This window comes from Tachypleus tridentatus, chromosome 3 (genome assembly GCF_004210375.1).
Source record: "Tachypleus tridentatus isolate NWPU-2018 chromosome 3, ASM421037v1, whole genome shotgun sequence".
Classification (NCBI taxonomy): Eukaryota; Metazoa; Arthropoda; class Merostomata; order Xiphosura; family Limulidae; genus Tachypleus; species Tachypleus tridentatus.
The window spans coordinates 88,009,396-88,077,065 of NC_134827.1; the positions used below are offsets into that span (position 1 = coordinate 88,009,396).

Genomic DNA, 67,670 nt, shown 5'->3' on the forward strand with positions numbered 1-67,670 from the left:
CTGTTTAACACAGTGGAGAAGTAACGTACTGTGAAGAATCTTATATGGTTACTATAAGAAACAATAAAAAGATGGCTGTTTGAATAGTTGGTTTCATGAATTATAAAATAATAAAATGATGTGTTTTGAATTTTACACAAAGCTACACGAGGGTTATGTGCTCTAGCAATGTAATCTAATTTAGCAATGTAAGGCTAAGGGGAAGGTAGATAGTCATTACCACTCACCGCCAACACTTGGGCTACTCTTTATAACGCCCCATGACTGAAAGGGCAAGCATGGTTGGTGTAAGGGGATTCGAACTCGCGACCCTCGGATTACAAGTCAAGTACCTTAACCACCTGGCAAACGTAATTTACAAACGTAACAAAAATTGGACTGTTGACCAGAGGAAAGAAAGCCAATCAGCAACACCCTACCATTCATCATAAGGTTTTGAATGTCACTCTTATAACATACCGATATCGCAGATTGGTGTGAAGATATTTTGAGATCCTGTAGAGATTCAAGGCTGCTTGATACTTCCAAACTTCAGAGTTTTATAGTAAGCTCGGCATGGCCAGGTGGTTAAGGCACTCGACTCGCACTCTGAGAGTCGCGGGTTTGACTCCCTGTCACACTAAACTTGCTCGCCCTTTCAGCAGTGGGGGCGTTATAATGTGACGGTTAATCCCGCTATTCATTAGTGAAAGAGTAGCTTAAGAGTTAGCGGAAGGTTGTGATTACTAGCTGCTTTCCCTCTAGTCTTACACTGCTAAATTAAGGACAGCTAGCGCAGATAGCCCTTGCGTAGCTTTGCGCGAAATTCAAAACAAACAAACCAAATCAGAGTTTTACCTAAGGGCCAACCAGCGTTTTAAATAAGTTTAAATATTCTGTATTTCTACAATAAATATTTAGGAAATAAATGAACGAAAACATTATAAATGGAAGGCATGAGAAAATTTCTTTTACTCATCACTAAAATATTTTAAGGAACTGGTATTTAGCTCGATTTAGAATTTTAGATCTTGTTCTTATCAAAACGAAACATTAGTCTTATTAGGAACTATTCTATGATTCGTAGAAAATGTTTTATTTCCAATTCGGTGTCGAATGGGAAATAGTAAATGCTTACTTAATAATTTAGACTAAAGAGACCTGGGAAGAAGGAAATACCCATTAAACATTTGTGTGTTCAACTGCATATCTTAGCACGAAGTAGCATAGGATGGATATATTCGGAAACAATAAATTGTGATTACCTCATTTGAGTCCATCTTCCTTTTACATTCGACTCGAGCAGGTGAAATAAAATGCGTTATCTTATAAAATAATTCATAAGGCTTCTTTACCTAACCTCATAAGATTTCAAAAGTTTCTCGGTATGAGAAACAGTATTTGATATGTGTATCTTAAACAGTAACACACAAAAATCTCAAAGCAGGATAAATAGTAAAACTGATTGTATCAGATTTAATTTTGAAACGAAAATTTGTTTGGTTGCTGTTGTACGTAAATGTACAGAAATTTATTTCTTTTACCTCTGAAAAAGACCTGTGAAAAGTTTTATTGCTCGGTATCTTTTTGCTTAATATTATGTACCAACCTTTCTTCATCTAACAATATGGCGTCTCCAGCTCTTGGAAACAATCTCCGAATGAGAAATATTGTTTCCGGGTTGAAATGTTTTCCAAAACTAATCACAATTCAAACCAAATCTCCGGAAATAATATTACATTTCATCTCTTATAATTCTTATGAAGTCTGCAACAGAAGTACGTCAAAAATAAGCCTTCAGACTGTTTAAAAAAAAATAAAATTAGTATATAACTCGTTTTATGCCTTACCTAGTTTAAACTAACATGTAATTACCACTTTTACTTTTAGGGCTAACTGTTTATTGTATAAATAACTCGTTTACTCAAGATGGGTGTTCAAATACCAAAATCTCAGTATAAAGTTAGTCTAGAATTATTTTCAATTCAGAAAAACAGTTGATTTATCAGCTTCAAACTGTGATGTTTTTTATGTACTTTCTCTTGGAAGTTTCACAAAGATATTTGTATTTTTTTCATCCATCAAAGCAGGTAATAATTGATAAATGATTGTAATATTTCAATAAATGAGCATTGCCCATAGTTCTGGTTACTTATACAAAACTTTTGGGTTTCATTATGTTTTGAATTTTGTCTAACGTTTCAACGTTTGTTTAAACTTCGTGTTTTACCATCTGCAAAATAAGACCAACAACGTTTCAACTCCTTCTGCCTTCCACTGTCTGCAACCAGTTGTGAGAAAGGCAGTTACCCCAATATAGTGGCATAAATTACACAAGATAAAATAATATTCCAGTATATGTAACCCCCCTACATTTCTTCGATTTCCACCTTCTCCTTTAAAAAAATGTATTCAGGTTTAGTCTGGGTAAACTGAGATCAATCGAGATATCTAAGGTATGTTTGTTAGTTTTCAGTTTATCAATCCACTAATGACCGAAATTTAGTTTTTCCTCCCCGGTATATTGAACAAATCGCTACTTAAACATAATTATTTAAAAATTAAAGATTCCTTGAATAACTAGGCACAGAATGGCCAGGTGAGTTAAGTCTTCCGACTCGTCATCTGATGGTCGAGGGTTCGCATTCCCGTCGCGCCAAACATGTTCGCCCTTTCAGTCGTGGGGGCATTATATTGTTACGGTCAATCCCACTATTAGGTGGTAAACGAGTAGCCCAAGAGTTGGCGGTGGGTGGTGATGACTGGCTGCCTTCCCTCTAGTCTTACACTACTAAGTGAGAGACGGCTAGCGCAGATAGCCCTTGTGTAGCTTTGCGCGAAATTCAAAAAACAAACTTAAATAACTACCGCCCTCTTTACGACTCGACAGATACTACGTACATGATGAACGTAGTCCTAAGTACCTCTCTCTATAAATATATATTTAAAAAATATAAATCAAGCTGGCCACATGCACTGGACGCTTTATTTTTTTTATGTTTTTTATTTATTATTATTATTATTATTATTATTTATTTTTCTCTCCTTTCTTTTTGTTTTTTAGTATTATTATTTTAATTTTTCTAATAAATATATATGGGAAAAAATAGAAAATATTAAAAAAAAGGAATTAAAGTAAAAAAAATTAAAAACGGATAAAGAAAAAAAAGGACAAATCAAGACAATACATGGACATTGTCCTGAAAAGTGCCGGAGTACTGTGGGATACTCTGGTCCAAAATCTAACAATAACAAATAGGAGGAAGAGGTCTTGTGCACCTGACCCTCCTGGGTATTTAAAAATTGAACATACCCAAATACACACAAACAAGCGTAGCACCCTCTATCTGCGCTAGTCGTCCTTAATTTAGCAATGTAAGACTAGAGGGAAAGCAACTAGTCATCACCACCCACTGCCAACTCTTAGGTTACTCTTTTACCAAAGAATAGTGGGATTGATCGTAATATTATAACGCCTCTACAGCTGAAAGAGCAAGCATGTTTGGTGCGGCGGGGATTCGAACCCGCAGCCCTAAAATTACGAGTCGAGTGCCTTAACCACCTGGCCATGCCGGGCCTCACTATATCAGAAGTAACTGCCTTTCCACAAATGTCTGCAGAGAGTGCAAGACAGAAGGAGTTGAAACATTGCTGGTCGAAGCACTCAACTTCTAACTCTTAAGTGATTTTCCTTGAGTTTTGGACTAGTTTGATATTTGCGTATAAATCATGCCTGATAGATGGAATATCTCCACCTCTTTAGAGTACTATTGTCATAAATATTATTCATTGTGAGTTCATCAATAATGACAAGCTCTTGGAATGATTTATTTTAAAGTTAAAATTCGCAATACAAATTTCGGTTTGATTTTTACAATAACTTACGTAAATGTTATGTGTGCTAATTTGATTATCTTTATATACGATTAATGTAGTTTAAAGTGTTAAAATTGTTTACTTATTTCCATATATATGTCTTAACTACATATAAATATATATAGTAAAGAAAACACTAGGCTATATCGAAATATCAATTGTTTACTGTTTTCTAAATATAAAATTATTTTTGGTTAGTGTTAATTGAAAGTTTATTTTTAAAGTTACATAACGTCACAAAAACATTGAAGGTTTCTATATTCTTCTTCACTGTCACGAGTAATGACGTATTTGTAGTAAAATTAGTTATGTTAGAAATACATCATGTGTTGCAAGGAAAAGTAATAATACCAATTCATGGATCCATCCTTTTGGCTCGGCAAGGCCAGGTGGGTTAAGGTGTGCGACTCGTAATCTGAGGGTCGCGGGTTTGCATCCCTGTCGCCCTAAACATGCTCGCCTTTTTCAGGCCTGACATGGCCAGGTGGTTCAGGCAGTCGACTTATAATCTGAGGGTCTCGGGTTCAAATACCCGTCGCACCAAACATGCTCGTCTTTTCATCCGTGGAAGCGTTATAATGTGACGGTCAATCTCACTATTCGTTGGTAAAAGAGTAGCCCAAGAGTTGGCGGTGGGTAGTGATGACTAGCTGCCTTACCTCTAGTCTTACACTGCTAAATTAGGGACGGCTAGCGCAGATAGCCCTCGAGTAGCTTTGTGCGAAATTCAAAAAAGAAACAAACCAATTCATGGTATTGTTAGAAGTTCATTATTTTGGAAAGTGATGTCAAATGTTTGAGATAAAACATTAACTTTCCAATTTGTTCCAACTTCCTTAATGAGTGAATTAATTCAGTGTCAACTACATAATACCTTTTATCATTTAAAGAAGCGAACATGAACGCTGCAATTACCGAATATAATGTAGAAATGCCTGTCCACTGTGCATAAATGCGCATTTTTGATGAACAAGCAAGGGTCGTCTTTCTAAACATTCGACGAAAATTAGAAATCATTGTTTAACGCTACCAGATTTATAGAACGTCTTTACAAAGCTTACAAACCTTTAACAAAGGCATATTATATACTGATTATTTAACCTTTCCTTTATTTTATGGTAAAATTATCAGTATAAAGAAACTTGTAAATAATTAATTCTTTGCCGAACAACAAAGATCACCTCTCTCGGTTATCAGAAGAACGTGTTAGATTGCCGCTTCAATCAGAAATATTTTAAATCCAAACATGAAGAAATAAAAATCTTACTTTTCAATAATCTTGTTTTGTTCATTTGTTTATTTTTTTAATTTCGCGTAAAGCTACTCGAGGGCTATCTGCGATAGCCGCCCCCAATTTAGCAGTGTAAGACTAGAGGGAAGGTAGCTGGCAATCACCACCCACCGCCAACTCTTGGGCTATTCTTTTACCAATTAATAGTGAGATTGACCATCACATTATAACGCCCTACGGTTGAAAGGGCGAGCGTATGTAGTTCGACGGGGATTCGAACCCTCGACCTTTGGATTACGAGTTGAGTGCCTTAACCACATGGCCATGTGGGGCCGTTTAATAATCTTATAGCTTCAAAAATCTTTGTTAATAATTACACAACTATCTTTATCCTTTTCTACATTTAAGTTGCCAATCGCCACATGTCTTTTTCTCGCCAAAAGTAATTTGTCTAGAGTGAATTTGTTGAAATGGTTATATCTGCTATGTCCACCACGGGTAGTATCAGAACCCAGTTTTTAATCGAAATATTCTTAGTAAATGCATGAGGTGCATTTAATTTGTTTATGGAATCGATACTAGAGGTGTCACTACACCAAATGTTCAGTGTTTTCACCATGAATTTCAATTACTTCGTCCAATCTACAACAGTACTGGAAGGATATTGCACAACGTAACGTCTTTCCAGGAATCGCTCGAAACGTTGTGTTCTTGTTGTATCTTTTGCTTGAAGACTTGTTTCTGTGTTAAACCCAGGGTTTCATTGTGTAACGTTATTGCATGTAGCTCAGTTTCGAAGCTGCAATGAGACAGATAGTCCGGAGGCCGCAAAACATACTTGGACATTTTATAACAGGAACGGTTTCATAAAAAGAATTATGACAACAGAATCATCGTACCGGTTCTCTCCCTCTAGCATCAAACCCTGTTTACATCGATAAACCTGCATCTGTTGAAACTTTATGACTAATCACCAAGGTTGTCGGATCAAAGAAACAAAGGATGACTAATCACTAAGGTTGTTGGATCAAAGAAACAAAGGATGACTAATCACTAAGGTTGTCGGATCAAAGAAACAAAGGATGACTAATCACCAAGGTTGTTGGATCAAAGAAACAAAGGATGACTAATCACTAAGGTTGTTGGATCAAAGAAACAAAGGCCCGGCATGGCCAGATGGTTAAGGCACTCGACTCGTAATCTGAGGGTCGAGAGGTTCGAATCCGTGTCACACCAAACATATTCGTCCTTTCAGCCGTGGGGACATTATCATGTGACGATTAATCCCACTATTCGTTGGTAAAAAGAGTAACCCAAAATTTGGCTGTGGGAGGTGATGACTAGCTGCCTTCCCCCTAGTCTTACAGTGTTAAATTAGGAACGGCTGGCTCAGATAGCCCTCGTATAGCTTTGCGCGAAATTCAAAACAAACCAAAGAGACGAGGTATAAATAAATTAGTGATTGTCATGACAACCAGTCACATTCACGAAAAAAATAAGTATTTAGTGTTTTACCTGGTAGGTTGGTGTGTTCATTTCAGGGATAAATTTATTTATACACAACTTGTTTTATAAGTAAGGAAACATATTTTTCTTAGATTCAAGGCCTGGCATTCATTACCTGATGGTTAGATCACTCGACTCGTAAGAAGTGGGTCACGAGTTTGCATCTCATCACTGAACACATCTACTCTTTACCAATTGGGACGACATAAGTTACGGCCAATCCCATTATTCTTTGTTTGTTTGTTTGGGAATTTCGCACAAAGCTACTCGAGGGCTATCTGTGCTAGCCGTCCCTAATTTAGCAGTGTAAGACTAGAGGGAAGGCAGCTAGTCATCACCACCCACCGCCAACTCTTGGGCTACTCTTTTACCAACGAATAGTGGGATTGACCGTCACATTATACACCACCACGGCTGGGAGGGCGAGCATGTTTAGCGCGACACGGACGCGAACCCGCGACCCTCGGATTACGAGTCGCACGCCTTACGCGTTAGGCCATGCCAGGCCTTTGCTTTAAAAAAAAAAAAAAGAATCACAAGAGTTGGCGGTGGACGACATTAACTAGCTTGTAGTATGTTACTCCAAAAGTAGGGACGACCAACACAAATAGCCCTCGAGTAGCTTCGTGCGGAACTCAACAAACAAACAAGTTCATCAGCCGACCTTCAGGTTGCGAGTTAAGTATCGTAACTACCTAATCATGCCGTGCCTACGAATGGTGGGATTGAAAGTAACATTATAATGCCTTCACTGCTTAACTAAAACCAAGTACAAATTCCAATCTGCTATTTGAGAAGCTCCATCCAGTAATCTTGGATAAGAGCAAATCAAATGAAAGAACACAAAGCTAGGTTTATGCAAATTGGGAACTCTTTATTACCTGTATGTTTTTAGCAGTATTTTGCTCACCACAGTGAAACAGTACTTACATTTACATTAATTTTGTCACCTGTAATGGGAATATGGCAATTAAAGCACCATTCATTTAATTAGCGTTTCACTAAAGAGAAATTAATTACCACAAATGTCTCGTGATTTTCACTTGACCATCTGTATTTAACGTAAGCACAAATATATGCAATAGGTTGTCGTGCTTTGCCCATTAAGGCTATCGAAATCCAATTTCTAGGGTTGTAAGACCGCAGACATACCGCTATGCTACTTGTAGGAGGTTTGATGAACGAAAACATTAATCTTAACGCTAACAAACGAACTGATATCTGTGTTTTATGTTTGTGTATAAAAGGAAGTGTGCGTGCATACGAAACTAAATTACATATTTTTACATGTTATCTACTACTGGGAAAAACGAAGTCACTTTTTTGGGGAATTATATTAATTCGGGTTAATATAAGTCAATGGAATAAAAGTATTCAAAATTTGGTAGGAACTACTTTCCTAGTTTCATGTAATAAATATCATAAATGACAACTAAGAAACTGACAAATAATTTATTGTTGTAATCTACAGATTGCCATGTTGGATTACACACACTGCCACGGTAGTCTAAACACTGTTGTGGTAATCTACAGATTGCCATGATGGATTACACACTGCCGCGATAGTCTAAACACTGTTATGGTAATCTACAGACTGCCATGGTGGATTACACACTGCCATGATAGTCTAAACACTGTTTTGGTAATCTAAAAACTTGGCATGTTGGATTACACACTGCCACGATAGTCCAAACATTGTTGTTGTAATCTAAAGATTGTCTTGATAGTTTACATACTGTCATGATGGCCTGTATATTTCCATGAAAGTTTACACAATAGCAAAATTACCTACACAATGCTACGGTAGTCTACACATTGTTGTTGTAATCTACAGATTGTCTTGATAGTTTACATACTGTCATGATGGCCTGTATATTTCCATGAAAGTTTACACAATAGCAAAATTACCTACACAATGCTACGGTAGTCTACACATTGTTGTTGTAATCTACAGATTGTCTTGGTAGTTTACATACTGTCATGATGGCCTGTATATTTCCATGAAAGTTTACACAATAGCAAAATTACCTACACAATGCTACGGTAGTCTACACATTGTTGTTGTAATCTACAGATTGTCTTGGTAGTTTACATACTGTCATGATGGCCTGTATATTTCCATGAAAGTTTACACAATAGCAAAATTACCTACACAATGCTACGGTAGTCTACACAATTCTCTGATCGCCCTTGAAGTCAAGAAAAATGTGGGGCTTGTTCATGAAGGAAACTGGCGTCCAGTCTTGTACAGCCTCATTCAGGTGGTTTTCAAACCAATTTCTCAATTTCAGTACAAGGTGTCTGCGCCATATACCAGATTATTTGAACGTTTATATGAGTCGATATAGGATCATGAGAGTTATTCTGCTGTACAGTCAGCAGATGGCATTTCCTGGGTTTATCACCCTTTTCATTCATTTCTGTTCTAATTCTTCACACTAATGTTAGATCGATACAGCAAACTACACTTCAAACCACGTTAAGATTCTTGTAAGCTAAAGTGCTTTCACACATGTGTTGTAGCGACAATGGTATCAAATAAGAGTATTAAAACACAAAACTAGAATCAGGCCACGTGGTATGGACTATCTTAATTTGTAAAAGTTCCTCCAACAGAAACATTCATAACTCACATGAGTAATGTTAAATGATAAGTGACCGAGTGTAACAACTATTTAAACTATTTACTTGGCACTTAAATCTAAAGCCCACTGTTTCTCATGTTCTTCTAAGGTACAGAAACATATAAGTATTAGGTATTTGTTAAGACAATGATTCCTAGGACATTTTGTGTAGTATTTACTACAAACATTACTGAGTCTGTAATAAATGTTTAAATATTGCTTGGCATTAACTTCATTAGCGAAGATACACACTTACGTGGAAGACAAATTTTCCTTTGCGAGAATCCCACTTGGTGAACTGTATAACAGATTACTGGTTAATTCAAAGTAATCATTATGAAGTTATAGAACGAGTTACTTAATTATATAACAACTTATTCATTCAGTCAAAGTTTTGATGAGTTATAGAATCAGTTATTTAATTATATAACGACTTATTCGTTCAGTCAAAATTATAATGAGTTATCGAACCAGTTATTTAACTATACAACAAATTATTGGTTTGGTCAACGTTATGATGAGTTACAGAACCAGGTACAGCCCTATATTATTTATCACGTATGTGAACAATGTCTGTCTAAACGATTCAAATTTGATGATTTTCGATTTGGAAAAGTGAAGACACACCACAGCAGTAGCGGGTCACTGATCCGCAAGCACAACGAAACACAACAAATTATTATTTCCAAAGGTGTCGTATTAACATAAACAAACTAATAGTCATTACAATACAACAGAACGAAACAAGTGTCCTTTAGAACTATACATGAATGGTTCACTCCTCCAAACAGAACCAAACCAGTGTCCTACAGAACTATACATGAATGGTTTTCTCTTCCAAAGGAAAACGAAATAAGTCTCTCAGAATAAAGAGAACGAATTTGACTGAAATCGCGAATATTTATTATTTACACAATACAGAAGCACTAAAACAGAAACAAACCTGGAAAGAGTTCCACAATTGAAGTTAAACTACTACAAAATAGTTTTATTAAATAAATCTATTTAATTGCACGACGTTGAATTTATTTCATGACATTCATGAATTATTGAAATTTAATTGTTAGTTTGTATTTTAAATTTCGCGCAAAGCTACACGAGGGTTATCTGCGCTAGCCGTCCCTAATTTAGCAGTGTAAGGCTAGAGAGAAGGCAGCTAGCTAGTCATCACCACCGACCGCCAACTCTGAGGTTACGCTTTTACCAACGAATAGTGTTATTGACCGTTACATTATGACGTCCTGCAACTAGGAAGATGAGCAAGCTTGGTGACACGGGCATTTGAAGTTGCGACCCTCAGATTACGAGTCCAGAGTCATAACCACCTAGCCATACCAGGCCAAAAATCTAACTAGTTCTTAAACTTTCGATAGGATGCTCCAAGCCTAAGTATTAAGAATGAAATTTATTGAGTTTGTCTGTTTGAGAGTAATGGATTAATTTATATTTACGTTAAGCATTTTGTTTTTTTAAATCTAACTCTTATTTCTTCTTACTGTTTAATTTGCCTTTAAAAATATTGTTGATATATTTGCTTGAATATTAACAATGGTAATGATAATAATAATTACAATTAAGAAATTAGTGCGAGAAATGTGAAATGTAATCGTTTTTAATTTACATATTATTGAGATTCCTAATAGCGTTTGTAAGCATTCAGTGGACTTGATGAATGTATCCCGAAATTTACTCAATTTTGACGTTACTGTATTAATTGCATATATATTTTCACAAAGTTCGTAAACCACATAACATATAATTAGGTTGACATGTGTGCTGTCATTTCCTTTAAAAAAAGATAATATTATAATTTCTTTCTAGGGACGGTGTTCTTCATATTAAGAGCGAAAAACGCAAAATCCTACTTTTTTGGCATGCTGAAAGATCTAATCACTTTGATAGAGTGTTTAGGCAGAGTGTTCATGATGAAACTTTGTAGAATGGACGGCACCTGATACAAGTGTGGAGGACGACGTTTCGAAAGTCTTCCGCCTGAAGACGAAAAGCGGAAAACTTTCGAAACTCCGTCCTCTACACTTGTGTTTCGACGGCAACAAAGTTTCATTAGATCTAATCACTGTTATTGGTTATAACCGGCCAGTGCTGGTAACACAGTAACTATCACAAGTGATAGTATGTGTATATAATGTTATTTAGGCTAAACTAACACTGTAGAAATTTATCTCAGTGAAGCTGAACTAACGCTGTAGACACCAGTCCTAGTTAGGCTAAACTAACGCTGTAGACACCAGTCCTAGTTAGGCTAAACTAACACTGCACTCACTGATCTTAGTGAAGTTAAACTAACACTGTAGACACTAGTCTTATTGAGGCTAACATAACACTGTAGACACTAGTCGTAGTTAGACTAAACTTGCACTGTAGACATTAGCCCTACTTATGGTAACTGTGTTACCGAAACTAGTTGGGTATAATTAATAATGATTTCACTTTTAATTTTGCAAAAAAAAAATCCGACTGTGCTTTTTACTGTTATTAGATAGTATTGATTTAGTGAAAAAATCTTTGTACGATAAAAACCTAATGACAAATTATAGCTTTCTGTTGTTTTTCAGATAAGGCTCTGGAAGAACCTACATGCAAAATGAAAGAACCTAGAGTAATATCCATCATGTTGCTCAACGTTTGTATTCTATCGAGTAAAAGGTATGGATTGCTTTAAAATAGTTTTAGTACCTTATTCTAACACAATGAACCAGTTAATATTCTTTTCTTTCTAAACTTTTATTTCTCCAGTTAATACGAAATATCTCCAATTTATTGTGGTATTTTATCACATACTTTAATGTTGTGCTTCTTAACGCAACTACATCAACTGGTAAAGCACAAATATGACGTTTAAAATAGTTGAGACAGCACTAAAACACGCCTATTGCATCACTAATTAACTTGGAAATTGTAATTTCACACAAAATACAAAGAATACTTTATTGCATATTCATATTTGACACAAATCACTCCTTCGAAGAAACAGTTGTATGAACAGTGGCGTGAATTTAAAAAACAAATAACGCGCTGACTAACACAATACAGTAATAATAATATATGAGGAAATCAGTTTTTACTAGTTTATTGTTTGTTCAACTTTTGCACAAAATAATTTTATACCTTATTCATTATCCTTGACTACCTTACTCTACCTGCGGTACATTTCCAAAGAAATAGTTGTTAAAAATAATATACTATTGTGGTAAATTTAAGCTTTTATCTCCAACTCTAACTACCATTAAAAATGCAAACAAACCAACTTGGAACTTGTGACAATAGAAAAAAAGTGTCCATTGATAGTTAAGGACGTTAATGTAAAACATTGACATTATAACATATTGGATTATATAGTAACGTGTAGTGAGAGTATTCTAACCACACAATGTTCACTATAAGCCATCGTCAACGACGCGTTTTGCCCCATCCAGAGCTCCTCTGGCTGGTTGAGATATAACAAACAGAAAAACGCAAACTAACGTGGTAGGGTTTAGTTTAGAGATAGAGAAATCTGAAGAATTCTATCTCCAAACGTTGTGATCAGGAACGTTGTGGTTCCTCTTCGTCCCCTTCGTGAAAGATTATTGAAATTAGCAGGTTTTTTTTTTTTACTCTTTTTTGGGTGAAGGAATGAGGTTGATCATAATATTGATGAGCGAGACAAAGGTAGCACCGGAGAAAAAAGACAGACCAGAACTCGAAAAGCAGACGTTAAAGTAAATATGAACATGAACATAAACGCGAAACGACCCGAATCAGAGCATGGCAATAAAGTTGCCTTGGCTGGAATCTAAAGATCCAATGCCTATGATTTGGCTGTGGGGGAAAACGGGAGTGCCCCGAGACAACCCACTGACTATTACGCAAACGCTAACTGACAAAAAAAAAAAAAACGGGGCTCTTATTCCAATAATTATTGGAACGCTATTTATATAAGCCATTCGATAGTTCTTGTGGTATATATATATTTTTTACAATCTTTCGAAGAATGATTACAATCATAGTTATCATAAGACGTCAGCATTAGGACTGTCACATTTTGAAATACTACATTTTTTACCTAGTTCCTTGGGAGTTTCCAAAATTTCAGAGTGTATAATAATAGCATTTCAAAAACACTATATTTACCATATACACTGCTAACGATGTGATTCGCTCAATCCAGTACTCATCAACTGGGTTGGGATACAACGAACACAGTAGTGGACGGAACGTTATTTATGTAAGCTCTTTGACAAGTATTATTGTAATAATTTTTCGCCAGCTCGTAAACGACGTACACACCATAACACTCTAATTTTACCAACTAAAAATTCCGAAGTATATGTCCAGCACAGGATGCACGAGCTAGCTCGGTTCTGTTCAACAGAGGCAAGCATAACAGAAACGTGATATTTAAAAACTTAATGACATGTAACACACTGTACTGAAGAAAAGGTTCTATGACTGTTAAAACACTGAGAAAAACATTGTTAGACCTTTGTGAGAGAAATCAAAGTGTATGTAACAATAATATGTGAATCACTTAACCTCTGCTATATCCAGTGTTGCCAATGAGGCCTTTCACCAATTCCATAAGTCATCAGGCTGGCTGGAATAAGAAAGATATATTAATAGTCTAGGTTCTATTTATAATGTCACATGCTTATATAACAATTGTATCTGTGTACATAACATTAAGTAAGTGACGCATAATTATTATAATAATATTTTTCCAAGCAAAAGATTCTACGTCAACGTTTATCTTTATTTTTGTGAGAAAACAATTCATCAGCTCACATCTTCTATTCTGTTTTCTTGATATTTCTTTTTGCGGGTTCGAATCCCGTCACACCAAACATGCTTGCCCTTTCAGCTGTGTGGGCGTTATAATGTGACGGTCAATCCCACTATTCGTTGGTAAAAGAGTTGGCGACGGATGGTGATGACTAGTCTTACACTGCTAAATAAAAAACGTCTATCGCACATAGCCGTCGTGCATCTCTACACGAAGTTAAAAAAATAGAAATAAATAGAAATAAAATTCTCGTATTTTTGTTTGTTTTTTGTTTGTTTCAATTCATTAACTGAATAAAAGTTCTGAAAAACTGTACGTTTACCCTGGAAACCAATAACTGTGGAACTGCGAGGCTTGATTAATCACAGTACCGAAAGTCCAAATATCATTCACATGCATATGAAAGAAAGTCAAGCTGAAATATTAACACCGAACGTGATCTCGAATTCAAAATATTATTAACGTGCACGTATTTAAAAACAAAAGAAAATAAATTTACTAACAACATATCATACAATGTTAAGAATAAATGTACAAAGAATGTGACTGCAGAGTTACCGCATTTCTGAAACTACGAGCAGTCAGGACTTAATAAGTACAACTTCTTCAATTACTAGTGATAATAAAAACCTTGAGCTAAGTGTAACACTTTATTTATCTCTTTATATATACGAGTGTGTAAGATAGTAACACATATGTCCCGTTTTTATTGCCTTCATTTTAACCAGCTACCCATTCCGAAAGCACGTGCTCTCTTTAACGTTCATACCTGGAATATAACTATATCTTTCTTCAAGAATACGCACTTATATGTTAAAATGCAAGATTTAAGGACAGAGGAAATTGCTATTATGGAATTGATTCAATTTCAACTTGTGTATGTGTAGGTGAGCACGTGTATAGGGTCCATTACTTTTAGCCCTTCATTTTAATTTCAGTCAAGAAAATCTGGACCTCGATGGCATTTTTCCGGAAAACCCTAGAGACTACGACCGACTCCAGCCACCGAAAGAAAATGGTATTGAAATTAACTATTATTTTTTATAATACTTTATGCAGTCTATTATTATCCGGTGTTTGTTTTTTCAAGTACAAACTTTAACTTATAGATCTGATCACAGCCGCAGCTACTAAAAATTCCCTCTTGTTCATGAAAAAGGAGAGCTTATTGTAACTGTTAAGATCTAACCCTAAGAGCCATTGAGGTCTCATAAGGTTAGTTGAAACGTTCTAATTTATTCGACAAACTTTATTTCTACTCTAATTATATACTGATTAGGCACGGCCAAGTGGTTAAGGCACTTAACTGGTAATCTGAAGGTCGCGGGTTCGAATCCCCGTCGCACCAAACATTCTCGTCCTTTCAGACCTGGGGGCGTTATAATGTCACGGTCAATCCAACTCTTTCGGTGGTAAAAGAGTAGCCCAAGAGTTGGCGGTGGGTAGCGATGACTAGCTGCTTTCCCTCTAGTCTTTCACTGCTAAATTAGGGATAGCTAGAGCAGATAGCTTTCGTGTAGCTTTGCTCAAACTTAAAACAATACAATTTTAATACTTGATCACAAAAACACAATCATTTTAAAGTAGTTATTTACGTAAATATTACCGTCATAGGTTTCACTTTTCATTCAAGCTCTAACATACAATACTTATAGATATTTATTTGCTATTGTAAATAGAAATAAATTAGAGTTATTTTGTATATACGATACTCTCATTGTAGTTTAAAGTGAAAGTTTTGGTCTATATATTTATTTCCGAAACAATATTTTTACATCACATGAAATAGCATTGTAATTACAATTGCCATGTTACAATAAGAAAAATAACCAAAAACGATTATTGTAAAACAAAAACAAACAAAATGGAATCTTCAATAGCCGTGGCAATTGGAATTATTTTAGGCAGAATTGGAGTAAATTCATCTATGAGGCTTTTCTTTCTTTTTATTGGCTGTAATTTTGCGCGCAAGCATTACTAAGCATGGGTGCGTATATACACGATTCGCTTTTACTACTGATCAGAATTTCTACAAGTCTAACCTTAAATCGAAATTTTTTAGGCACAATTAGAGTAAATTAAATTATGGTATCTTGGGTATGATAAAATACATCAATCGAAACAGTTTGAACCTCCTGACTTCAAAAGTGTAATTAGATCGCAAATCGGTCAAGAGATGACGGAGCTATGAGCTAAATATTTATAGTTGAAAGAAAAAAACAAACAAATTTAGAGCCGTTCTATGAGCCACTATGCCGCAGCTAAAAACAATGCAACGTATGAATACGTCTATAGCATTAAATACTTAAGTAAGGTATAATGTAGAAGTACAGTTTCTTAACTGGTAAGAAATTATGTTAAACATGTTGTTATTAATATAAATATCAGAATGTTCGAAGCTCCACCTCGTATATATCTGCTCACCAATACACCGTCATTGGTGCAATGAAATTCCAGTAGTCATTACTGCAGAGATTCGGAGGGTCTTTCGTCCCCTTTAAAACACAAATTAACAGTTTTATAATAATATAATTTATGGAACCTGGATCAAACTGTATAGACGATACTTTCTCAGGATTTAACGACAGATTAAAATAAAAGTTGCTCTAGAAAGTCAGACTTCCATTAGAGATTTTTTATTACATTTATTTATTCGTCTTCTCTCTTTACCAGGCTACACATTGTCGCTGTCACGAGGAGATAAAAAAGTTTACGTCTTGCAAGTAATCTGTTCGTTTACACTTAAATGTGTAAATACTACGTTTCAGAAGCATTTAATCCATCTCAGTTATTACTGAATATTTCCTTTACTGTCGTTTGTCAAGAACATAAACATTTCTTTCTGAACCAAAGTCTCAAAATACGCTCGAAAGATATATACAGTCCACCACATTAAATTAAAGCCAAATGAAGAGTTGAAAATGGGTTAATTAGTTCTATCAGCGACACTGAGATGGAAATATGTATAATAAATCGTAGTTTATTTGCATATACCCTGAAATGACTTCATTAAATCTGCTGTATTTTTTTTATATAAGTAACGAAATGTTTCTAATTTCAATTCAACAACTCCCCTACACACACAAACACATCAATGTCATGGCTTAATAGTAAGCATATACTCTACAAAAATTGGGTTCGCAGATATTCCATTGAATAACTTTAGGCTTACGCCTAAACAAACAAAACTTTATATTAAACACAATTGTATTATATGAAAATCATTAAAGTCACTAAAGGTTGTAAGAGAAATCGAAAGTTGTATAACTGGCAACAGAGAACAGCACTAAAAGAAAACGCAAGCGAAAATAATTATAATGAAAATGTCTGCTTGTTTCCCCCAAGTCAAGAAAAACAAGAACATTATATTCATATATAATAAGAATGCAATAGCGAGCTTCCTAAATTATATGTTCATTTATTCTCGTTGAATTTTCAAAAAGTGTTTCTGATTAGTTTTGTTGATAACCGTAATCTTTAACCTTTAATCTCTTGGTAATCACTGTGGTTTCCACGTATATCATATCCACTTAACTATCTATATACGAGAATAACTGTACATATTTAGCAATATTCTGAGCTGATAATTTCTCTGGAAACTGAGCTTCGTAATTTTGTTTGCTTATATTCACATTTATTATGAGAAACTCAAGGTCAGCCGGACATTTTGTGCCTGTTTTGTTTGCGTATGTGCACGTTTATGAGAAACTCAAGGTCCGACGGACATTTTGTTCTTGTTTTCGTCTGAATATGTGCACGTTTTTTATTAAAAACTTAAGGTCCGCCGGACAACTTGTTCTTGATTTTATTTATCTATGTTCACGTTTATTATGAGAAACTCAAGGTCAGCCGGACATTTTGTTCTTGTTTGCATATGTTCACGTTTATTATTAGCAACTCAAGGTGCGCCGGTTATTTTGTTCTTGTTTTTGTTTGCATATGTGAACATTCATTATCAGCAACTGAAGGTCTGTCGGACATCTTGTTGTTGCTCTTGAGATCAAACAGTTGAGACAAAGTTCAAGTTCGTTTAATAGCTAAACCTTATTTTCTTTAAATTATATATAGTCATTTATTTATTGATAAATAATCTCTGTGTAATTACAGTTTTAAATATCCAGTGATTTAACAACTTACTTTTCAGACGTTTTGTTTTCTAATACTCCATATATGCTATATTTATATATAAGTTCCTTTATAAGAATGTATAATAATTACGTTTTTTACTATTTGATATTTTAATGTACAGGGGAACCAACGATTGTGAGATTCCACGTAACTGTTCTGAGCTTGGACACAGTAGATGAGGAATCAATGGTGTGGATTCTTTCTTGTCCTTTATGCTGTGGTTAATTAAGATCTCGTACTGAAAGTTATTTCTCTTTCAAAGGAGGAATTTTCATCGCTACTGATGAAATTTCCTGTTGCAGGAACACCCAAACGAACTTAAATACTTAAATCAAATTGCTTATTCAAATTTAAATATTGTGAATGTACCGTTTAACTTAATAATTCATGTTATCCATGTCCATAGAATAAATACGGTGTACCTTATTGATTCGTATTATCCATGTCCCTAGGATAATAAGTACAGCGCACCTTATTGATTCGTGTTATCCATATCCTAGGATAATAAGTACAGTGTACCTTAATTATTCATGTTATCCATGTCCATAGGATGATAAGTACAGTGTATCTTATTGATTCGTGTTATCCATATCCATAGGATAATAAGTACAGTGTACCTTAATTATTCATGTTATCCATGTCCATAGGATGATAAGTACAGTGTATCTTATTGATTCGTGTTATCCATATCCATAGGATAATAAGTACAGTGTACCTTAATTATTCATGTTATCCATGTCCATAGGATGATAAGTACAGTGTATCTTATTGATTTCTTGTTATCCATGTGCTTAGGATGATAAGTACAGTGTACCTTACTGATTCGTGTTATCCATGTCCATAGGATGATAAGTACACTGTACCTTATTGATTCGAGTTATCCATGTCCATAGGATGATAAGTACAGTGTACCTTACTGATTCGTGTTATCCATGTCCATAGGATGATAAGTACACTGTACCTTATTGATTCGAGTTATCCATGTCCATAGGATGATAAGTACAGTGTACCTTATTGATTCGAGTTATCCATGTCCATAGGATGATCGCGGTTGAAGCTAATAAATATACATTTAAATTGTGAGGATACATGAGATTGAATTTATAAAAATAAGACAAACAACTCATGTTGATTAAGATGTTATAATTACAATATTTATCTTTGTTTGTCTGGATCTTGATGTTTTTATTAAAGGCTCAAAAACGTTTTATTCGATATCAGACTTACGTGGCGGACATCTTCCTCTCTCAAAGCTGGAAAGATCACAGACTTCGACTTCCAGAAAACATGACCAACTATTATCGCCTCCTACCAGTAAGTTGGTTGAAACGTATGTGGAGACCAGACTCTTTCTTCAAGAATGCCAAAAAGGTCACGTTCCAGGAGATGACCATTCCTAATCACTATATCTGGTTGTACTACGATAAAACCATTCTTTATATGGTGAAGTAGGTGTTGGTTTATTATTCATTTAAAGTGAGGATATATACTATTATTATATATAATACATATACATCAGTGAACATGATCTTGAACTGTTCTGTTGAGCATTAGACAAGAATAATTATTATTTTTATTATATATCTAACATTCTACTACAGTACCAGTTACTTTTAACTTGTAGACATGAGCTAACTATGTTGAGCCGCCCGTGATGACAAGAAACTTACTTAAAACAAAAATGTATTCTTAAGACGGGAGATATGAGTAGTAAAACTATAATTAAAATAAAGTACAGAACAACACTTTGACCTTCTTAGGTCATCTTCAGGCTAACAGGTTTTGAGAATGCATATGTTAAGCCTTTTTTTTTGTCATGTCTACCCCAGAAATGGATTTCATTTTATTTATTCATCATAAATGTTGATTTGTAATTCAAATCTGTGAGCATATTGATCTCAAATGCTAAGCTAAGAACATATAGAAACGAGGCTTAACTACTTTGGTTTCGACTATAACCTTCTACATTGTGTTTGCAGTTTTGAATAAATATCCTATATAGTCTTAGAATTTGCATAAAAGCTGATAATTAATTTATTATAATAACTCATTATAATCACAGTTTGCTCGATTAAGTTAAACACATAACGATAAGAGGTTTTATTGTGATGCTTGACTGAGAAACAACATAATAGGATATGTCATTTCTGTCTCAAACAATATGAAACGGATTAATCGTTCGATAAATTTCGAAGACCTATAAATGTACTAACGCGCCACAAAGTCGATATTTTAATAAACATTAATCTTAATATGAGATAACGTGGACCCCAGTGGCACCATCATTGATCGTTAAAAACTTAGAGTCAATAGAAAACAGCATTGTTCTCATACATGTAAGTTCTTAAACATGTGTTGATCTTCACATTAAACACTGTGGATACGACATAAGTATTGTTATCAAACATGAGTTGATCTTCACATTAAACACTGTGGATACGACATAAGTATTGTTATCAAACATGAGTTGATTTCCACATTAAACACTGCGGATACGACATAAGTATTGTTATCAAACATGAGTTGATCTACACATTAAACACTGTGGATACGACATAAGTATTGTTATCAAACATGAGTTGGTCTTTACATTAAACACTGTAGATTCAACATAAGTATTGTTATCAAACATGAGTTAATTTCCACATTAAACACTGTGGATACGACATAAGTATTGTTATCAAACATGAGTTGATCTTCACATTAAACACTGTGGATACGACATAAGTATTGTTATCAAACATGAGTTGATCTTTACATTAAACACTGTGGATACGACATAAGTATTGTTATCAAACATGAGTTGGTCTTTACATTAAACACTGTAGATTCAACATAAGTATTGTTATCAAACATGAGTTAATTTCCACATTAAACACTGTGGATACGACATAAGTATTGTTATCAAACATGAGTTGATCTCCACATTAAACACTGTGGATACGACATAAGTATTGTTATCAAACATGAGTTGATCTCCACATTAAACACTGTGGATACGACATAAGTATTGTTATCAAACATGAGTTGATCTCCACATTAAACACTGTAGATTCAACATAAGTACTGCTATCAAACAGTGCTTTACCTTTTCTTCTTCTATCATACTTACGTATTTCAATTAGAAGAACAAAAGGAAACTTGACAGTGGCCAAGTTGTAAAAGTATAAATTGTGTTTTGAAACATATAATTAAGGTAGAGGTTACATACAGTTTCATTAAATCTGTAAGTTCTATTACCTCGGTGAAGACATGACATTCTAATAAATGAATGAAATTCTCAGGTCTTTGTTAACCTGAAGGTTGTCTAGGAAGGTCGAAACATTCTCTGCTTATCAATAAAAGTGTTAATACCCATACCAGCCGTTCTGAGATAAATGCTAAACTTTTGTGTATTATTAAGGGTTATAATAGCCTACTTTGTTACCACTAGTGTTCTTGTTGAGTTTACAACATCAGTTGTATTCAATTTATTTCATATCTATTCGACTTTACAGACAAACCGTTAGCATAAGTTTTCTCTTAGAAATCTACTGCGAACAAAAGAACAAACAAGCAACTATCAAGTTTTTTTTCCTGAGTGACGTTTCGGTTTCTATAATGAAGCCTTCAGTTCCTCAGCAAAAAAGACCGAAACGTCGTCAAAAGAAAAGAAAACATATGAAGTAGTTCTCTGTTTCTAGGCCTAGGGGATCATCAAATAAAAAATAAACTATAAGATATCCATTCATCGTTGTAACGAAAAGATATACAAAAGATACTGAGTGGATTTATTATATAGATTTGATTCACTATGGTTTCTAATATATACATTAAATATTCTCTACAGTACACAAAACGGACGTTTTTTTTAATTACGTTTCTTCGGCCAGTGAAAAGAAGCGTGTTTTTCTTATAGCAAAGCCACATCGGGCTATCTGCTCAGCCCACCGAGGGGAATCGAACCCCTGATTTTCGCGTTGTAAATCCGGAGACATACCGCTGTACTAGCGGGGGGCGTGTTTGTTTTGTTTTTTGTTTTTGAATTTTGCACAAAGCTACTCGAGGGCTATCTGTGCTAGCCGTCCCTAATTTAGCAGTGTAAGACTAGAGGGAAGGCAGCTAGTCATCACCACCCACCGCCGACTCTTGGGCTACTTTGACCATGCCGGGCCACGGGGGGGGGCGTGAAAAGAAGAAATTTGTTTCTGGAAAACAGGGCGAACAGCCTCTAAAACAACAGCTGAAAACACGCGCGAATATCTTCTCCGAGCAAAGCTGAAAACATTCGAGTACGACTTGCAGTAATTCTTTCTCGCTCAATCTGTTGGCAAAACATTGTTACAAACATCAATCCAGATACACTTAGGCCAAGAGACCGTTGGATCTTGGAAGAAAATCAAGTCATTACCAAAAAACAATGATATAAGCCACGAACAAGCTGAGGTTGAATATAGAATCAAGAAAACATAACAAGAACGATTCTATTCCTAACCACAGTGTACGAAATGCTTCAGTGAACTTGACAATAGTTCATGCAGGTAAAAATCAATACTACAAACGGAGAAAGCATGACTCGTTCATAAGGAAATATCCCAGTGAAAGATATTTACACTGCCCGAAGAGTAAATTACGTTGCCTTTATTAAAACATTATTTGTTGTTGGACATAGTTATAAATATATGATTTTGTTGTTGTATAAATGTAAGTATGTATGTCCATATATACACCCTTGTGCAAATTAATTGAAACAAGACGGAAAATTACGATTTTTTCAAATTTTTGCGTTTTATTTCTAAGAATCCAAAAATTACTCAGAAATTAATACATGACATGATCGCCTTTATTTTTCAGAAGTTCATTAATCCGCTTTAGCATCGAGTCCACGAGTTAACTGCAATCTTTACTAATTTTTGGATCGCGGTACCACACCTCGATTATGGTCTCAATCAGCTTATCTTTCGTAGTACAGTCTTTTCCCCGAAGTCTTTCTTTACAAATCGCCCAAAGATTTTCAATTGGATTTAAGTCCGGAGAGTTTCCAGGCCAGTCCAGCACCTTTATTCACGTTGTAGTCATAAAATTCTTAACAAGTTTCGATGTATGGCACGGAGCCAGATCTTGCTGAAAAATGCCAGATCCATCTGGAAATCTCTTTTTCAATTCTGGAACGACTCTTCTCTGCAAAACTTCGATGTACTGTGGCCCTCGCATCATACCTTCTACGATATGTAAGCCTCCGACGCCATAATAGCTGAAAAAGCCCCAACACATCTTCTTCAAGGGATGTTTTACGAACTGATTGATGTAAGATTCTCGAAGTTTCTCACCTGGAGATCTGCGAACATGCAGACTTCTTTGACCCTGTACGAATAAATGAGTCTCATCACTGAATAACACCTTTCTCCATTGTTCTTGCGTACAGTTCTTGTATTTCAGACCCCATTGATACCATTTTTTCTTCATTGAGTTGGTAAGAATGTTTTTTGGACTGGTCTTCTTGCCCTTCTAACGCAATTTCAAATGAAGTAATATTCCTCAAAATTTCGTCATATATCCCAAAAATAGATCGACCGTACTATAAAACACAGCTAATGACGCCGTCTTTGTGAGAAAATGACTATTAAAGAAAATCAGCGGGTCCAGCGAGCCTACACCGGCCGCCATGCTAAAAATATTGTAACATGACCATTTTTTCAATTAGTTTGCACAAGGGTGTATTTAAATTGATATTTTGAATGGGAAGAGAATGGAATGGGTAGAAAAGCCACTAATAGAAGAGCAAACAACGTTTCGACCTTCTTCGGTTATCGTTAAGTATACAATATTCGGTCAATGTGGGTTTTCTCGTCATCACGGATTATAAATGTCATTTCAGTTTCGAAATAACAATGACTTAACTCATTTTGATCTCAAAAACGCTAATTTATACCTAAATAGCTGGACCTGGCATGGTCAAGTGTGTTAAGGCATTCGAATCCTAATCCGAGGTTCGCGGGTTCGAATCCCGATCGCACCGAACATGCTCGCCCTTTCAGCCGTGGGGGCGTTATAATGTGACAGTCAATCCCACTATTCGTTGGTAAAAGAGTAGCCCAAGAGTCGGCGGTGGGTGGTGATGACTAGCTGCCTTCCCTCTAGTCTTACACTGCTAAATTAGGGACGGCTAGTGCTGATAGCCCTCAAGTAGCTTTGCGCGAAATTCAAAAAAAAAAACAAAAAAACCTAAATACTTTAAATACGAAATGTTCTAGCGAAACCTGTCGCGGGACTTTTAATTTGGTATAATATTCTATTTTAATATACTGAAATCTTTAATAAAAATTTCTTAAATACCAGGCAGATACATTTTCGAACGCTGTTGTCTCGGATTGGATTTCTCGTTATCAAGTTTTAATCTGTTTCTTGGAAAGCAAAATTTTGTCAGATTGTGCTTTATTCCTTTTACAATTACACTTTCAGGTGTAAAAGTCTGTCACATAAGTACAAACATTTCTAAGCCACTAACCCATTCTCTTTGAAGGTTAACCCTGCTGCTCTCTTGCGCTATGAAGTTCAAATCTTATCCTCATGATACGCAGACGTGTTCGTTGAAAATTGAAAGTCGTAAGTTTCTCTGTCTTATTTTGAATTACAAATGTAATTACTGGAAATTAAAATTGGTTTAATAGGCCTGAGAATTACAACTGGTTTTCTTTATTGCAGAAAATAAAACAACAATATAGAAAGCTCAAACGTTTTCCATACAACTATGTGAGGTACTACATAATCTAATATATAGATGTAGTAGTACATAATCTAATATCTATGTTAGGTAGTACATAATCTAATATCTATGTCAGGTAGTATAGAATCTAATATTTGTGTAAAGTAGTATATACTCTAATATCTATGTAAAGTACTAGACAATCTAATATCTGGGTAAGATAGTACATAATCTAATATCTATGTAAAGTACTAGACAATCTAATATCTGGGTAAGATAGTACATAATCTAATATCTATGTAAGTAGTGAAAAAATTAATATCTATGTAAAGTAGTACATTCCCTAATATCTATGTAAGATTGTACATAATGTAATAGTTATGTAAGGTAGTGCACAATCTAACATTTATGTAAATTAGTGCACAATCTAATATCTATGTAAAGTAGTGCATAATCTAATATCTATGTAAAGTAGTGCACAATCTAACATCTACGTAAGGTAGTACATAATCTAAAATCTGTGTAAGGTAGTACACAATATAATATGTAGGTAACATCGGATACAATCTAATATATATGTAAAGTAGTACATAACCGAATACCTTTTTAAGTTAGTACACAATCTAATATCTATCTAAGGTAGTACATATCTTAATATTTATGTGAAGAAGTACAAAATCCAATATCTACACAAAGTAGTACATAATCTAATATCTATGTAAAGTAGTACATAATCTATTACCTATGTAAGGTTGTACTTAATCTAATATCTATGTGAGGTAGTATTTAATCTAATATCTAGGCAAAGTAGTACTTAATCTAATATCCACGTGAGGTAGTACATAATCTAATATTTATGTAACGTGGTCATAATATAATATCTATGTGAGATAGTATATAATATAATATCTATGTAAGGTGGTACACAATTTTATATCTAGGTGAGATAATAGATAATGTAATATCTATGTAAGATACTACATGATGTGATATCTATTTAAGGTCTTGCACAATCTAATATCTATGTGAGGTAGTTGATAATCTAATATCTCTGTGAGGCACCACACAATCTAATACCTATGCAAGGTAGTACATAATCAAATATCTATGTAAGGTTGTACTTAATCTATTATGTAATAAAGGTATTACATAATCTAATATATATATATATATATATTATATATAATAATATAAGGTAGTACACAATCTATTATCCATGTAAAGTATTAACTCAAGTATTATCTTTTCTGAAGAATACAAACGTATGAAGTTTTTAAATTCTGTTCTTGTTAATTATAGAGATTTCATTTCAAAAACAAGTTTTTGAGTCTTAAACTTTAGATAAGTCTGTAGAATGTGTAAGTTAATAAGACCTTTATTTGACATTTAACCATGTGGTCAAGAATGAGTACTCGATGAAGAAACCTAGTTTAGAAAGAATAAAAACTTGTTTTTCCTGGCCAATATACTTTTTTGTATAGTTACAGTTTGTGCCTAAACAAGTGCTTCAGATCTGAGCCAAAGACTTGACAGTTTTGAGAAGAATAATGATTTAATTAACGAAAATATAATTAATCCTTTAATGTGAATTCTGGCATGTTATTTAATTATAACGTAACCAAAGCTATTCTCACAATATTACTTATAAAGTATTCTGTATATTTGTTTCAAACAAAGGCTAAAAACATTACACTTGTTTTAGAATGAAAGGGTTAAGACCATGACATAGCAGTTTTAAAGATGGCTCCTCAGTCAAAATGGCCGAAATGTTTCAAATTATTTTTCCTAACTGATACAGGAATAAAAAAAAATATTATTTTATTAACAACTCTCTGTTCAGGTTTGATTTGTTTTGAATTTCGCGCAAAGCTACACGAAGGCTATCAGCGCTAGTCGTCCCTAATTTCGAAGTGTAAGACAAGAGGGAAGACAGCTAGTCATCACTACCCACTGCCAACTCTTAAGCTACTCTTTTACAAACGAATAGTAGGGTTGACCGTCACATAATAACGCCCCCACGGCTGAAAGGCAAACTTGTTTGGTGTGACAGGGATTCAAACATGCGATCCTCAGACTGCGAGTCGAGTGCTTTAACCACATGTCAATGCCGGGCCACTCCGTTCAACGCTGTAGCTATTGTAATTACACCATAAAGACTGTAATACGTAGCTAGCTAGGTCTATGCATGGATTATCTTTTTGTTCTTCGTGGTAAATATAATGAATTAACTTAATATTTGGATAATTGTTTAATCTGAAGTCTCAGTTTAAGGAATTTCTAATTCAATCTACATTTTAATCAACGTGTGTTATTGTGTTGAGAAGTTAAATTCTCCTGAACTAGTTTAACCCAATAACAGACGTTAATCAAAGTGCAGATCGAGGTCCGGCATGGCCAGGTGGTTAAGGCGCTCTACTCGCAATCTGAGGATCGCAGCTTCGAATTCCCGTCACACCAGATATGCTTGCCCTTTCAGCTGTGAGGGCGTTATAAAATAACTGTCAATCCACTATTCGTTGGTGAAAGAGTAGCTCAAAAGTGAGTAGTGGGTAATGATCACTAGCTGGTTTTTTTCTAGTCTTACATTGCTAATTAGGGACGGCTACTGGAGACAGCCCTCGTGTAGCTTTGCGTGAAATTCAAAACAAACAAATAAAGTGTAGGTTTAGCTGTACCTCCCTTAGACTTAAATCAGCTTACTATTCCAAAAATTGTTTAATCTTTATTATGTGTTATAATGTGCCTATGTAATATGAGGAACTTAGCAGTGACCAATAAAAGGTGTTCTTCACTTCGACTATCCAGTGTGTACATTTCTCTCATAGTGACTATAAAGCACGTATGTTTAATGGTAAATTTACTGTGTGTTTTTTATTGCTGTTTTTTTTTTTTGGTGGGATTGGTGGAACAAAAATCAGAGACGCTTAAAACAAGATGGACATATTACACTTGACGTCTTACTGAGACTCGTCAAGAGTGAAGCCCGTTTTGTCGGTGTGCATGTTCACACGTCAAGGAAAAAGGCTTATGAAGGAAGACGAAATCTAAACCATAAGAGCACCAGAAACACGACATTTCCAGAGAACTTAAAAACAAGAATTATTATTTTTTTTACTTTATCTTTCACTAAAATATTAATTCCCAAACTTTCGTTGGTTCTCAGTTTCCTTATTTATTTTTTGCTAGACTCCTAGCGTAAAAACTTGGAAAGTTATTAGCACACTGAGTTTTAATGTGTTTGTGTGTGTGTGTGTATATATATATATACATATGGCTCTGTAAAATATTTTCACTTATAGTTCTGTCTTGTTTTAGTATCATATACTATTGATGATTTTGTTTTAGTATCATACACTACAGATGATCTTGTTTTCGCCTGGGAAGAGTACGTTCCTTTGGTAGTAGATGAATCAATCGAACTTCCACAACATAATCTGATTGAAACTAAACTAGGGGACTGTACGCAGATTTATTCAACAGGTAAAAATATTTTTTTATGTAATTTACTGTGAAATTGAAAGGCTTAGTGCGTAGTCCAATTTTGCTGTGTTCTTTTCAGATTTGGTATATAAATATAGAACTTAGCAGTCGAAATAACCCAATAAATAAACAAACACACCCGATTGGAATGAGCGTCTTGAATAAAACTGGGAGAGACTTCTAAAACAACAAATAAATAGAAGAATTTTGAATTCCACCTTTACGAAGTTGCATATACCTCTGACAATTGTCAAAAGTCTTAGAATAATATCAGTAAAGTCAGTAAAAGTAAAAGAATCAAGAGATGTCTGAAATGGTTCTTAAGAAGTAAGAAATATTAAAGTTACCTTCGATTTTCTTATTATAATGTATGGAATCTATACAAAAATTCAGCTAATATTTTCAAACGTAAAGCTACACTGTAAGCTATCTGCACTGTGCCTACCACTGGTATCAAACACAGATATTTTAGCCTTAACCTTTAGGGACATTCATCTAATCTTAATGCAAATAATTCAGTATTATTAAGTTTATGGTATATAAATATTACTATAAACTATTTATTTTTGTATTACGTTTGAAGTTTGGTTTATTTTCAGCTTTATAAGATATATCAAAGTTTACGGTAACATACATACATATATATATATATATTTAAGCCTAACAAATTCGTGGCTTATTTTTTATTTCGCTTGAAATTTCCTTATTCGTGGCTCCATCTATGCTTCGTCTTTCTTGTAGATATATTTGCAGATATTTTACCCGGTCTGATAAACAAATTCACATAGATGTAGCTTCACTTCAGTTAATAAAATTACACATAAATTAAACAACCAAGTAGAATAATGGCATTTATAACAGCGTAAAGAGTATAAAACAGTTGTTTGTTTGAAGTTAAGCACAAAGCGACACAATTGTCAAACTGTGCTGTGTTCACCACGGGTATTGAAACTGAGTACAAAACACGGTTCTAAAAGTTGAAATAAAGAAACCCGCGGAAATGGAGAAAAGCCCGTACAAAAGAAAGAAGAAACTAAAGATGTTTATAGTAGTCTGCTAAACGAATCGAAACATAAGTTGTTTCAAAGTAAAGTAAATGTAAAGTTGTAATGAATGCAAACTTAGCTGATTATACATAAACGTCTGAATGCATGTGTACAAAGTGATAAGATTATCATTTTGAACGAACTGTGCAATAGTTTTTTTCTATGACAACATAAGTTGTTGACAAACATAAGTTGTTTCAAAGTAAAGTAAATGTAAAGTTGTAATGAATGCAAACTTAGCTGATTATACATAAACGTCTGAATGCATGTGTACAAAGTGATAAGATTATCATTTTGAACGAACTGTGCAATAGTTTTTTTCTATGACAACATAAGTTGTTGACAAACATAAGTTGTTTCAAAGTAAAGTAAATGTAAAGTTGTAATGAATGCAAACTTAGCTGATTATACATAAACGTCTGAATGCATGTGTACAAAGTGATAAGATTATCATTTTGAAGGAACTGTGCAGTAGTTTTTTTCTGTGAAATTACATGCGAATTAAGCGTTTTTATATGAAATACTTTGCAACTGAAAACACTAAAGTTGAAATCAAAACCAGTCGTCACCTGCGTCGAAAGTATATATTTCGTTTGAAAATACGAGCCAAGGTTTTTGCACAATATTGTGTTCAACGTGTGACGACTAGTTTCGATTTTACTTCCAACAGCTAAACAGAAAGAAGGAAATAAGTCTGCAAAAGCTGACGCTCACAAGGTTTTTTGTTTTTTTTTACCAAATAGCAGAGTTGAATATTATGTAACTTAAAAGTATGGAATTTGCTCAGTGGCATGTTGCAAAGTTCAAAACCATGGATCTTCTCATCCGGAGCGCGGCACACCAACCATTGTGTCACACCCGGCTTGGTTTAGATTTATCTATAAATGTTTAAAATAAACTCTTAACACTTGGGTAGAAATAATACTGATAGCAGAAGTAATATTATAATAGACAAAAAACAAAACATCGAACATTGCATTATGTGATGTTCAAACAGACCTTGTATCTACTTACAACTCTAAACTCCCTCTGGTAGACACAACATATTGGCCAATATAGCTTTGTTTGTTTGTTTTTAACAGCAAACTTCTTGAACAAACTTATCTATATTTTTAACATATAAGAGATATTGCACCTGAAATATTTATAGTTATAACTCCATGCAAAGTTAATTATATAATAAAGTAATAACTCTGTAATTAGCATATTAATATTGTCATGTGGTTTATTGTAGTTCGTTATTCACCTAATCGGTCTCTTAAATGAATTACTATATTTATTAATTCATTATCTCAACAGGACAATTACACTTATTGCGTAAACTAGTAAGTTTCACTTCAATCGTTATATCATTAATTCATCTCACTGAAACCGCGTCTATCTTCCTTAAAAGTTAAGGAATGGTCGATATATTTAAGTACCAGAACTAATTTAAGAATTAGCATTTAAACTGTAGCATTTGATTAGCTAATTTGAATCATAGGCAGGAAAGCGATTCTGTGGTTATTAGATGTTAGTACAAGGTAAGAAACTCCAACATTTCGCGAACATGACATGAACACAGTGAAACATAATATAGATTTCAGTAACTAAATCATATCAATGTTATCTATCTCCGCGATGCTCAGTGATAAAATATAAGGCTATATAATTTTAAAACTCGGGTTCGATTCAAAAGAAGACAACTTAGATTCTCCATTATGGAACTGCACATTTAAAAAATATATATAAAAAATTAGAGTAGAAAGTGTTTAAAGTATGCATTTTCTAAGTTTGTTCGCTTGTTTCGTTATTAAGTGCAAAGTTGCACTTATGGGCTATTTGCGCTGAGTTTACAGCAAAATATAATACAGATATTAGTGATGTAAAACCACAAATTTGCTGTCGAGCCATTGAGATGCTTATATTAGATTAAAGACATATAGTTATAGAGAAAACGGAAGATAAATGGATAGGAGAGCTCCTCCGTCATCAAGCCTTATATTTAACATTTTTTATATTTATTTTTATTTAGTCTTCACTAGACGAGCAGAATGTTTTCAAATTCTTAGCCCCTTGACACCCAAAAATATAAATCGCGGTCTGTAGTTTGACACTTATGGTATACCATAAGAACTAGAGAGAAATCCAACAATTCCATCAAGGATGCACCACTTTATGACATAATCATGCTGTGATCACTTCCTATATCCGTCAACAATAGGGGCACTATAATGTTACGGACAATCTCACTACTCGTTGGTAAAAGAGTAGCTTAAGAATTAGCGGGGATTTTTGATGACTAACTGCCTTCCCTCTTGCTTATTACTTCAAAATTAGTGACAGCTAGCGCAGTTAGCCCTCGAGGAACAATGTGTAAAATTCAGTTAATCTTCAATAACAAACTTCAACGGACACGAACCACTAATTTCTTTATTAAGTTTAAAATAAGGAAAGAAAAAAATTCTATCGTACGTCATGCGGGGTTTGTATTTAAAAAAAAATCAATAAATCTCTAACCGAAATAACGACGTACCATGAGACGAAAAGGAAATTACGAACTTTAATTCTTTAATTACAAAAAGAAAACTAAGGCGTCATTGTTGTGTGTGCTTTCTGGACACAAGAACTTTTTTTCTGGTAGCTATAACACAGCTTCGGCACTATTTAAAGAAGTGATTCGGTTTTTTTCAACTCTAATAGTAAAATTCTGTTTTTTTTAAACACAGTTATGTACCTATGAAACACTTTGTATTAGATCTAAAGTAGACTAAGTCCGAAAACACTCAGTATTGCTTCCACTTTATTTATCGTTTAGCGCCTTCCAGAGCACGTTGTCTCTCGTGCAGTCACATTCACATTCATAACGAATAAATAAATAAAGACACTGGAATTGATGTTTACGTGAACTGTAAATTCTACAGCAATATTATTCCTTTGAGAATATATTATAGGTGTAACAGGATTGTTAGAATAAAGAGGTTAGTTTTAAGTTGTGTTCATTAAAGTTATAAAACTAAGCCAAACTGTCTGTAACTATAGTTCTTTATTCGTTAAAATCATCGTATTATCTTCATCCACAGATAAGATCTTAATTCCGAATTCGTGATTTCAGGAAATTTTACGTGTATCAAAGTGATGTTTACGTTAAAGCGGCGCCTGGGTTACTACATGTTTCACACGTATATTCCAACCTGTTTGATAGTCATCATGTCCTGGATTTCTTTTTTGGATCAGACCGGAAGCTGTCCCAGCACGCGTCACGCTCTGCGTCACGAGCCTACTGACGCTATCCACTCAGCATGCGCAGTCTCAGAAATCTCTTCCACCTGTGTCGTATATCAAAGCAATTGATATATTTATGATTTCGTGCACCGTGTTTGTTTTTGCCTCTTTAATGGAATATGCTTTAGTGAATATTCTAATAGTAGAGGCAGAAGAAGACACGCCAGTGAGAAGAGGCTTGGATGGTGTTGTAGCTTTAAGGAAAACGTCGGTAAGTGTGACTTAATATGGTAATAATAATTTTGTATGCAAAAACGGCTCGTTTGGGTTGAGAAAATATTTTACATAGAAGAGCGAACAACGTTTCGAAAGTCGAAACGAGCCGTTTTTTGCATATAAATTTCTCAACAAGTGGGTTTCTCGACATCACTAATGGTAATAATAAATTCAGTCTTTGTGTGGAAAAACTAACACCAATTTTAGCGCATCGTTTTTGCTGTTAAAGTCCAGAGATTGTTCCTAATATGTTGGTCAATTGAAAATAATACATGTTTTAAATAGAACATAAAACTTCCAATAAAAACAAATTAATATGTCAGTACTAAACAACCTAGTCAGTAATGTTAGATTGTTGTGAATTTCGAGCACAGCTACACGAGGACTATCTGCATTAGCCGTCCATAATTTAGCAGTGTAAGACTAGAGAGAAAGTAGCTTAGTCTTCACTTCCCAAGGCACCCACCAACTCTTGGGCAACCTTTTTACCAACAAATAGTGGGATTGACCGTCACTTTATAACACCCCTTCCCAGCTGAAAGGGTGAGCATGTTTGATGGAATGGGGATTGGAGACACCATTCGTTAATTCAGCTAGTTAAATACAGCATCCACACTTTATTTACCATATTTAATGCCGAAAAGGCCTTTGGTCAAATACCAAGGTTTATCCGGCTTTGTGTATGCGCTATATACGTATCATCAGATTCCATGAATAACGATTTTGTAATGAAGTAAACAAATGTTAAGTATTGTCTATTTTAATTACAAATCAGAATTTTTAGGCTAAGGATTATTAACATTTTATTATTATTTACTTTTGTTGTTTCATTTAAAGTAACTTTATGATAATTCAAAAAGATCATGTAATCCAGAATGCCAGTGTAAGACATCAAAAAGCATAGTTTCATTATTAAGGATCTCTTAGTGTTAACAATATTTTGGGCCGTTTTCTCAACATCATCGCACGAAGCTCGGGTAGTTAATGGAGACTTGAGTGAGTCTTAAATCTTAAGCAGTCCAGTGGCACAGCGGACTTACAACGCTAGAAACCGGGTTTTAATACCCTTGGTAGGCAGAGCACGGATAGCTCGTTGTGTATATTTGTGCTTGATTAGAAACACGCGTACATCTGAAATCCATTTATTGAACTAAAATTACAAAATGCCATTTGTAATTAAACATAACAATAATAAGAATTAGAAGTAATGTAACTGGGTGTATTCAATATTTCATTAAAAAATATTTTTCATTGAAAAAGTTAACAGAATACAGAAACGCTGTTAGTTTTGTTCGCTGTGGCGAATTTAATGTTCCTTGAAAAAAACTAACATTAAAAAAGTGACATTTATACACTACATCTGCTCCCCAGTATCACAGCGGACTTCCAGTGCTAAAAACCGCTTTTCGATACTCCTGGTAGGCTAAGCACAGATAGTCCACTGTGTAACACTCTTCACCCTAGCGATATCTTCCAGCTAGTAAAAAAGCGATTAAACGGTTCAGACAGTTTAAGTTTAAAACACCTTGACACCTGAGATAAAATACATTACAAAGGTAGCAGAACTATATTACATCTTACACAACAAAAACAAAACTAACACCTATGACGATAAAAAAATATATATAATAAAATAAATAACCAAATAAGAAGTGGACCATGAAGTCCTTCGTTACATGATAAGAAAATTGAAATCTAATTAAATGAGATCTAATAAACGAAAATATGTTAAGAGAAAGAAACCATGTATTCATCTAAATTGATCAATAACCTAAATTTATTTCTTGTTACACTAGTATCTATAGCTATCACATAAAACTTCTGTTTAAATGGTAATTCCGAAACAAGAAGCCAGGTGGGTTAAGACTTTCGACTCGTTATCTGAGGGTCAACATTCTTGTCCTTTCAGCCGTGTGTGCGTTATAATGTGACGGTAAATACCACTAATCGTTAGTAAAATAGTAGCTCAAGTTTTGGCGGTGGGTGGTGATGACTGGCTGCCTTCCCTCTTGTCTTACACTGCTAAATTAGGGACGGCTAGCGCAGATAGCTCTCGAGTAGCTTTGCTCGAAATTAAAAAAACAAAACAAAAAACAAAACAAGAACAAAATATATCTTGTTTCTTAATTAAACAAAGCACAGCTATGTTTGTTTGTTATTATATGTATTTCGAAGGCTTCTTACAACTACGTAACGTAAAAGATGTTTCTCAAATATCCTTATTTAAGGAAATGAAATATCAGGCTTTAGTGAACAGGGAGCAGTCTAATTTGTTGTCGTAATTAAATAACATATTTAGGAAACGTTTTTTTCAAGTTTACGTCAAAGTGATGAAGTAGCAATTATTTAACAGCAAGTTTTGATTAATCTAGGAATTATTATAAATAATTTATCAATCTTTTAATTAGCATTTATCAATCTCTCTATTCCTTAAACGTTCACTTATAAATATAGGTAGAGTTCGGTTTACTTCACTGCAGTTTGCAATTTAACAGGAAACTTCACAATGGTCTTTCTGTGCCCTGCTTATCACGGATTCCGAAACTCGGTTGTTAGCGTCGTAAGTCTATATAAATACTTCTGTGCCACTGGAGGGCTCAAATGTTGGTTAGCAAAGGATTTGTTTATTAAAAAAAAGAGCCTCAAACAATAAAATAAAAATTATTAAATACACGTTTATTTTCAAATGTGTTTCGAAATAACGATCTTATTTTTCACTTATAGTGGTTATTATCCAGCAAATTCCAATTTATCGTAAATGTATCCAGTGTACTTTTACAGAGAAAGAGCTTTTATTTTCCATGTCCATAGACAATAATCAAACCTTTTAAAGACAACTGTACTTTGGCTTCTTTGAAAAATGTGTAATCCTAAAAAGAGCCAGAGTTTTTCGTAATCAGAGCAATGTTTTCAATAATCTCTTCCCGGACTGAGAAAACATGACGTTATGTGGAAAGAATAAAAATGCAATCCTTATTAGGATGGAGTTGCCACTCATGTTACTGGTGTCCACTTATACAGTAAAACAAGGCGTTGGAAATTATCACCAACACTTCAGAGTTTGTAATCTTCCTTGAGAGAAAGCACATGTGATACCCTGAGTGAGTTATCTAATTTAGTAAGTAACTAGGATGAGAAGAAGTTAATAGTTCCCTTGACTGACTTTCTGTATTGGGAACATAAACATATGCAAACACATATGTACATAAGGTTAACAAACAATGTTTCTTACAATACTTTAATACCGCAATAAATTTTTACTATGCCCCAGAAAGCTTAAAGAATGGAAGTTGGTCCAAAATAAAAAGTTTAAGAAACGGAGCCAATTTCCATTGAAACATTATAAAGACTGTCAATAAAATTTATTTATTTGTTTCCATGCTTTTTGCTTAATATTATTATTCTAATAGAAACCGTAACTTAGAAACTGTACATGCATGTGACCTCCTCCAAGTTACAATTAATCGATTTTGTTGAAGAAATATCTATTGAAAATGTTTGATCTATTCCAAAACCTATTTAGGCTCGGCATAGCCAGGTGGTTGAAGCACTCGGCTTGTAATCCGAAGGACGCGGATTCGAATTCCCGTTACATCAAATATGCTCGCCCTTTCAGCCGTGGGGGCGTTATGATGTGATGGTTAATTTCACTGTTCGTTGGTAACAGAGTAAGTAGCCCAAGAGTTTGCGGTGAGTGATGATGACTAGCAGCCTTTCCTCTAGTCTTACACTGCTTAATTAGGGACGGCTAGCGTTGATAGCCCTCGTGTAGATTTTCGCGAAATTCAAAAACAAACAAACAAATAAACCACAACCTATTTATCTGGATCAGACTTGACATGCTATATGTTTTTCTTTGTATAAACTTACATTTGCTCTAGTTGTGGAAGGAACCCTGAAACACAGCAATAACCCAAATACAGGGTTTCGATACCCGTCATGGGTACATCACAGATAACCTTTGTGTAGTTTCGTGATTAGTTAAAAACAAACCACCAGAAAATTAATGTAGTTAGCGCCTTTAAAATAAAGCACATTCCGGTTACCTCTAGTTAAAAACTTGTTTCTATCCAAAGGTGCTTATTTAAAACGTGTATAATCCTTCAACAATATTTTACTACGCTAAAGATAAACACACACGTTACATTTTAAGAGTTCAGTAACCGTACAAGAACAACAGGTAATCGAAGACTGGCGATGTTCGTTGTTATTCTACTGCTCTTCTGATTGAACAGCTTTATGATTGTACACTCTATTGGTCGTAATTAACACCCCCGAAAGTATTGCGAACTGCGAAATGGAGAGCGCTAATTTTTCATATGTGATTTGTTGATTTCAAGGCTAATAAGTGTGTGTAAATATATTTTTCTTCTTTTTTCGAATTAAAGTAATAAAAATGGATTAAGTGTTGGAGTACTCTAGCTGCCAAAACTACAGTAATAAGATGGATCGCAGTAGAGGATTATATGTGGTATTACTAATGCTGTTACAAAAAGTAAGCTTTATAAAAACACCGATAAGGAGATAATTAAAAGAAGTTTATTTGAAATATCGCGTAAAACTACACAAGGGCTATCTGCGCTAGCTGTCCTTAATTTATCAGTTCAAGACTAGAGTGAAGGCAGATAGTCATCACTACTCACCGTTAACTCTTTAGCTACTCTTTTACCAACGCATATTGAGATTGATAGTACATGGTAACGCCCCCACGATTGAAAGAGCGAGCATATTTGGTGAGATGAGGATTTGAACCCGTAACCCTCACATTACGAGTCAAGTGCCTTAACTACCTGGCTATGGTGGACTTTAAAGACAGGGTTTTATTTAGGGACAATGTTTTATTCACTTTTTAAAAATAATAAGTTTCATGTGGTAGTTTATTGTGTTAGTCCAGAGCTACCAAGTAAGTTAATCGCACTGAGCCCACTATGGGGAATCGAACTGAGTCCTCAACTACGGAGAGACATATGAACTTGAAGTAATTCATATTATAGTTATTTTCCTTTATCATCGCTCTAAGAAAAATATGAGAAAATAACAATAAAGTAATATATCCCTCCCCCCAGAAAAAAGTCTAAAATGTGAATACATAGTGTTACTACGCATTATTTTAAAAGAGTGTTTTCGACGTTATTTTACAAAGTTTAGTTTAATGGTTTTATTCTAGACACTAGACTCACAGGTAAATTGAATGACATCCACATTGGACTATCTGCTGTGTACAGCATGGGAATCGAGCTGTTATTCCATATGGAGATGTTACTTAAGCGGGCGTTGACGGACTTCATGATAAAGTTCGCCCTCATCATACGTGAACAATTTGTTTGGTAATATTTCTTTTTCATTAATTTTAGACCCCCACTGGTACAGCGGCAAATCTACAAATTTACAACGCTAAAATCAGGGGTTCGATTCCCCTCAGTGGACTCAGAGATAGTCCGATGTGACTTTGTTATAAGAAAACACACACACATTAATTTTAGCCGAAATTTGAAAAATCGTCCTCTAGTGGACAACGTCGTAAACTACAATTAGCTATTTCAAACCTTAAAATGAATTAGTGTTGTTTCTTCGAGGAACGCATAGTATGAGCATTATAAGCCACAACTGGTGTTCCCAGTTAATGATGTCATTCCTTGACATAATACCCCATCAAATTCTACCACTGCAGTAGCCAAAGGCAACTTTCTGAATGTTAGAAATCCAGAATAAAATATTTAATTGTAATTAGTAACGAGGAAACACACTTGTAGAGATGACCAAAGAAGGTCGAAACGTTGTTCGCTCCTCTACATAAAAATTTTTCTCAACCCAAACCAGCCGTTTTTACATATATATTTAATTGTAATATTTTTTAAACATTTATTTTAATGTCAAAACTCTAGTGACTAAAAACATAAATACATGTTGTTTCTTTTTGTGTTTTGTTCTTGCCTCCGTAGGAAGGTGAACCGCTTCCAAACGGGACCAAAAGAAGTGCAAACGCTTCTTTTACGCAACGCAAAAGAGAACAAGCTCTTTCAATTGACAAAGTATCTCGAGTTTGTTTTCCGTTGTTGTTCCTGATTCTTAACGCCATCTATTGGTCATTGTTTCTCATTTTCACGCCGGAGTAAACATATGACGTATTCGGGCGAATCGAGGCTTATTCTACGATCATTGAAAGATGGGAAAGAGAAAAGGAAAGAGATGGACTTTGATCCCTACGAGTCAAGTTAAATGGAGTTGATTTCAGTCGTTGACAGGTGTTTCCAAACAAATTGTTTCATAAAAAACAATGAAGGAAAAACAACTGAAAAAAGACATGAGAGGAATTTTACAAAAAAAATTAATTAATTTCAACTGTACTGTGATTTTAATATTTTATTCACTCTGAGAAAACATACCGAGAAACGTTTCATCTAAAGTCTAAAAACCCTTCCTAAAGGAATATTATTTTCACAAAGACAGGAAAAAAGACCGTGTCTCAAGTGAATTGCACTTGTCAATGTATTGTTGATTGCACTTTACATTTATTTATTCTTTCTATCTTAAATTATAAAGTATGAATATACACCTTCAAACTTAAATATTTTATGTATATGAATGTTAATATTTCATATCCGGAATTTTTAAAAGAATAATAAGTTTCTTCAAGCACACATTAACCTGTTCACTACCAAGTATTTACAGCTGCTACAATACAACTCTAATGCTTCTTCATTTTGTAAGTTATTTCGTGACGCCATTTTGGATCGAAAGTGAAACAATTTGTAAGTAGGTCAAATGTATGTATGGTACTGACATCTAGCGTTGAACTTAGGTATTATTGAGAACGAATTAACTCCACCGTGGCACTGTGTTACCGATCGGCTTGGACGAGTTATCTCGTCTACGGCAATGAACAGGTTAAAAGTGAACGCACACTTGCAGTAGTAACTCGATGTATGATTTTCTTCGCAAAATACAAAGATGCTAGGGAATAAAAATAGTAATAGAATTATTACAATATAAATGAAAGCGGGAAGTAAAGAACTGTAGGTCTACGCTAATGACTGTATTACATATGGTTAGCATAGCTAAGTTTCCTCAAATTCCATATTAGAAAGTTTAATCATTTAGGAGATACGTAGCAGTTTTAGTTTAAACTGTTAACTGTTAAGATATTAACCTGAATATGACCTAGAAAGGTCGAAACGTTGTTCTCTACTTTTATTTTAATTGAAGTTTTAATACCCATACCAGATGTATTCAGATGCATTTTTACTTTAAGCGGGTTTCTCGTCATCACGAATAAAATTATTTTATTATAATTTACAGCTCTTAGAGTAACGCTGGTGCTAACATTCGCACGTGCACAAATCGTACCAATGAGCGAAAGGCTGTTTCTGTTTTATTAATACCGTTTTAACTTGTGCACATGAGAATAATCTAATTGGTGATAGCAACAGCAGCGTCGAACCCTTTATAAAAAATGTTCTACATTACGTAAAAAAATTTAACTTGTAATGAAATAATATTCGTATCCAGTAAGTGAACTTAAAACCTCACTACCAATTCTACGTTGTCTTTAGTGTCACCACGATGAACATTCGTGTCTGATGTCAAGAAACGATAAACTTCTGGTAATCAATATTTTATTCTTTTGTGTAAATAGAGAAATTTTGTCATCATGTTCTATGTAAACTCTAAATGATGTTATAAATCTAATATTCTAAAAAAAATCAGCGTGTCAAATTATTTGTTCGTATTTTATTTTTTAGTATAGTTCGATTTAAAAAAAACAATTACATTTTTATAGACGTTAGCAGCAAAATATCAAAAAAACATTTTTTAGTTTTTTAAAGTACTATGTAAATATAAAAAAGTATTTTATTTCCTATAAGAGAAACCTTTAGTAGGATAATAATTATCTAACAAATTAGTGTTAAAGTAAAATGAATATTTTAAACTTCAGTCGATATATATATATATATTTTAATTAATACACGTCACCAAATGATACAATTGTAATTCTACAACACTAAAATCAGGGTTCGATTCCTCTCGATGGACACAGCAGATAACCCAATATAGCTTTGCTAAAAGAAAAACACACACACAGTTGATACACACAAAATATATATGTTTGTACATTAACATATTTTTGTTGTTGTTTTTCATACGTTTATTATTAGGTACATAAGAAAAGTGTGGTTTACGTTTCACCAAGCCAACCTGATATCATGCTGTACAAGGCTAACCAGAGATATCTTTACATTAAATAATAGACAAGTTTTAAGATTACAATCGTTTATTATGAAAACTGTATAATTCACACCCTTGCTACACTTACAATGAATAATTCTGAGTTATTTGGCGTGTAAGGTATTTTGAGTGGGAAATGAGTTCCTTTATGATTGCTAAGTGGTGTGGGAGTATATTATATATTTTGCTCTTTATTATTTATTGTTTGGATATAAACGGTTGTCGTACTCATATTTAAACACGACAACTGAAGTAACCCTTTCATCATCGACTTTCAAGCACGTGTTACATTGACGTAAACAGTTAACTGGTTTTAGAAGGGAAAAAAAGACGCGAAAAAAAAGATTTTAATAAAGTGTGCAACTACTTGAACGTCAAAAATACTGTCGATTCACTATGTTGAATTTGGAAAATAAAGAAATTTATCGAAAATGCCGTACGGTATATTTTTATATATTGAAAACTCCAAACTGATTTTTTTTCACACATACAAGAACTGTGGCTAAACAAATTTATAAATATCTAGTACATTAATTCGTTTAGTCGGACGAACACACCAGTATAAGCTGTGAAGTTATGAAAGTACACTTCCCAAGACATTTTTACAAGTACCAAAAGTTTATTCTGAGCGTAACTTTACAATATTGAGGAAGTTTCAAAACTTAAAAAAAAATCCAGCAAAAACCAAGCTCGATATATCAATCAATAACATCATTTTACTTGGCTTTTAAATAAAAATACATAAACATTATAACTTCGGACGTTATGTATGTGAAATACGCGTATTGGAGAACTTCACATTAATACTTGCTTTAGAAAGCTCGCTTCTTAGTTTCTAATCGTCAAGCTTGATGGATATAGCGCTACTAGTAAGACATAGGTAGTCCGTTGTATAGATTTGCGTTTAAATTAGAACGATCGAGTTCTTGTTAAAACAAAAATAGAGAATATTGTGGGATAGCCCTAACTCTCGATGTGATTAACTGAAACGAAAAGTTAATAAATCTACAATGTGTTAAAGTAGATGGAAAGTTAAGTTAAAAAGTAATGGAAACAACTTAACCTTCTGTCTACGTATGATAAGTTCCAAATAAATTAACTTTCAATACGGGAATTAAAAAAACAAACAAACGATTCTTGTAAGAAGGTGAAACAATAATGTTGAAACGTTTGTCAAATTAACTTATTTTGATTCAGGATTATATGTTTATTTTATTTCATTAAAAGTTTTTTAAAACTGTTTTTACATAAAATAATCTGCACGGCCGTGGGATCGAAACCCGTTGCCAAACATCCTCGTTCTTGCATACGTAGAAGGCATTATAATGTGACTGTCAATTCTATTTTTTTGTTTAAAGAAAGGAGCCTAAGAGTTGGCGGTGGGTGATGTTGACTAGCTTTTTTATCTGTAACCTATAAATTCGAAATCAGGGAAAAACAACGCAAATGGCCTTTGAGTAGCCTTGCTCTATATCCAACTCTCTATATGTCCCAATTTGATTGACAATGATTTGTTTTCTATGCCATTAAGTGTAGTTCTAAATAACCGATCTGAGTACATTTTAATGATTTGATTGAATGAATATTTTGGTCGAAAAAGGATGTTACATGCTACTCCTAAAAGCAACCAATTTTCCATGACATCACAGTAACATTAAACAATGTCAACTTGTCGTTCTGATACATGCTTTACCACAGCGACTTTATATCGATTGATTTTGTTTCGAGTCTTACTGAGCTAGGTTCAAGATTATTGTAATATAACGGTTACATCCTCTGTATAGTGGGGGCTGAACAAACAAACGAAACCTTCTGTTTGTTTTAATGGACAAACAAACACTTCTATAGAAGTACACAAACCAGCACACAAGTAACGACAATGCCAGATGCTTACGATGTGAGACTCAATCATGTCTTCCAGAGAGGATTCAACAGAGATTTTGTATTTGTGTGTAAGATCGAACAGACCGTCGATGACGAAGGACGATGACAGTCTTAAGTTGGCTGTCAATAGTGATTGCTGTAGTAAAATCTTAACTGAAAATAGAGACTGTATTAATAAAGGCATCAAATACCATTTGTGAGATTACACATTATGGAATGTGTCACGAAAAAAAATGGCAAGTATAAGACGAAACTTTAATCAATTTAAATGCCATGGTACAAACAGCAACCACAACTGCCTTATTACTCTAATAGACATACGTAAGCGAATGTTAATACACAGTGAACTTAAGTATGGAATTTATAAGAATGGTTTGGACATGTGATATTTCAGTAAAATGGGAGCGGATATTTTTTAATACTGCTAATAGAAGATCTAAATAAAATTATTGTAAATTCTTCGATTTTAAGGTGGGTCATATTTTACTGGTATGGATTTCTACCAGCCATTGCACGTGAAGAATAAAAAGAATATGTTCAGTGATGGATTTAGTGGGATTGGCTAGGTCAAAAATGTGACAGTTTTTTTAAACAACAATAGTAAATTTTTGTTCTTAGCTTTGGAATTAAGCACAAAGTTACACGAGGGCTGTCTGCGCTAGCCGTCCCTAATTTAGCAGTGTAAGACTAGAGGGAAAGCAGCTAGTCATTACTACCTACCGCCAACTGCTGAGCTACTCGTTTACCAACGAATAGTAGGATTGACCGTTACATTATAACGCCCCCCCGACTGAAAGGGCGAGTATGTTTGGTGCGACGGGGATTCGAATCCGCGACCCACGGTAGGAGTTGAGCGTCTTAACCACGTGATCATGCAGGGCCATCTCATTTCTGATAAAATATAATCTTTATCAAATAAGGTGAAGTTATGCTGTGGCAAGATATGTTTTATTAGTTTATTTCAGTGATAAATCTCTTTCTTTAATATGTAGCACCCTCCCCCCAATGGCACAGCGGTATATCTACGAACTTACAGACCTAGAAACTGAGTTTCGATACTTTTCGTGGGCAGAGCACAGATAGCCCATTGCGTAGCTTTCTGCTTAATTTTAAAGAAATAAACAAATTCATCAATTTATTTCAGTATTAGATCTCTAATAACTGGGTCGGTGCAGCTCGGAAGAATCTAAGGCACGAGGTCGATTCGCTCTTAACCCGTGTACAAGCTATAAACAATGAAGCAAATCCCGGGCAAATAATCGTAAAAGTTAGAACTGATTATGTCTGAAACCTGTGGTTTTCTATTTCAGCCATTCAGCTCGGATGCGTATAAGGCGCCTCTCAAGTTAAAAACTCGAAACTCCTTTATGTTTAAGGCTAATTTCAAAGTGCGATATAGCACTGTGCACTGTTACGATTAGTCCAACCTAATGCAATTAGGGGAGTCTACACTTTATTACTTTATTATTATGTCATCACCACTTATAGAAGTTTTTCCTGAAAATATCCCCAGTGGCTCAGCAATAAATTTATGGACTTTAAACGCTGAAGATTTGGTTAAGATAAGCACAGGAAGCCTTCTATGTAGTTTTGTCCCTGAACAATAAACAATCAAACGGTTTTTCAAATATATATAAATGAGCAAATAATACACCCTCGGCTGAAGGGTTTCGATCCCGTGAGTTGAGCGCTCTGACCTCGAGACTATGCCAGGTCGTACCATAATGCACTAAAAGTGTTTGAAAATTACAATAACATAATTTTTCATACGTTTAATTACGAATTCGTAACCGTATATATGTGTATAGATAACGTTAGGCTGTAAATTTGTAACTGCACATGTGAATTTTTTTTTATTATTTCGCACAAAGATACACGAGAGATATCTGCGCTAACCGTCCCTAATTTAGCACTGTAAGACTAGAAGGAAGGCAGTTAGTCATCACCACCCATCACCGACTCTTGGACTACTCTTTCACAAACGAATAGTGGAATTGACCGTAACGTAATAACGCTCCCACGGCTGAAAGGACGAGTATGTTTGGTGTGACAGAGATTCAAACCCGCGGCCCTCAGATTACGAGTTGAGCGCCTTAGCCACCTGGCCACGTCGGGCTATCTAATATATAATAAACGTTTAGGAATCTCTTATATAATTGTTTCTTAGCGAACATACTATATTTAAATGTTATATAAACTACAAGCTAGTATTTATATCTGTCTTTCTTTATTTATAGATATTTAGAACGATCTATTCTATTTGAAAATATATTTGTTGAACAATTTTACGATATAGAGATTAGTAAAATTACAAATTTTCAACACAGTAATTTTACACATATTTTAAATTATAAGGCTTACTTCTCCGTTAGCCAACGTCCAACAAAAGTGTCTTATTCAGTTATAGAAAGGTCTAATTAACTAACACGCTGATTATGTAGTCACAATCAGTAAAACATTCAACATGATTTTTAATGGTTGAATGTAATTAAGCACTGTTGTTACTCTAGAATGGAATATAGTGTCAGGATATTCCTTAGGTGTAACGAAAGCTAAGTGGTGATATTATTATTTATTAAAAAAAAATTATTTTTCTAGATAAAGGTTAAGAAATATTTTAGCTGTGGCTGAAAATTGAATGTTAAATTATTTACTAGCAATAAATAAATTACATCTCTCCTGCCATTATATATACGACAATCGCCCCCCGCTATTACTGTGGTAAGTCTACGGATTTACATGCAACGTTAAAATCAGGGGTTCAATTCCCCTCGGTGGACTCAGCAGAGAGCCCGTTGTGACTTTGCTATAAGAAAAAAAAACACACACACGACAATCATCATGAGCCCGCGTCAGATAATTGCTTGTTTATCGCTGGAGTGCAATGAAAATTGGGGCTCTCTGGAATCGTATACAGAAACGAACATACTAAAAACCAGTTTATACAAATTGAATACATAAATTTATATCGACGTGAAAATACAACAGAAGAATAATACAGTTTCGACATTTTTACTTTTAGCTATTTCTCTCTATAGTTCAGGTAAACGGATTCAACGAATTTAGAATATTAATTATAGTGCTTCGTTGAGTTATTATGTTAAGTGTGCAAAACGGTAAGAAAACAATAACAGGAAAATTTTGAGCGGTTACTCAAGAAAACAGAAATATTTACTTATGTCTTCATGCGCTGTTATAAACTGGAATTTTTTACTACGGTGTGAATATTTTAAAAGTTAAAGCAAAATTAACAATAACAGGAGAAAACACTACAGCAATTGGAAACAATAACAGTAGTTTAGTAAAATCAATCATAAACCTTTTTGGAATAGTATATGAAAATTAATTACCATTGTGAATGATCAGCTGTAAGACTGAATTCAAGATTTAACTTTACAGTACATGTATCGTATCAGAAGAAAAAATAGCATTTCAATAACAGATGTTTCAAGGAATTTACTCCAGTGGCACAATGGTATGTCTAAGGGCTTATAACGCTAGAAATCGTGTTTAGATACCAGTGGTGGGCACACCACAGATAACTCAATGTTATTAGAGATTAAACGGTGAACTTAAACATTACGCCTAGATATGCATATTCAATCTCAATATACCCAAAATGTTTGTTTTTTTTTTATTTCGCGCAAAGCTACACGAGGGCTGTCAGCGTTAGCTGTCCCTACTTTAGCAGTGTGAAACTAGAGGGAAGGCAGCTAGTCATCACCACCCACCGCCAACTTCTGGACTACTCTTTTACCAGAGAATAGTGGGATTGACCGCACATTATAACACCCCCATAGCTGAAAGGGCGAGCATGTTTGGTGCGACGGGGATACGAGCCCGCGACCCTCAGATTACGAGTCGAGCGTCTTAACCACCTGGCCATGCCGGGCCTTATACAAATGTATTTGCATAGATGTTTCCAAATAATTTGCAATCGAACGTATATGTAATATTAATACCAACATCCAAAAAGTTACAAAGGCTGAATAACTTTACTAATTTAAATGTTATCAGTTGAGATTTATCTTATATTATTTATTTAAAGGTAAAGATTAAGAAATATTTAGATTTTAACATCTTTTTTGTTATCGTAGTAATAATAAAATGTGAAAATTGTTGGGTACAAGACATGTTTCATCTTCACTCCAAACTTAAGACTTACTGACACGTGCTCTATATCACAAAAATGTTGTAGATGAGCCAAAAACGAACTGAGATCTAAATAAACGCAATTGGAATATAATACTAAATAATTATAAACAAAAAAATAATATATTGTTATTGCGTCGACAGTTACAAGAATAAGAAGAGAAAAGTAACAGATGACAACGAAATCATTATTGTAATAAAAAATAATTCAGTAACGCTACGTCGAAAAATTAAAAAAAAAAAAACTAGCTTCACCACATATAATTGTTCCTACAATCTCTTTCATGAATATCTATTAATGTTGTTTTAGTACATCATTACTGTATGATTTATATGGAAGGTTTTTAGTAGGTTCGGCTCCATTCGTAATCTGAGGGTCGAGGGGTTCGATTCCCGCCACACCAAACATACTCTCCCTTTAACCAAGGTGGCATTGTAATGTGATGATCAATCGACAATTCGTTGATAAAAGAGTATCCCAAGAGTTGGCAGTGGGTGGTGATGACTAGCTGCCTTCTCTCTGATGTTACACTTCTAAATTAGGGACGGCTAACACAAATAGCCCTCGTGTAGCTTTTCGCGGAATTAAAAAACAAACAAAAATATGAAAAAATTAAATGGGAATTTAATTATTTTTAATGTTGCCATTTTAATTCCCCTGGTACATTTACAACTACAAGTTGTTCGGAAAGTCATTGTGCACTTGTATATTTATTAACAGACAAAACTGCACAGTGACTTTCAGACACCCTGTATTTATTCTAAATTTATTTTGAAATTCTAGTCAGAGTATTCAGTCTGGCCAATTAACAACGAGACAAGAGTAATTAGTTGAGTGGTTATTTTTAGAACAAAGTCACATTGGACTGCCTGCTACGTTCACAGTGGGAAATCAAGCCCGGACTTCAACGTTGTTAATTCGTAACTTATTGCTGTCCCACCAGCGGACTACAAGTAGTAAACAGACGGCAAAGAAAGTTAGTTTTTCTTATACCAATATATAAACGTTTTCACTCACTTCGAAAACGGATTTGTATGAAATTTCGCCCAAAGCTACACGAAAATTTCCTCGTATAGCCGTCTCTAACTCAGCGGAAGGAAAGCAGCTAGTCGTCACCACCCATAAAGTTTGCCTGCAAATTACCTACGGAGGTCGAAACGTGGTTCTTTACTTTATTTTAATAAAAGTGTTAATACCCATTACAGCCGTCTTGAGATACATATTCAAAACAACGCTGTTCAATAACGTTCAGTCCTGGAATTCTGTTTTGTTTTGTTTTTTCAAAACCAATATTTGCTCTCCGCTAGTACAGCGGTATGTCTCCGAATTTACAAAGCTAAAGTCAGGGGTTCGATTCCCCTCGGTGGGCTGAGCAGATAGCCCTTTGTGGCTTTGCTATACGAAAAAAACACACACACAAAAACCAATATTTACATTATGAAGGTGGGCTGTTTATATTCTATTACAAATGTTAATTTTTTTTTTAATTTTCGTGTTATTTCACTTATGTATGCACCCATCTGAAAGGGAATGTGATATAATCTCGTTCACAGAAGGGAGAAGTAAACTACTAAACAACATGATGTATTTTCAATGGAGGTGTTCTGTATTTGTATCTGAAATAATACTACGAACGAAATCTTGGTTTAACATACATGCGGTTTTTCTGCTGAGAAACAGAGTACGTAGCTGTTGTTTTTGTTGTTTTTTATTTTAAGGGTATAGAAATACAAAGTAAAGTTATAAAAACTTGTCATTTCTAGGCCTTAGATTGTTTAGGCTTTAGGAAGTTTGTTTTTTTTTCACATAGTTACGAGGATTACAGCTGTCAGATGGATAACAAAAATGTAATATTATTGGAACCATCTAAAATGAACGCGCCGCTACAACCAGAGCTTAACAACAACAGCAAAACAATTTATTCAACAAAAACAACACTAAGAAATAAATTCAACATTTACCAAAACACGTGTAATAAGCACGTGCCTGACCAAGACTTGAGGTTAATGCTAAAAAGTAAATATCATAAATATTATTTCAAATAACGGAACCAGGAAAAACAAACAGAGAGAAAACAACACTAATCCCCCAAAATACAGGAAACAGAATATTTATAAAAATCCTTTGATATAAATAACAATATCGAGTAATAAACAACAATAATTCACTAACTATCACGTGGCTTTCTCTCTCTTAGTGAAGCTTCTGACGTGGTATTTTTTCACTGAATAGGTCACGAGAGTACATCATACATAACTTATTTACTGATACTGTTAATGAAGAGTGTTATGTAAATTTATAATCATATGAGATGATTATAAGTAACCGCTAGAGGAGGTGGTGTCAGTTTCATCATACATAACTTATTTACTAAAAATACAAGTGACTAGTTAAAACGTGAGTTAGCGTATAAATATTAAGGAACTTCAAATTCATGACTAAATTTTAAAGAGTTGGCAGTAGGTGGTGATGGCTAGCTGCTTTCTCTCTAGTCTTACATTGATAAAAAGGGACGGCTAACGCAGATAGCCCTCGTGTAGCTTTACATGAAATTCTAAAACAAACCCTTAGACCTACCCAAGAATTAACGGGACTTTTAAGGGGCATTAATAGGTAATTGTATTAAGACTACACTTATGATCACGTGACGGTTTACCTCTTGAATAGGTATTATCACGAACTCGTGATTAATGATTTGTTTGTTTGTTTTGGAATTTCGCACAAAGCTACTCGAGGGCTATCTGTGCTAGCCGTCCCTAATTTAGCAGTGTAAGACTAGAAGGAAGGCAGCTAGTCATCACCACCCACCGCCAACTCTTGGGCTACTCTTTTACCAACGAATAGTGGGATTGACCGTCACATTATAACGCCCCCACGGCTGGGAGGGCGAAGCATGTTTGGCGCGACTCGGGCGCGAACCCGCGACCCTCAGGTTACGAAGCGCACGCCTTAACGCGCTAGGCCATGTCGGGCCCCGTGATTAATGAAAGTTTATCTCTGGAGACTGGTTGTTGCTTTTTAACTATATTTACTCACTCGCTTACACTTACATTACCATAACTTCTCGTAGTATAACGTGTTAGTTTTAACTCAAACCAATATCTTCTAGCACAACTTACTTGAACAGAAACAGTAATAGAGTTATTTTTACGTTATTGTTATTTCTAATAATAAATTTAATGTGTAATCGGTTGAAAGCTGTTAATTATCTAGCCTAATTACGCTCTTTCATTAGCTCGTCCGTCACGATGTGGAAGTTTTTAACGAAATTAACTGCAGTTTATGGGTGTAGTATTAGGAACGCAAGCAGTATGTAGATAAACAAACAAATCAGTATTGAAATAGCAACAAATTATAATTATTGACAACAATATACACATATAACTTTCTGGTACAGATATACTGTTCTCATTTTTAAAAACACCACAAACTTCTTTAGATAAATGTTTATATCTTCTACCTGACATTCCGATTAAGCCTTTTTCGAGAGCCTTTGACCGTTCCAGGTTACAAAACCGATTTCAAATTATAGTAACTGAAAATAATATAAAAATCACAACAGTGTAATGCAACGGTGCGCAAAGAGCATGCTGAAGGTATTATCAAAAGAGTTAGGTTCGCAAATTATACATAAAACAAACCTTACATAAAATAATAATAGTATTATAAAGGGCCAGGTTATCCATATACTCACACAAATAAGACATTCTACAATTTTGACTCACAAAATTTTATCAAACAAAAAAAAGAGGCCTGGCATAGCCAGGTGGGTTAAGGCGTTCGACTCGTAATCTGAGGGTCGCGGGTTCGAAACCCCGTCACACCAAACATGCTTGCCCTTTCAGCTGTGTGGGCGTTATAATGTGACAGTCAATCCCACTATTCGTTGGTAAAAGAGTAATCCAAGAGTTGACGGTGGGTGGTAATGACTAGGTGCCTTCCTTCTAGTATTACACTGCTAAATTAGGGACGACTAGCACAGATAGTCCTCGAGTAGCTTTGCGCGAAATCCAAAACAAACAAACAATCAAACGAAAAAAAAAACATTTTGTGTGATTCACAAATGACGACTAGCGCAGATAGCTCTCGTGTAGCTTTGTGCGAAATTCAAAACAAACCAAATCAGGAAGAAACGTTGGATCTCTAAATAAAGAAAAATAACTAATTTGGTGTTATAAGGTCGTTTTTTTTTGTTTGTAGTATTAAAATATAAACTTATAGCTATATTTTAAACTTGGAAAAAACCTGAACAGAATGTTAAGTAAGATATTCTAATTGATTGTTACAGATTTCAAATTTTCTTGCACTGTAATGTAATCATATGTGTTATAGTTTTAACGTGCTGAACGTGCAGATATGGCTACATTTTAAAGATGTTTCAGTTCCAATTTCCTTTTCTTTGTTTATGAAACAAACAAAAAAACTCTATATATTTTAAGTGCCTGAGGCTTTATGCTTGTTACATGAGAATATATATGTTAATATAATTGTGTCATATAAATTTCTAGCGTTCTCTATTTAAGTATTAAATATCTCATACAACCTTCTAGTATATATTTTGTTTTTACATGTGGTTATAAATTATTCACAAGTATATAATACACTAAAATGGAGTTCAGATTATGACTCTAGCCTATGTCATGTATACTAACCAACGCAGGTTGCAATCAATAAACGTACATCAAAGTCGCTAAGGACTAGAGATGTAATCTTATTTGATAATTCCTAGGATAGTCCTTGTTATGTGCGATGAAGTTCCTCCATCACCCCGTTATCACACCTCTCCAGTATGGGAGAATAAAGGAATCTAACTCTGTTAGTTAGTCGCACTTTCTCTCAAACTATAACGCTCTCTCAAACTGTCCCTGGCTTAGAAGAAACAGTACAGATGGCGTATTGGACAAAACTTTGTATATATAACCCGTTAAAGTAGACAAAAAGAAATACATTTTCAAAATTTCTTCAAGTTCAAAGCTACACAACAGGCTATTTGAGCTGTGCCCACTTTCGGCATCACTCTCACGTGCTGTTATTAGCTGGTAAATTCACAATTAATTCTCAGTTTAAAATCCGAATCATGTATTGCTTATTACACTGTAGATGTTATTCGTAAGCTCGAGGTTAAATAATTGGCATGACGTAAATGAAAATCCAAATTACAAACAATGCTTTAAGAGTATTCAATAATCGATAAATTTTCATTTCTCTGTTGTCTTGCAGAGAAATATCTGTCTAAGAAGGAAAGGAGATTTTGATGTTGCATTTATTGATTTTAGCAAAGCATTTGATACGGCTTCTAACGCAGTATTATGGAGTACTTGATAAAAGCGATATAAATGATATAAAAGTAAATATTTTAATGAGACAGTTAATATGTGTTATAAAATAAACTCATATTTAAAATTCTAAGGCGCATTAACATAATTTTTGTTCCATTTAAAGTTATTGCAAGACAAGGATGCATCAGCCCAAATTACAGTTTTTTTTGTAACTGGGGAAGAGGAATTATTAGGACCAAAGCTAATAGATTATATTAACGAATAGTATTAGCTTGAGGAGAACGACAGTTAAGGGGGACGTTGTCCCCTGATCCCTTCTAGCTATCGCTTTTTATGTGAGGAGGGTGATGGTTAATCCAATCCTGTCTTATGAATGATTTAATTACACAAATATGGAACGACAATTTAGGATTATTTATCAATAATATCCTTGAATGCACTTCAACCCCTATTATGCGGACGGTATAGCGTTCTGCAGTGAAACATGTTCAACATTATAGCATACGCTATACACATTAGAAATATCTGTAAACTAGCCAAGTTAAGTATTAAACCTTCCATTACATGTTGGGTGGAACTCAGCTCGTATCCACGAAAGTACTAATAAAATTTGATAATGTAAGTGTATTTTTACAACCTTTTGCTGATTATTGGTAACCATTACAACGCTTTCGTACAAAAAATATCAGGTTTTTATATTACGTATTAAGAGTTTTTAATTAAAGATTTTCGCATAATTTTTGACTATCCAACAATTGCACGGCATGACCAGGTGGTTAAGGTACTCCACTCATAATCTGAGTGTCACGGGTTCGAATCCCCGTCTTGCCAAACATGATCGCTCTTTCAGCCGTGGGGGCGTTATAACATGACCGTCAATCCCATTATTCGTTGGTAAAAGAGTAACCCAAAAGTTGGCGGTGGGTGGTGATGACTAGTTGCCTTCCCCCATTGTCTATCACTGCTAAATTAGGGACGGCTAGAGCAGATAGCGCTCGTGTAGCTTTGCGCGAAATCTCAAAGACAAAGAAACTAAACAACAAGCAAATTAATTTTATTTTAAAATTAAAAATATTTTCGTGCATCAGAAAACATTCAAGTTTCACATGTGAAATATTTATAACTTCCAATTATTAAATGTTTTTTAATAAAAATACTTTTAATTTTGTCTGTTATATTCACTATGGAACCAAAATCTCTGTATGTGTCCAATAGATTGGACCGATCTTGTAACTACCGTAACAAAAATAGGAAATAGATATAAATTATGCTTTTTTCTTTCTAGAATGGCCACAGATTATAGTTCTAAAGTACAAATGTGTATTGTAGATAGCCTAAATGTCATAACATTACATACTAATACATATATGTTATTTTTATCATACTGATTTTTCAGCCATTGCTGGCTGACATCAAAGATTGGTTTTTTTGGTTTGTTTACGACAACCTTTGTACTCATTTGCCACTAGTCATAAGTTGCTAAGCCTTTTAAATTTCGTATGTGGAGAATGTGAAACGAAATGAATTATTTCAGATTTTATGTGTATATATATATTTGAAATAACCAGAAAATTATAAATAATTATATGGATACCAAAAAATTCCATTATAATTTATCAAACTTAGTAAATAACCTATACTTAAGTGTAAGAGAAAATGAAATTTCGAATACACTAAAGACTTAACCTACCTTCTTAAAGTCTTGTCTCTTAAAATGGAAATAACGACTTATACTTAAAAATAGCTGAGAACGCCACTAGAGGGAATTTTGAGTTTCACACGTCATACAGAGAAGTAAGACTATATAAGGGGTAAGTGGGATCGCTGTTAAAAATGTTCGTCTTCTCTGTTTGTATTGATTATGGAAAAGTTCCTAATGAGATCTGTCCACGTTTCTAATTTTGATCAGCTAACCAGGGTAAAGGCAATCACCCACTCGGCAACACCCACAGGCAAATAATTATTTATTTCTGCCTTAGCGAATTAATTCTCAATTCAAATAAAGTACCTTAACAAAAACCAGTAAAAATTACGTTTCAGATATTCAGTTCTCGTAGCAGTTTAAGTATTGCGTATATATTTATAGTAATCGATGAGGTCCATTTCCTCTTTTTTTTCAGTGTTATACATTAGTTTTCTTTCATTGGACTCTTCCATAACTTAGCGTAATACCAAATTGTTCTATAAGACTAAAACGAACGTGTATACCTTCTATACGTTGCACAACTATAGAAAAATATCCGACATATACGTATATTCAAGAAATTAACATGCTTAGTTGCTTTACATTTTGTATTCACTGAAAATGGAAAAGGTTTAAGAAAGAAACTTTTTCTCTCTCGTCCTTTGTTGAGTCTTTAGTAGTTATTTCTGCGATCTTGCAACGCCACAAACCAGGATTTGATATCTGTAGCGGACAAAGAGGCCAAAGTCTGTTTTTGAATTCCACCAAAAGCTACACGGGACATATCTGCGCTAGCCGTTCCTAATTTAGCAGTGTAAGACTAGAGGGAAGACAGCTAGTCATCACCACCCGCCGCCAACTCTTGGGCTACTCTTTTATCAACGGCTGAAAGGGCGAGCATGTTTGGACCGACGGGGATTCGAACCCGCGACCCTCAGATTACGAGTCGAACGTCTTAACCCACCTGGGCATGCCGGGCCTAATTTTAAGAAGCTTATCCTATTCGTTTCAGACAAACGTATATTTATCTAGTCTTCAACAAATATGTACAGAGTCATATATGTTCCTTTGGAAGTGACCTGGTGATTAGTTAGCATGCTTGACTCGAAATATGCAGGTAGAGTTATCAAAACCCGTCGCTGAAATTGCCTGATCTTTCAGCCGTGACATTATAGTGTGACGGTCAATCCCACTTTTCACTGGTAGAGAGTAGGCCAAGAACTAGGGGCGGGTAGTGTTAACTAACCCCCTTCCTTTTAGTCTATTACTTCAGCATTAGCTTTGTGAGAAATTCAACATACAAATAAGAAATTTGAATTTGATGACAAAAAACCCGATTTTGAGGTAATAAAAGCCTGGAAGCGGCTTGAATGGGTAATGAAGAAGAGTTTTTGGTTTTTTTTACAAATTTGCGACGTTTGGGTCAGATTCTGCCATCATCAGATATAAGTAGTTTACAGAAAGACACATCAGTATATACATACACATGAACACAAGTTACTTAACACGTTGGCTCCTCAGCCTATTTGTCGACACTTCCTACTAGTCATATTACAACTTCTAGGAACAGTGTATATTGTGTCCCAGCCAATAAGTGGCCCTTTAAAAAGAAAATATTGCACGACTCACCGGAGGGTCGTGTGAGTCTCACTGGAAGACTATCTCGACCCTTCGGTGAGTCATGTAGGAGCCAAAGTTTAACTGTTTTGTTCCATACAGATATCTTCTTTCATTTTGTGTTTGTTGATGTTTGGACCTTTGTTTAAAATTACAGATATACTGAGTCGCCGTGGCAGTAAACATAGGAGTTTCTTTTATGTTTGGTAAATATTGTTTCTAAATAGCGCCATTCAAATTTTGGTATTATACATTATTCAATTTCTTAATTGAAAAGTCGATTTTTGTATGTCACATAGTACAGTTACGATTCTTGTGTTCGTACCCCTGCGTCCCGAATGGTTTTTAGCTCATAACTTAAAAAAGTATCATAATTAGGCTAACAGAAGTAAAATATATTATAAATATTATACTAACACACATCTACATAAATTTTTATGTAAATTAAACGTCAAATAAATTGTTTATAAACAAATAACCAAAAATAGGAGGAGCAGAAAGTGTTCGTACAGTTTAGAACGTGTGAAAAAACTAATATTCCCGTTAAAATTTTGTTTCGTTTGGCGAATAAACTACATTGTACCATTCCAGAACTAGACACTGAACCCAGTTCATAATTATTGGAATTTAGCCAGCAAAAATTTACTTCCGACAATTTAGCGCCGTCTCCGTCATTATCTACTTGGTCATCATGGCGAACAGGAAACAACTGTCCAATGATTTAAAAAACTGAATTATTGTAAAATACAAGTCTCGTGTGTCTATTTCCGGTATTGCTACACAACTTACTGTGCCGAAATCTACTGTTCAAAGCATAATTGCCAAGTTTAAGCTTACAGGATCAACTGCTAACCTCCCTCGTTCCGGACGCCCCATCAAAATTCTAGAGAGAACTAAGAGGAAGGTTCTCAGAGAAGTTAGTAGAGCCCTCGTTTAACACGTAATGACATACAGAATCTGGTAAGGGAAACTGGGGTTGAAGTAAGCACCTCTACAGTTACGAGCATGTAACGCTCTTCTGGGTTCAAAGCATGCCATCCTCGTAGAACTCCATATTTAAAGCCTGTTAATTTAGAAGCACGATTGAGGTATGCAAGAAAGCATGTAGATAAACCCTTTACCTATTGGAAGTAGTATTCATTGGTCAGACGATAAAAATGTTCGCTATATTTTCCATAAGAAGGGGGAACAAAAACTCTTCCAAAGAACACCGTCCCTACAGTTAAACACGGAGGTGGCTTGATCATGCTATGGGGTTCTCTCAGCTCTTTTGGTGTAGACAGCCTTCATCGCGTCAACGGAATCATGAAAAAGAGTACTTTGATATATTGGGCACTTATATCAAGAATGGTGCTTGGAACTTGCGGCTTGAGCGTCGTTGGACCTTTCATCACGACAATGACCCTAAGCACACATCACATCGAAATATGTGCACTCCTGGTTGCAGAGGAGCTATATAAGCGTTCTGGAGTGGCCATCGCAGTCACCCGATCTCAACCCAATTGAAAACGTTTGGCATGAGTTGAAGACCAGGGTTCATCAGCGTCATCCGAAAAAACTTGCAAGAGTTGAAGGCCTTTTGTAAAGAAGAATGGAAGAAAATACCAATAGAGTACTGTCAAACGATCATGGAGGGCTATGAGGAGGGATTGCGCCAAGTAATTCACCTGAAAGGCTACACAACTGACCATTAAAGTAGACGCACGAACATTTTCTGCCCCTCCTATGTTTGGTTATTTGTTTATAAGCAGTTTATTTGTCGTTCAATTTACATAAAGATTTATGTAGATGTGTGTTAGTATAATATTTATAATATTCTTTACTTTCATTATCCTAATCGTGATACTTTTTTAAGTTATGAAGGAAAAACTACTCACGACGCAGGGGTACGAACACTTTCTGTCGTAGCTGTATGTTGAAGGCAGCATTACTTCAAATAGATACTTGTGATGTCAAAATACAAAGTCTATAGTTTCGTATGAATTACATACTTACATTACTGATACTGACAAGCTAAGATCTAAAATAAGAGCCTCCTGTCTTTTCTATTTCCTGAGATATTGTTCAGGCACTGAATGAAACACAGTGCCTCTCTCATATCTTTCTATTTTGTATACGGCCCTTTACCTACAGTTGTGTATATGACACATGAATAACCAATCGAAAGCTTTTTCATCCATTTTTATGTATTAGGACGTCATCTCGTTTTATCGAAACAAGATTTCAAGAAGGTAGGTCGTAACTTTATTCTGCTAGAAATTTCATATTTGTTAGACTGAAATCCAATTTAGTTACTAAATTTGATAAATAGTTATTTTTTATTTTGTTCTTTTTGTTATTTAACTGTATATCTAAAACCTAAGAAAAAAAGATTTCGTTTCACATTCTTCACATGCGAAATTTCTTAAAGCAGTGCAAGCAACAAGGAACAACGATAGAGTACGATGGTCGCAACAAGAAGAAATAATTATTTACTAACTTGTTTATAAATTGGAATAATATACATTCATATATAATGTACAATAATTGAAATATTAGTGTATATTACAAAATACTAGTCCACTAAAACACACAATAGAGATAATTTTGTAAACACTAAAGGTCAATTTTAAACGGGCTGATATCGTTTGTTTTGATGAAGCAAAATGTTCTATAACTCTATATTATTTGTAACTTGCATCTAATAAATCGAAAAAATTTTCGTTTATATATCTATAAAGCATTTTGACAACTTTTCAGAGGTAAGGAAAGCCATTGTAAATAGCATTTATTATCTTAAACTGTATGATTTTTATCTGTTCGAGCTAGCTGCATCTGATTTTAAACAGATAGACTAACAATCACTGTCAAGAATTGGGCAACTCTAACTAAATATTGTGATTTATAACACCCCCGCGGCCCAAAAGTACAAAGAGCAATTTTTCATCAAAGGAACTTGAACCTCGGACCTTTTAAACTACAACCCAGTACGCTAACTAATATGCCATCATCCTATCATTAATTATGAATCTCATACCAAATTTACTTTGCTCATTGCAATTAATATTTAATAGCATTTTGAAGTTAGACTATATTTCATTTACTGGTTATTCTAGGGCTAACAAATGTTTGTAGAAAGATATTGTTGTAACGCATTCTGACATTTGGACGAGTTCTTTTGGATAGTTGATAAAAAATCATGCCAAGTCCAGTCCATGTAAAGGCAACTAATCAGTTTAAACAATCCTACAGGTTACGTTCGTTTTGAATGTAGCAAAGGTTGTAGGCCTGAGTTCACAAACAACTTTTCAACAAAAAATTACAGGTTAATGTAATGGCACTCATTACAAACTTATAAATACTATATGTACTTTTATATTTCCATCGCTAATCGATTGGGTTACTGAATAAACGAAATTTGTATATTCTTAATGTCATTGTAATGACGAGCTCCCTCTAGCAGAAAATTTAATTATGACATTAAAAATACAGTTTTCTGAGTTGAAGACAACCCTGCACAGGTAGAGCTAGATTACCGTTATTGCTGGCTATAATTTACAAAACTTCGAGTAATGAAATCGTTATTTTAATCTTTCTGTTCTCTGTTGGTTAACATCAATAAGGTTATAAATGTATATTTGTTTATTCTTATCTAGCTTTTAAAATATATATTATATGACAACCGGGCATAGCGCTATTTTTTACAGACTTACAACGCTAGATACTGAGTTTCGATAGCTGTGGTGGGCAGAGCACAGGTAGCCCATTGTGTAGCTTTGGGCTTGACTTCAAACAAAATCAGTGTCTACTTTTTCAGTAAAAAAATGGATTCTGGTATTTCTGATTAGTTTCTGAGACAACCATAATTCAACCTTCACTCTAAAAACACACACATAAAATAGATACTGGTACTTCTCGCTTTCAGAGACAATCATAACTTAACCCTAACATTAAAAAAACGGAAAAAAGATGGATCCTGGTACTCCTGGCTTTCTGATACAACCATAATTCAATTTTTAATTTATTAGCACACACAGGGTACGTTTTTTAATTTTTTTAGCGAGTTCTCCATTATGCCAGCAAGTAATTGCCAAAATAGTTTCCATAATCAATAAATTAAAGAAAGTTATAATGAAGTCTAAATGTTTGTGCGAACTGCATGGCGTAGGTATACAGAAGTACAGCTCGAAAAGTAAGAAACTTGGCGTAGGTATACAGAAGTAGAGCTCGAAAAGTAAGAAACTTGGCGTAGGTATACAAAAGTAGAGCTCGAAAAGTAAGAAATTTGGCGTAGGTATACAGAAGTAGAGCTCGAAAAGTAAGAAACTTGGCGTAGGTATACAGAAGTAGAGCTCGAAAAGTAAGAAACTTGGCGTAGGTATACAGAAGTACAGCTCGAAAAGTAAGAAACTTGGCGTAGGTATACAGAAGCAGAGCTCGAAAAGTAAGAAACTTGATGTAGGTATACAGAAGTACAGCTCGAAAAGTAAGAAACTTGGAAAATTTTATCCCCGTTTTTTAGTTACCCTAAAAAAACCATTCATCTGTTCTGTAGACAAATATAATTATATTTGAATTTATATGTGCTTGTCTTCTCACATATTTTGCATTTTTTTAAAGTAAAGTCCCGCTCATAAAAACAAAAAACAAATAAACAGGAACTATAAATATAACTATATGTATAAACTTTCAGTTGCTTAGTGAAAGGTTTGAAGGTTTTTAGCTCTGGGTCCGAAATTCGATACCAGTGGTGGGTACAATACAGAAAGCTCATTGTTTAATTTTGCGTTTAACAACAAACTAACCTTAAAATATATGCATCATTTTACGAGTTGACAGAATACTCTATATCTTCTATTTTCTGCTCTTTTGTGCTAATGCTATTTTATCAGGCAGTGTCTAATGAAAAAAGAAGAGTCTAAAGGAAAATCTTATATGCATTTTTTTCTAGAAAATATAAAATATAGGGCCCGGCATGACCAGGTGGTTAAGGCACTCGACTCGCAATCTGACAGTCGCGGGCTCGAATCTCTGTCACATCAAAGATACTCGATCTCTCAGTCGTAGTGGTGTTATAATGTAACGGTCAATCCCACTATTCGTTGGTAAAAGAGTAGCCCAGGAGTTGGCGGTGGGTGGTGATGACTAGCTGCTTTCCCTCTAGTCTTACACTGCTAAATTATGGACGGCTAGCACATATAGCTGGCGAGTAGCTTTGTGAGAAATTCAACAACAAACAAACAAAATGTTATTAATATATTCCTACTTCCAAAAACATAGAAATAACTAAATATGTTTATATGTGTTGTCAAGAGCAAGTGCCGATCGCAAGGATCGAACTCCTATTTTTTACGTTCTAAACCCTAACGCTCACCGCTGAGCCACTAGGTTGGGCAAAAGTTTAGTCCTTACACCATTTTTCGAAACTGTCTCACAAACCAGTTTGTATCTTTCATTAACTTGAGCTTTCAAATGTGATACCACTCTCGTTCATGTCCTGGTTTAGTTTCAGTATTGTAATGTATTCTATGCGCACTGCGTATCTAATGCTTTGTAAGAGTGAGGGAGAATACCATATTGATTTCTTTCAGTTACGCTAATTCAATACACTATGTTTATATTGCACAGAAGAGATAGTGGTTTGTTTCATATCAAAAAGGAAGTTCAATGGCGTATTAAAAGAACGCACTTAAAACTACACTTAAAGGACACAATCTCTGAGAGATATTGGCTTTCATTCCACATGGGAAACTTTCCACTCCTGTAAATAATGTTACAAGCATAGTATATATTTAATTATATATTTTTAAAACATATATTGAATGTTGTCGTCTGAATTAAAACGGTTTAAATAGATTTTAGTCCCTTATGTTTAGATGGGTGATTCCCACAAAACGCAATGAAAGTTAACAGCCCCTGCAGATAATAACATTTTTACTTTACGTACTACAACGTTCTAGTTTATTTAGAATAAAATTAATTACGATAACAGAGTAGTGCACTGAATATAAATTCATTTTCCTTCGTAATGTCTCCTGAAACATAAAATCAAACCCGTAGTCCTTTAATTGATTAGTTAACCAAATGTCTCGGTTCCAGACATCTGGTGCTCTAGGAATGAAGACTAAATCTTTACTTAAAAAGTTTCACTAGATTACTTTATTTAAAAACAACAACAAATGTTTAACCTTCTTAAAGGAGTTAAAATTATTAACAACGTTATCTAATTTGTTTTTCAAGTGTTACACATAGACATTTCTAAGTCAATTTCTTGTGTTTTAATTCTCTGTTTTTTTCACACGCATTTAATTTTTTCATGAGTTCGCATGAAATATTATTTAAAAACACATTAATTTGCTTTAAATTCTTATGTTAATTCTATGTAGTGTGCCACATGAAATATAAGAAAATTGTCATTATTCGTTTAAGTACTTGTTTCACTTATTTAGTAATTGTTTTAGTAGAGCCATAAACATTTTTGTGTATTTTGTGTTGTGTTTGTCATAAACGCAGACATTTTTCATAAATTTACGCAACTAAGGTGCTGTTGTACATCGCTAGTGACTTTGTCTGAGGCAATATTATTGTTCCTGTGTGTGTGAGACAGCGGTAAACTTAAGGACTTACAACACTAAAATTCATGGTCCGATTACTCCCAAGGAAAACAGCAGATAGTCAAACGTGGCTTTGCTCTAAAAAATAAACACAAGAAATGTTACTAAAAATTATTGCGACTTTGGTGTCTGACTCTTTTTTTTTAATTTCGCGCAAAGCTACACAAGGGCTAACTGCACTAGCCTTCCCTAATTTAGCAGTGTAAGACTAGAGGGAAGGCAGCTAGTCATCACCACCAACCACCAACTCTTGGACTACTCTTTTATCCACGAATAGTGGGTTTGATCGTCACGTTATAACGCCCCCACGGCTGAAAGGAAGAGCATGTTTGGTGCGACGGGATGCGAACGCGCGACCCTGAGATTACTAGTCGAACGTCTTCACCTACCTGGCAACATCGGGCCTGACATCTGATTTAAATTAACAAGAAACGTGATTGGATAGTTCTTGTTTGGTTGTAATGAAACCCAAAGTTACTCAATGAACTACAGTAAACTCTCATTGTTTCGAAGTCGCTAGAACCGAATATATCACTTGTATCGAAGTTGTTGACTGGTCCGGCCAACTGTCCATATAAATACATAGTAACAAAGCCCCTTGAACCGAACTGCATGTATCGAAGTGTCGGCTTGTAACGATGTATAATTATAGTCCCTAGTGTGTGAAAAGCATCAATATTACATCCTTTGTATCGAACCAGGTACGAAGATATTTATTTTTTCTCTTCTTTCCTGAATTAAGTGTCACCGCTGCCGACCACCCGCTACGCCGCTAGCAAGTGCAATTAGTCAGTCTCCGCGCAACAATGTGTGGTGCCACCATCAAAATCTTACACTTGAGAAATAACGGACTGCAGATGGGATAGTAGATTAGCCTAGCAATGTTTTTACAACAATTATGGTCAATAACACTTTAAACCCCTGCCCGCCCCAACTCACCCGCCCTCCCAGCAAAAATTAGCTTAGATATAAAATTTTCAGATTACGGCTTGAGTAGATTATGCCTGGGCAGCCTGCATGCTGTGGCCTATAAAAGGCTAATCACAGTCAACTTAAACAGATCATTAATCATTGATCATGGCGAAGCGCAAGCTTGTATCGATAGAAACTAAAATTGCAGCAATAGAAGAAGTTGAAAAAAGTTAAAACAAAAACAGAAATAGCAAAAGCATTTGATGTGCCTCTGAACACTTTGTCAACATGGTTGAAAAATAAAGAGGCCATATATTGTCTTCTCGAGACAACTTTTGTCCCAATAGAAAACGCATGCGAACTGCAAAACATTCTGACCTAGAAGCGGCATTGCTTCTGTGGTTCAAAAATGCTAGATCAGAGAATGTTCCTATCTCTGGGCCTGTTATGCAAGCAAAGGCAAAAAAACTTGCTGATCAAATGGGAATCACTGACTTTTGCATGAGTGATGGGTGGTTAACCCGATTCAAAAAAAGACACGACATTCAATTTCGTATGATCTGTGGTGAGTCTGGTAGTGTAGAACCAGAGCAAACAAACCAGTGGACATCAACAACACTGCCACGCCTGCTAGAAAACTACAGCCCACGGGATGTCTTCAACGCAGATGAGTCTGGCTTATTCTTTAAACTTCTGCCAGACAAGTCTCTTGTTATTAAGGGAGACTCCTGTCACGGCGGGAAGCGAGCGAAGGAGCGGCTGTCTGTTTTGGTATGCGCCAATATGGACGGCACCGAGAAGCTTCCTTTACTTATCATAGGTGAGTGTCAAAAGCAGGTAAAAATATTTTCCTGTGTTTTCTATAGAAGTTGTTATTTTATGATATTCTTCAGATTATTGACATGTAAATGTTTCATTTTTAATTTCAAGATATTAACCATGTACATTTTCTTTCTTTTTTTTTTTTTAGAAAGGCAGCAAAACCGCGTTGCTTCAAAGACGTCAAAACCCTGCCAACACCATACAAAGCCAACAAGCGAGCTTGGATGACATCAGATCTATTCACCGAGTGGCTGAGAGAACTTGACCGATAGTTTGTGCTGCAGAAAAGAAAGGTCTTTATGATAACTGACAACTGCCCCGCCCACTCCAGCCCCACTGGACTTAAGGCCATCAAGCTGGTGTTCCTGCCTCCCAATACCACAAGCAAGACACAGCCCATGGACCAAGACATCATCGCCAATCTAAAACATCATTACTGCACCCTACTGCTACAGCGTCTTATTGATTCAATAGACAATAAAGGTGTTTTCACTGTGACTGTGCTTGAAGCCATGCGACTGCTACGCTCTGCCTGGTCATTGGTAAAGCAATCAACCATAGCCAATTGCTTCAGAACTTGTGGCTTCTCCTCTCCAGAGCCAGCAGAAAACAGTGAGGACCCGAGGATGACATACCATTGGCCCAGCTCTTGACACGGCTGAATGACACTGGGTTTACGGTGGATGGCACAGCAGAGGACTACGAGACTACTGATAATGATCTGATCACTAGCACGCCCCTGACAGACAGTGATATTGTGGCCATGGTACAAAATAAACAGACACCAGAAAATGGCAGTGAAAGTGAAGATGACAACAATGAGGAACTCCCCCATCCCAACACATTCTGCAGCTCGTGAGATGTGCCTGCAACTTCAGAGATATCTTGAACACCAGGCTAACGCAGGACAGTTTATCTCTCAATTAAACATGATGGAGCGTTTTGTGACCAAGTGCCAGAGGGACAGCAGTTCGCAAAAAAGCATTGTGCAATATTTCAAGTGACTCTAGTTAGACGTTCTTGCTGGTGTTTGTATCCTGTACATTATAATTACATATGTCTATATTATGAATGTTATTTTTTTTACATGTTTTTTTTACAAGTGCTGTTAATTGTCCTTTTGAATTTCATTAAATGTGTTTTAAGTGTTTACACACGTGTGACTTCTGAGTCTTTAATCCAATTACCGGTACTGCAACAGCCGTCAGTTATAGGGCCTACCATTACCAGACTTGGCTAGTGATGAAAAAAAAATCCTTTTCAACGAACTTCTTTTGTAACGAACAATTCTCTTTGGTCCCTACGACTTCTTTACAACGAGAGTTTACTGTATCTGTACTCTACCCACCACCGATAGTTTTATTTGAATATAAATGAGAGAAGAAACTTCATCTACGTATTTCATTTAAATGTTGATGTTAAAAGCTACCCTTCTATCGAAAAATAAAACAGAGTAAAGTACTTGAGTTTACTTTCTTAAATATTCATAATTCGTGAGAAAGGCTTAAATAAAATATTCCTGAAAAACAAATCCCTGAATTTCATGAACACTGAAACACAAAACAAAAAACCAGAGTTTTTCTATGTTTCCTCACAAATATTGTATTTAAACTGAAAGAGAAATGAAGACATAGAGATGTTAACTATGCATGTATTTTGTAAATCGTAATTCGAGGGCGTTATAATGTCAAAGTAAATCTCACTATCTGTTGGTGAAAGAGTAACCCAAGAGTTGGCGGTGGGTGGTGATGACTAGCTGCCTTACCTCTATTCTTACACTTATAAATTAGGAACGGCTAGCGCTAAATTAGAAAAAAACAAACACAAAAGAACTTAGATTTTGTGCCTTAGAAAACATTAGAACACTTTGAAATTTCTTTTGAACTTTGAAATATCATATTATGTTGTCCTTAAGAAAGTTGGAAAGATCTATGTTGGTTAGCGCAAGAAATGTTTATGATATTTCTACGCATATAATGGCTTAACGTGCTTATTGTTACACGCCAAGTAAGTATTGGATTCGTGGAACGAGATACTGAAAATGAAGAAAGGCGTTTGCGTGTGAAGTGGTAATAAGTAAGGAATAGGTCCAATTAGGCTTAGAGATTTACATAACACACCGTTTCTTTTTTCCCTGTGAAACAGATAAAGGGATTAAGGAACAATTAGTACAGTTAAACTGACTGACACTACTATAGTTCTACGTTTCGTTGTCAGTTTGTCTAAGTATTTATATGAAATAGTTTTATTGTTGTTTGTTTTAGAGTAAACCTACATTGGGTTATCTGATCGTGGCGAATCCGAAACCGGATTTCACCACTTTAAGTTCGTACTGAGGGAACCGTGTCAAATTATTATAGTTTGTTTGTAATAAAACACAGTGTTACCTAATGGACTGTATGTGCTCTGCCCACTACGGGTATCGAAACCCAGATTCTAGCGTTGTAAGTCCGCAAACATACCACTGTGCCAATGGAGGACAAAGATTAAAGAAACATAAACTTTAATTTCTCATTGCCATAAGTAATCTAACCTCAAATCTAAAATATTATACTGTAGTTCAAATAAGAATCGCAGACTTCACACTGAACACATGGAAGTTTTGCATTTGAAGTTATCATATTGTCAGAAAAATAAAAAAAACAACTCTTATCAGTAACGCATTTGTTACCAAATACGATAGAGTCTTATTATCGTGTTTGTAAGATTAAGGTATAAAAACGGATTTATACTGCCAAGATACACTTCATAATACACAGCTTGCGTTTCAGTTATATCTTATTAGGGTGAACAGAGTTTGTTATAGTTATAACTTATTAGGGTTAATAGTGTTTGTTATAGTTATAACTTATTAGGGTGAACAGAGTTTGTTATAGTTATAACTTATTAGGGTTAATAGTGTTTGTTATAGTTATAACTTATTAGGGTTAATAGTGTTTGTTACAGTTATAACTTATTAGGGTTACTAGTGTTTGTTATAACCATAACTTATTAGGGTTACTAGTGTTTGTTATAACGATAACTTATTAGAGTTGATAGTGTTTCTTATAGTTACAACTTATTAGGATTACTAGTGTTTGTTATAGTTATAACTTATTAGGGTTACTAGTGTTTGTTATAGTTAAAACGTATTAGGGTTAATAGTGTTTAATATAGTTGTAAGTTATTAGGGTTAATAGCGTTTGTTATTAGTGCTTTAGTAACTCGGGATAATGCGAATTATGGAGTTAAGTTTTTCTTACAACCAATATGACCACTGATAATAGTGAAAATAAATCATACAAGAAACAAACCAACTGTAGCCTCCACTTTTTTTAACTTTTAGCTTATGAATCTCATTACAGATGCTCTTTTTAACATTCTATTTTCCGTGATAAACATAAAATATATAGTTAAGTTGACGATTAGTGCGATTAGAGTAAACTGTCCACTTAGAGCGAAACTAAAATCACACCAACCTGGCTATGTGTATAGCTTATCAAATATTCTTTTCTTATGTATTTACTTATAAAGATCAGAATGGATTTTTGTCACCAGTTGGGTACCCTTGTCATTAACGATATACGATTAGTAAGATGATTAAATATTAATATGTCATATCAAGTGAACTAAATGTCACTTGTTATTAATGATATATACTACATGGACATTCCGACCATCATACTCATATCTATTTGTTGGA

The 67,670-nt window shown here is 34.7% G+C and overlaps 1 pseudogene across 1 annotated transcript; it reads left to right on the forward strand.

Moving 5' to 3' along the window:
- The first annotated feature begins 11,796 nt into the window (after positions 1 to 11,796).
- On the forward strand, positions 11,797 to 39,239 carry LOC143246130 (glycine receptor subunit alpha-2-like; annotated as a pseudogene). The gene is made up of 8 exons (XR_013025809.1): positions 11,797 to 11,883; positions 14,938 to 15,017; positions 18,249 to 18,316; positions 19,349 to 19,575; positions 24,630 to 24,712; positions 28,158 to 28,292; positions 32,433 to 32,813; positions 38,761 to 39,239. The product of XR_013025809.1 is annotated as a glycine receptor subunit alpha-2-like (transcript).
- The last annotated feature ends 28,431 nt before the right edge of the window (positions 39,240 to 67,670 follow it).